Here is a 72089-nt window from a genome sequence, read left to right as displayed (position 1 = left end):
AACGATGACATATCAGAAATAAGCCTTGTATGCCTTAATTCATTATAATTGCCCTCTACTGTACATATATAACTACAATTAAAAACACCTTAAATATTTTCTTTATTTTAGAAATAGTTAATATTTTTCCCTAGGGAGACATCAAGTTGATGATGTCATATGTCCATGTGTGTTCCCATGGAATGCATGTGCTAATACAACATTCAAAATATTGCTTTACCATAGGAAGTACTAAGTTGTGGTCTTTACCATAGGAAGTACTAAGTTGTGGTCTTTACCATAGGAAGTACTAAGTTGTGGTTTTTACCATAGGAAGTACTAAGTTGTGGTCTTTACCATAGGAAGTACTAAGTTGTGGTTTTTGAGCGGCGCAGGCAACTCCCAACGCGTGGCTTTGTGTGTGCCCATGTGACGTCATGTGGCAGCCTTGTCTATGGACTCTTTACTATGCTGTCATAGTGGGTGTCACAGTACACTATGATGTAGTGGGTGCCACATAAACGGACGTAGGGGCAGCCAAGTCTATGGACTTTTTATGGAACCTTGGTGACACTTGATGACTCATACACGATCATCATGATAAACGGTGCCGCTTTTAGGGGATCTAGCCCCTCCTACATCCAGCTTTTAGTTACCGTCCACTAACTTTGTCTTAACCCATTCTGACCTGAGATCAGATTCTAAAAATGTCCTGACAGTTTTCTGAAAAAGCTATGTTTCTATGTCAGTCGTTTTCAAAAATAGCAGACCTACAAGCTCGTAGCACGCCACTCGGTGGCGCGCTATGAGCTTGTAAATCTGCTATTTTTCAATAGCTAACGCATAAAATAATGCTAACACCAAAAGGGGTTCCCGCCCAAAATGGGTTTTAAACAAACTCCCATTGACAATGAATGGTTAATTTTACATCAGTGTCTGAGAAAATAGGCATAGTGTCTATTTTATGTCATGATGATGTATAAGATGATAAGAGCGCCCCTATTTCTAAAATAAATAAAATATTTAATTACATTTTAGTTATAGAGGGCAATTCTAATGTATTAAGGCTTATTTGCCACGGATCCTTTTAACTTCTGAAGAGGAGTGCCGGTCAGTTTGATCCTCCTATCTTTGTGTAACAACCTGCTAATTCACGACCGACGCTGAATCGTTACCAAGTGGTGGGAAAAAGTACTAAATTGTTTTACTCAAGTAAAAGTATCAATACTGCAATATAGAAATACTCTGTTACGAGTAAAAGTCTGGAATTCAAAATTTACTTGAGTAAATGTGCGAAAGTGTTGGTATCAAAATGTACTTGGAAAGTATTATGCAGAATGTTCCATTTCACATGACCACACATTGAGAAACGTGAACTAGCTTTATGTCCTATAATTTTAGACCGTTGTCAAGGGCTGACGTACAGCAATGTGTAGAACGAGGCATCAAGCTCCATTTATACAGCGGCGGAAATAGCCGATCTACAAGCTCAGAGTCATAATGGGGCCAATGTTTGCTTGTAGATCGGCTATTTCCGCTGCTTGATTCCATCATGCGACAAAGTATAAATGAAAGTGATGATCTGTGCACGTTTGTTCAGTAACAGAGGTCTCACTGTCTCCAGCTCTATTATTAAAACACGTTTGTTCAGTAACGGAGGTCTCCCTGTCTCCAGCTCTATTATTAAAACAGAAAACATTGTCATGTTTCTTATTTAATTTATTTAAAGACCTTTTAAGCGTCGTACGAAGCCAACTCTTGTCGTGACAAATCATGACAACACACAGAATTTTTCGGGCCATACAAATAATTTAAAAAACGGCAGGTTACAACACTATTTTTGTTGTTTTTCTTCTTTGTAATTATCTCTTTGGTCCAAAATATTGTGTGTTGTCATGAAGAGTTGGCTTCGTACGACGCTTAAAAGGTCTTTAAATAAATTAAATAAGAACTGCCTATGGGGAAATGCATTGCGTTTTCATTTCCTGGGCCGTTTGTTGTTCTGAAAGGGGGAGGGACTGCGACGCTCTATTGCTGGTTGTAGGAGTGGTTGCACCACTCAAGAATCACACCCGTGTGAACTGAGTGGTGCAACTCCCCAGCCCCCCCCCCCCCCCCCCCTCTCTCTCTCATTAGCAGGCAACAGTGCAGCACTATATTCTGGCACAACATTGCCACTTTTGCCCCTACTCTGCTACTCATAGTCACATAGGTTAAAGTCACATAGGTTAACACGGACATTGCTGTTCCTTGGAGTGGTTGCACCACTCAAAAGAAATTGATGCCTCACTGGCCGTTGCAGTGCTGAAAGCTTTTTTTCTTTTTTTAACAAATCTTTATAACCGTCATGACAATATACATTACAATACAAAACAAGACACACAAACAACAAAGTTATTAATACAACAATACAACATCAGAGCCAGGGGGGATTAGATTACTAACAGAACACCAGTGGGTCTCCAAGTGTCCTTGAGTGGCTTTCAAACGGCCCTGTATAGGGCCATTTCAGAGTTATGGGGGTCCTTGAAATTAAAGTTAACCGAGCCTTAATAGTATCATCGGTAACACCTGTGAAGGAATAGGGAAGGGGCCCTGAAGTAGGAAGAGTTATTCTCCATGTATAGAGCTTTGCTACTCTCTCCTGATTCAATGACATTTCTTACCCACCTGCAAATGTATTTTCTGTTTATTAAAGAGCTGGAGAGACGGGGAGACCGTTACTGACCAAACACTCTAGAAATGTACTTTCTAAAAACTAAAATATCACAGTACTTTGAGCTTGTGCAGATCTGCTGAACACTGGATAGTTCTATTACATAATGGCCATGTTGAGTTTGGTATGGAATGGTTGCTTGCTCAATTTATTTAACGATTTAAAGATTTAAATCTGCTCTTACGTCATGAAGTACTCCATGTTATCCATTGGACAATTAAGCTATTTATTAATATATCGCAGCAGTCAGGCATAATAGTCTTCAAGTTTCAACTTTATTTTTTTGATCGTGAATTAATGTCATATTGTATACTTCTTGAGCGTGTAGATCGGCTGTTTGTGGTTTAGCCTGCCTGTTGGTTTTATATAAATATTTAACCAATGAAAAAGGTTTCAACCTGATATACAGGTGTGGAATGCTTACCGGTAGTTTAAAGTTTTTCTCTCATTTGGTGTTTTGTTCGATGATGGTGGTGGAGAGTGCTGTCTACCATGTACTGTACAACATCCAATATCTGCCATAGGCTGGGACGGGGTGGCCATTGGGAAATTTGGGACAACTCCAGTCCTGATGCTGAATAGCCTGAATAGCACTATGTAACAACTCTATAGCATATTATGTCGGAGCTTGACTATATTATGTATAAGGGAGACCATGAGTTTTATCCTGGCATTTATCAAGGCAGAACCGCCAGTCAAAGTGAAGACTGGCCAATCACAGCGCGTCCTCTTGGGTAATGAAGTATATGGGCACAAACACATTGTCGCCTCAAAAAACACCTAGAGCAGGCGACTCTTCCGGGTTTCTAAACAGCTGGTGGATGGAAATGATGCTCGCGTGGCTTTAAGAAATGCTTTGCCGACGCTACAAGTTGAAGCCGTCCAGTAGCGTTATTTCCATCCACCAGCTGTTTAAAAACCAGGAAGGGACGTCTGCTCTAGGTCACAAGAAAGACCCATTTATCACCTTCAATTTAATAGTTTTCCAGTTCCAATTTGATTGGCTCATTACTTTCCAATTTCATTATATAGATTTTAACAAAATAAAATAAAATGTGTTCCTCAAAACCACTCTACTTAATTCTTCTCTAATTAATTGAAAGTTCTGCTAATCATACTGTAGAATGTGTAGATGGATTATGAATTACTTTGACTCTGGCGCCACCTCTTGATATCAAAACGTATAAGCTTGCCTCCCATGAAAGGTATTTGTTTTCTGTGCTCCAGATACAATACAATTATAATGTATATTTTATTTTCTTGAGTATTATTTAAAGGGGGTTAAACGCTCTCTTGTGGCCATACTGTATCACTCCTATATTGGCTGCTCTCCACTGGTTTCTTGTGAGCTTCAGAATCCATTTTAAGCGCTGCACAGAGAGGCTCCCAAGTACATTACGGATATACTGGAACCGTACATGCTGGGGAGCAGCCTTAGATCCTCAGGTAAGGCTCTCTTGGATCGGGCTTTTTTAGCGACCTGGGCCTATAGGCTTTGGAACACACTCCCTAAGGATCCGAGACTAGCAAAATCAGTGCTCTTCTGAAAACACTTGGACTATTTGCCTTTTCAGACCGTTCTGAGCACACCTGCATAGCTTCTTCCAGAAATCAGTAGGCCTACAAGTGAGAAAAACAGGGTGAGGAGTGCCCGGTTTGTTCTGAGATGTACTATACTTGTACTGTACATTGACAAATTGAATCTCATCTCATCATCTCAATCTCATCAGATGTTTGAATTTTCAGAAATGCTGGAAATAGCAGATCTAAAAGTTCAGAACGCAACACGATGTAATGGGCTTTGAGCTTGTAGATCAGCTATTTACTCTTAAGTATAAAGTTATTCAATTATATAAGCTATTTCTCATATCTGCCCCGTGTTCAATGACAGGAACACAATTCTGTGAAACACACATACAGGTATTTCAGTGCGTAGCCGAATCCGCCATTCCTTCATGGGGTGAAAAAAACAACACAGCTTACCATTGGAATTGCATACATGGTTGTTGTGAAAATTTTAAATGGGACCGCCAAATAATAACTGCCTGTGATCCGAGTTTTTGCGGGGTCAAACAAAGAATAGACACATCCCCTTTCCCTCTTCACTCATACTAGGACATAACGTTTGTGTGGTCAGAATAATTAAATTAATTAATCACAATAATTTGAGCGATCATCAAGCAAAGTGTCATAATCGTGACAGCCCTAGTTGTTAAACATAGGCCTAACTTTAAACATTGACTGCCATGTATTAATTTAATTAATTAAGTGCCGAGATCTTTTCAGACGTATCTCATTTAAGGGGAAGAAATCACATTGCATTTTTAAGTCACTCGAAACTCGAAACTCGAAACAATTCTGGGATTAGAATCCGAAATAAAAGCTTCTGAAAAAGGTCTGTGACTCAACGGCCGTGGCCATCTTGAATTTCCGGGTCATCGCCTGGTTGCGGGACTACTAGATAGGCGCTGTTGGGGCGCTTGTTTTACATCGCCGGCTAGTAGGAAGTAGTGGGCCGCCCACAGAGCGGGGCTTTCGCACATTCAAACACAGCCATACACGTTCTGAATGCCCCAGCTGACAGATTCAGTAGCTCAGCTCAGAGTTGGACTCTTGAGAGATTGTAAGAACAGCAACGTCTTCGGAATGCCTGCCTCAGGGACCCCACAGTTCACTTGGAGGCGTGAGGACACGGTGACATTTGCGTTGACCACCTGTTCTCTTCCCCCCAGGTAGGATTTCACCCATTTCACAGACATGCTATCAAACATCGTCCTTGGACCACGGCCCAACTATTTGGTGATCTGAAACCTTTTGACATCATGATGGCATGCTCTTTAGCTTAGACTTCCCTTCAAAATGTCTCCTCAAGACAACTCTGCTTGTTATATTTCATGGAATACTTTTTGTTGTTGCATTTTACTGTACATAGCCTACAAGTAGGCCTACATAAGAATAATAATACATAAAATGTTTTGATTCCTGGGACAGTAAAGTCTACGGTCCGGGGACCCCCAGGCGTCCTGTAGGGCCTATAGGGGTTTCCAGGAGATCCACAGCTATAACCCATTGATAGTTTGGAACCAAATGGACCGTTACAGATCTGTAACTCCGAGAGTGTGCAAATGGAACCAAATGGTCTTACGGGTCAGGACCAGTGAGCCCTGCAGCATCCGGACAGTGGCTATCACCGTTTGGTGATTGATTGATTGAAATTTGTATTCACACTCACAGTTTGTAGAATGGGTAAAGTTCAATCGAAAGTACAGGTCAATACAAAAACTGCTACGAGGATAAAACCAGAACAAGCACCAAGACTTGTTTACAGGTAGGGGCAGCAGTGGCTCAGGGGTAGAGTAGCCAGATGGCAACCACAAGGTTCCCAGTTCATACCCAGGCTCCCCCAGAGTTAGTGTCGAAGTGTCCTTGAGCAAGACTCTAACCCCTAATTGCTCCTGATGAGCAGGTTGGTGCCTTGCATGGTTTCCCCTGGCATTGGTGTGTGCGAATGAGTGAATGTAATACATAATCTATGTAAAGCACCTTGATAAAGGCGCTATATAAATGCAACATTTACCATTTACATCATGATCCTCCATTGTCAATCCATCAGAACATTTAAAGACATACACATACACAAATATACACTTATATGAAAAAAAAGGAAATCATATACAATGAAATGTATATGAGATGATATGACGTACGTTTTCCCTTCAATGTCAATGGCGTTTAATATTTTGATGTTTAATTTACGTCATATTTAGCGGAATTATAATCTCTTATCATACACCATCATGCATCTTCTCATACTGGCTAAACAGAATGCCTGTTGCCTGTGATTGGTTGGCTGATTTGCACGTTTACATATTACGTAGATTTTCTCTGTCAATGTCAATAGCGTTTCAATTTACGTCATATTTAGCGGAATGCTGACGTAATTTCTCCGTTCATTGTCAATGTGCCACGTGTGGGGAAAAGATGATTTAGCGGACATTTGACCTGAATTCCCCTTTCATTGTCAATGGCAAATCTTGAAACATGTGGGGACAAAAGCTGTTTATAGGAGGGGCTAGTGCCCCTTAAAGGAAATCACACTCGTGTGAAGTGAGGGGCGCTCTTATCATCATACATCATCATACTTACATCATACATTACATTCCGTGCTCAACCAATCAAATAATTTCAAAGCTGGGCAAAGAAGAGGCTAGGTTCCCTCAAAAAGGGGGGGAGGGATTTTAACTTTTATTCACACTCGTGTGAAGTGAGGGGCGCCCACTGTGGCTGCCACGATGATGGCAGCCCCATGTCACGGGGCATGCTGAAAAGGGGGCATGAATAAGATAAAGTCCATAGCCTTGGCTGCTACATGGCGTCAAGAATGAAAGCCAGATGTTGGCGGGGTTAGCAAAGAGGATGGGGAAAAACGAGCAGAAAAAAGGGGGTCAATAAGTTTACACACACACACACACACACACACACACACACACACACGAAGGTGGGGCGCCAAGAATGTATAGTTTTAAATGTTTGTGTTAAGTATGCCCATGTATTTGTTTCTTGTGAAGCTTTATCCACATTGGTTACAGTTGTACTGTCAACCTGTATAGAGAGCCACTGCAGAACTTCCTCCTTTAGTTTTACGTCATTGTTTTTGCTCTTCTTTCTCCTACAGTATATTCAGCTATTAGTGTAGATTTTCGTCTTACACAAACAATTTATGTCATATGTGGACGAGCAAATCGGCTATTTTTGTCTTACACAAATGAATGAATGGAGAATTTACGTCATGATATGCGATGATAAGAGTGCTCTCACTTCACAAAGGTGTGATTTTTAATTAATATTTAATATTAATATTTCGTATGTGTTATTATTTCAATGACTTTTCTCTACTCAGTTCAGCCCCTTTCATCAACAGTCATTTTGACCAATCCCCAAGATTGAGGGCTATTGACAGATCATTGGTACGTTTCTAACGGAGGCAGGGCTTCTGTGGGAGCAGCAGGCATGTGATTGGCCAGTCAATCAGTCCATCACTGCCATTCGTTGTCAGAGCTGACAGCAGACAAATCTTTTCTCTTCCTCTTGGCCGCTTTGGGTTTAGAATCCTGCTCATCCGATGGAGAGCTGGAGATGGATTCCTCTTCGTTGGGATGAGCCAAAGCTACTTTCCTGCTGCGAGAAGACTTCACGACCGCTTTGCGGCGGCGCTTTGAAGGTTTCGACTGACTGTCCTCACATTCCTCCACCAGAGAAAACAGATCCTTTAACCTCACGCTGTGTGATTCATTGCAGTTGGCCTGGGCATGCTGCAAGGCCTGGAGGACGGGTATCTCACTGAAGAAATTGTGTTTGGTGTCGGTCAGACTCAGTCGAAGGGTATCCAGGTGTTCTAGGATCTGCTCCAGTGTCAGCTGGGCATGCTTACTGCTGGTGCTGCGGATCGTCTGTCTCTTTCGAGGCTGGTTGTTGGTTTTAATGAGCAGAGCCCTGACATGCTCAGACAGGATGTCTTCATGTTGGGACAGCCAGTGTCTTAGTACACTGTTGGTGAACAGGTCCTCTGGATGCCACGGACGACTCAACACCATTCTCAATACGTCCTCCGTGGGCTCCTCTCTGCAGAGGGGCAGCAGTAGGCAGGACAGAGCCTCTGGGTGCTCTTTATGGTTGAGGTCTGACAGAATGGGTAGTATGGCTTCCAGGGGAATGCTGTGAGCCAGAAACAGTTGCCATGTGCTGTATTGTTCAAATGTCTCCCACTCTAAAGACTTCATCAGTGTGCTGAGAGCCACGTCTATTCGGAACATAACCAGGTTCCCAGTCATCGCGTGACACATTAATTCGTGAAGCTGGGTCGGGTCGATAACCGCTACTATCATGTTGAGCAGTTCGACACTGTGCAGCGTCTCCTCAGGAAACTCGGAGTAGATGGTCGGGATGAGGTAACACAGTAGTCGTACATCGTTCTCCTGACAGGCCTTCATGTCCATCATCAGACAGGTGTGTAAATCTCCCAGAGCAGTCGCGTGAGCAAACAACTCATACGTCTTACCTACCGCTGCCTTACTGGCCTTCAGATAGTACAACAGGTGATACCCTAGGTTGTTCTCTTTTTGGTAAAGTTCGATCAACATGTCCAAGAGGACGGAGAAGCCAGCATTGTCTTCTTGCATCGCACACAAACTCCTGAACAGCAAACACTGCGGCTTACGCACATACTCCTCCAGAGACTGCTCGCTGATGTCATCAGGCAGAACATCTCCTCCGAAGTCACTCTTAAACAGTATAGCCAGACAGGAAGCAAGTGTGGACATCTGGTCTGTCTCAAAGTCATCCTCCAGGATCAGATCCACTATCCCCTGCATGAGCACGCTCTGCATCTCTGAATCACTAGTTTTCTGCAACTGAACCACCTTCTCTTTCATTGCGTTACCTAATTGGTCCAGGAAGGGTGTGATGTCAGCAGATTCCTCAGTAATTGCCGATGTGACTTGGGGGAAACTTATCACTCGCTTCTTACCTTTGATGCATTCATCTTCATCATCACTAAAGGCAGCCTCTGCGTTGTCATAGCAAGCCTTGTCCAGCACATGGCTGTCCACCTCCATGTCGGACTCTCTTTTCTCTTCCCTTTTGTCCTCCTTTTTCTCTTCCACAGTTGGAGGTGAAATACAGAAATCCGGGAATCGTTTTCTCAGCGTAGAGCGAAGCTCCGTGTCCAGTTTAGGATTACCAAACAGTGGAGCTATCTGAGGCAGGACTCCCTTCTCCTCGATTAATTTCAAAGAGTTGGACATGCCCTGTTTCACGTGAGACTCCAGTGGAGGCCAGAAATGAGTAATGATCTTGCACATGAAGTCCAGCAGTGTGACCGTTAATTCAGGGTGAGGCTTCATAGAATGATGCATCACTAAGATAACAGGCTCTATATTCATGATACTGTCCTTTTCGGAATTGAAGAACAGCCAATCATAGAAGAGAGCCAGTTTAGCATTTGAGGCCGCTACAGGAGATGTGCAGGTGGTAAGGAGCCAGCCAACGATAGCCCAGCGTGGCAAGATGCTTGAATTCAGAATGTTGTTGGGCGGATGAATGACCCCACAGATGTAACGAATCAGATCACAGCATAGCGATTGGCTTTCTGCTGTCGACAGGTACTGTTTCTGAAACCAATGTTGATAGCGCTTCTGCTGTCCAAAACGCACCTTGGATGTCATGAATAGTATTTTTTCCTCCATATCTGGAGTGAGTCGACAGGCTAGGAACCGACTAGATGTTTTAGCTGTTAACAAGTCTAAGAGACTATTGAAATCAGGACTGAGGGATGTTGGGTTATGCAGTAAATCTCTCCACAGCAGTTCCATCTCTGGTATACTAGCGACATTCTGCAGCAAGCGAACCAAGTCTCTGCCAATGACAAAACAGTCCATAAACCTATCTCGCAGGAGGCAGATACACAAGTCCACCTCTTTCTGTCGGAGTGGTAACAAGATGGGTGTTCCATGATCCGCTATCAGTCTGAGATAAGTATAGACGGACAAGGCAACCAACAATCGACTCTTTAACACCCAGTCTTTGTGTTCTACTAAGATATCCAGAACATTCTCAGCCAACCCCAGGTTCTTATTGGAGATGTCTCCCCCTGCTATTTGTTTCATGAGATACATCAGAACTTCATCAGTCTTCGTCACATTATTCTTTACTAACTCTTTGACCAACCACAGCAACTGTGTTCTGGGAACATCTTGAAGTTTTGGGAATTTCCCCCTCATGATCTCCTTGAGTTTCTCCACAATAACACTCATGCAATCTCTAGTGGCCAGCATCAGGTTTCTGAACGACATCTGTGCCTGGTTGGGTTCAGTCAGGATCAGATGCAATAAACCCAAACACACTTCCTTGTGGCCTTGAGGACCCTGACAAGCATGACGTGTGAGGGGGTCGTAGGGCCCCTGTTCTGAACGCTCATTGGGCAATCCTTGAAGGATCTTAACACAGCCCTCCAATTCTGCTTCCAATTTGTCTTTAGCGTCCACTGGAGTGGATATCAGCAACCGACCCGTCTGCTTGGTCTTGGCGGGAAAAGTCTCCATGTCATCCCGCCTCCCTGACCCCTGCTCCTCATTCACACCATGGCCTTGGTGGCCGGCGTTTTGTTTATTCCTCTTTCTAGTTCCAGTAGGTGTCATGGTTGAGTGAATGGCACCATTAGCGGACTGGACCTATGCAGTACCTTTTATCAGAGTACTTGGAGTACGATGATGATGTCATTCATCTGATGTCAGTATATACTATGATGACAGTTATCTCTTTTGGCACAGAGTTACGACAACTCCGTTCACTTCATGGGGCCTGTCCAATGGCGGCTTTTCTACAAATACTTCTAGTGGCGAAGTGCTAGGCGAAGTCCTGGACCGGAAGTTGCATTGTGCCTTTTCTCGCACTTTCTCGATTGTGCCGTTTCTCGCACTTTCTCGATTGTGCCGTTTCTCGCACTATCTCGATTGTGCCGTTTCTCGTACTTTCTCGATTGTGCCGTTTTCTCGATTGTGCCGTTTCTCGCACTATCTCGATTGTGCTGTTTCTCGCACTATCTCGATTGTGCCGTTTTCTCGCACTATCTCGATTGTGCCATTTTCTCGATTGTGCCGTTTTCTCGGTTGTGCCGTTTTCTCGATTGTGCCGTTTTCTCGCACTAGGAGAGCAAATCAATCAGACTGAACTACAGACTCACTCCCAATCTTCCGCTGTAGTCTGAAAACCCACCTCTTCAGACTCCATTTTAGCCCGTAACTTGCCATAGCCTAGCCTTGACGACCTTATAGGCGTACGCCGTACGCAAAGGTTCAACTTATGTAATTTAGATAGCATTTTATGTAGACATAGCACTCTATAGTGTATACGCATCGTTTCATTGTATAGATTATAGCTATTCCACTGGATGTTAGGTTCTTAGCTTACTTATTTGATGTATTATGGGTTTTTCTTGTTTACTGTAAACCGCTCTGGATTAAGAGCATCTGCTAAATGCCTAAATATGTAAATTGGAGTCGATCAGGTCTCCACAGGACCAGCACTGTGGAGTCCATTAGGACAATCAGGTTTCCATGGAGCCACCCAGCGCGGTGACAGCAGAGTTCAGCACCTCGGACAGCACCGTCTCCTGGGGCAGCTGGCCATTGTGGCCAAGTTGGTTCTGATCGTGACTGTGTATGTGTAAGCTGCTCACTCTGCCTCATTCATCACTGGCTCTCCTTGCTGGAGGACAGTGTTGGAAGAAGTATTCACTTTTTTTAAGTAAAAGTATTAATACCACAATGTAGAAATACTCCGTAACAAGTTAAAGTGCAGTATTAAAATATGTACTTCTGTAAAAGTAAAGGTATTTCCATCAAAATATACTTAAAGGGGAATACCACTCATTTTCAAGATTTTACTATGTGATTAATATACCTTAATATACCTTAGAGCCCAAATCATGGTGAAGTACATCTTGATGATGTCATCAATATGTACTTCACTATGTTCCAAGTAAGTTCCAAATGGCCCTGTACATGCAGGTCTGTCAAGGGCAGTCCATATACTGTCTCCGACCACCGAACTTTTCAGAAGTTGCGAGTGACGTCATGTTGTAGTTGTACCGGAGCTTTCCGAGTGTATACAAATGGAACCAAATAGACCCTTTTGGGTCCATTTTGGTTTCATTTGTATACTCCCCAGTTATGGGGGTCCTTGAAATAAATAAAAAAGTTTGAGAACCACTGTACACTAAATGGAACAGAGCCTTAATTAGTATCATCGGTAACACCTGAAGGAAGTATTTATTCTTCTGAAAAACGTAGTCTTTAATAGTCAACAAAATTAACACTGCCAAGTAAGACTTATTCTGTGTGCGCGCACACACACACACACACACACACACACACACACACGCGCAAGAACTCTGTAACATTTCCCCAAATAAACTGACATTATTTGATGACACTCCTTTTGATTCCTCGTCTGTTGGTTTGGGTCAGTTAGGACACCTGTGTTGTTGGCCCACTGGTTGTTTCAATAATTTGGGGGTAAGTGGGCTCCCAAACGTATTGGTAAACTGTTTTTAATGTTAACATACCGGTAACTCTAATTCCAACACACTTTGCTCGTTGGGGGATGGCTCAGGGTGGGAAAAGACAGGGTTAAGCAAATATAAATGGGATTGGTATTGTTAGGATGACCATCTTGAACATAGAAAAGTTAACAAAACAGGACAAGCACATCATGTAGCTAGCCTCTTCCCCTCAACACAAACCGCTGTCAACTGGAAAATGCCAGCCTTTTATGCTCTACTAGAGCTTTAATTGGGCCTGTCACAATTATTACATAATCGCCAATCACAATTATGAGATAATAATTTAGCATAGTCGTCAGAAGTTTCCATTTATATGCATCAGTTGAGAAATAGTGGATATAGCAGATCTACAAGCAGAGAGTTGTGATGAGTCATGAGCTTGCGTGCGGAGTGTCTATTTCTTCTATTTTTGAAGGTAAAAAATGCATGGCCTGCGATCTTGTGAAGTGAAACGTTTATATATTCTCAAGACATTGTGCATAAAGTGAAAAACTTGAGTTTTTAATACAGAAATGTCAACCACATACTCAATACTTAGTCTGGGCTACTTTTGAACATCATTTCATCAATGGGGCGGGATTAGCTTGTGGCACTGTTCAGGTGTTATGAAAGCCCAGCTTTGCCATAAACTCATTTTTATTGTTGAGTCTAGTGTCTCACACACCTTCATGCAACATTCATTCTCTTCTGCGTGGTTCTGGTCATGCCATTTGGCTAGTCAATTAATTAAGCACACCAACACCATGGTCAGTGCACCAATTATCTGTAGTTTTGGCACTGTGCGCAGGTGCTGCTGTAAAAGGAAATCAGCATCTCCATAAAACTTATCAACAAACGGAAGCACAAAGTGCTCTAAGACCTCACTCACATTATCACATACAAAACATGAGTCTTGTGTCCGCACAATGTAACTCCATTCGCAACTCAGGGCCATTTTTACTAAGAATAGATGGTTGATATTAGGGATGTCGGGGGTTAACCAGCTAACCGGTTAGCCGACCATTAAGAAACATCTGAATATTCTTATAAGCTTTAACGGTTAATTAAATCCCTTTATTTTAGATAAAGTACAACAAGTAGTAATAGTACAACATAAACATTACAGAGACTGTAGTTGTCACTGTACAATACTTTAAAACAGTAGTCATGTTGCACACATGCCTAAAATTGGTCTTATTTGCGCCGCCCAGCTTGTCACACTCCAGGCTGCATGAACAGCACTCGGGCTCTGTCTTCTGCCCCCTCAATGTCCCAAAGTTCTCTGTTGTACTTCAATGGCTAGTTGGCTACAATGGTAGCTTTGCGGTAGTCAAAATGTAAGCGATTGACAGTGAGACGAGATTAACACATGTCGACCGTATCACCTACCTACTTGGCATTATTAAATCCATTATTGGCCATTTGGCCTGGAGGGAGAATGTTTACAGCCGCTGCCGCTTCCTCCTCCTCCTCCTATTCGTCTCCCGAGTCCCCACACTGGCACGGCTTACGGCTATCAAGTTAGCCATGTGCTATCGATGTTTGAGGGTTTTCTCGTCAGCGAAAAGTCAACAAACAGAACACGGTGACATGCATGCTGATCTTCCTTAATAATAAAAAAAGGCTTAGCCCATGCGTCCAGTGGCTTTATAGGTATAGGTTGCTCAGATCTGGACTGGATTTATTTATTAATGTTTTGGACTAGAACCGGCGGACCTCTGTACTGTAGACGCGCAGATGCGATGCGTTGTTTATTGATGATTAAGCTAATGGTATAGTCCAGAGTCTGGACTATACCATTAGAAGGGTGTATTCTAAATCTAGCTAGCATTGAATAAATAAACATATACTGTACAATACATACATAAATATCCACATGTATATTAAATCTAAATGAAAGAAGTTGATTTTTATCCCTTTTCTGTTCATTTATCTGTAAAATAAATAAATGGTATTCAGGCCTTGCGGTGAACTTTTACTCCTGTATGGTTTTAGGTTATTTTATTAATGTCCATTTTTATATCCATTTTACCATTGGGTTTTAGAGTATGGTTTCGGACCATGGTTTAGGTATGCGGTCTAGCTTAACTTGGACTCAGGGGGGTGGACGCCTCTGCCTTGCATAGTCCTCAGTGAATAGGCAGTTTGCCCTTCACTGGTAAGGTAACCCTATTTTGGACTTATTTTTAAATCTATTAAGGTATTGCGGGCAGGGATTTTTACAAAAAAGCCCCCCCTTTTAAAATACATACACACCTACATACATACATTTTAGAAGTTGAAGCAGTTTTTAAGGACCCACTTTTAGGCCAGTGCACCAGAGCAAGCTTTTGCCTTTTTTTAAACCCCCATTTTAACCAAATACATACATACATACATACATACATGTATGCGCGGTCTAGTCTAACTTGGACTCAGGGGGGTGGACGCCTCTGCCTTGCATAGTCCCCAGTGAATAGGCACGTTGCCCTTCACTGGTAACCCTATTTTGGAATTATTTTTAAATATATGAAGGTATTGTGGGCTGGGATTTTACAAAAAATCCCCCCTTTTAAATACATACATACATACATACATACATACATACATACTTAGGTATGCGGTCTTAACGGTCTAGCCTAACTTGGACTCAGGGGGGTGGACGCCTCTGCCTTGCATAGTCCCCAGTGAATAGGCAGTTTGCCCTTCATGGTAACCCTATTTTGGATTAGTTTTAAATATATGAAGGTATTGTGGGCTGGGCTTTTTACAAAAAAGCCCCCCTTTTAAATACTACACACATACATACATACATACATACTTAGGTATGCGGTCTAGCCTAACTTGGACTCAGGGGGGTGGACGCCTCTGCCTTGCATAGTCCCCAGTGAATAGGCAGTTTGCCCTTCACTGGTAACCCTATTTTGGATTAGTTTTAAATATATGAAGGTATTGTGGGCTGGGCTTTTTACAAAAAAGCCCCCCTTTTAAATACTACACACATACATACATTATACATACATATCTACATGCATACATTTCAGAAGTTTTAGCAGTTTTTAAGGACCCACTTTTAGGCCAGTGCACCAGAGCAAACTCTTGCCTTTTTTTAAACCCTACCCATTTTAACCAAATACATACATACATACATACATACATACATACATACATCTATGACATACATACATACCTACATACATTTCAGAAGTTTTAGCATCAAGTCATTTCAGCACTTAGAAGGAACAAGAACCTGGGAGACCTCCTTGTGCATTCCAAATTTTCCACTTTACCTCCCAAGCCCCCACAGCCACATACACTCCATTTCAAACCCCGCAAATTCATCAACAACCCCCATAGTCACACTTCCTCCCCCATTACGGACCCTCTGTCTCTGACCACACCCAACATAGTCTACATCATCACCTGCACACAATGTCATAAACACTACATAGGAGAAACCGGACACACACTAGAAACACGACTCAAACAACACTTATATCACATCAAACGAGCAGACATAAACACAACCCTATACACACACTTTCAATCCCATTCTATCGCTAACCTCATCATTTCAGGTCTGGAATGTGGAGTCCGATGGACCAGTGGACAGCGGAAACTCATGGAGCACAGATGGATTAAAAAATTACTAACTGTAACACCCACTGGTCTTAATGAAAGAAGTTGATTTTTATCTCTTTCTGTTCTTTTATCTGTCCCATCAATAAATGGTTTCCAGGCCTTGCCTTTATGGGTTTAGGTGGTTTTATTACTGTCTATTTTTATATCCATTTTACCCTTGGGTTTTAGAAGACATTTCGGACATTGGTTTAGGTATGCGGTCTAGCTTAACTTGGACTCAGGGGGGTGGACGCCTCTGCCTTGCATAGTCCCCAGTGAATAGGCATTTTGCCCTTCACTGGTAACCTTATTTTGGATTTGTTTTAAATATAGGAAGGTTTTATGGGCTGGGCTTTTTACTAAAAAGCCCCCCCTTTTAAAATACTACACACATACATACATACCCACCTACATACATACATTTCAGACGTTTTAGCAGTTTTTAAGGACCCACTTTTAGGCCAGTGCACCAGAGCAAGCTTTTGCCTTTTTTTAAACCCCACCCATTTTAACCAAATACATTTCAGAAGTTTTAGCAGTTTTTAAGGACCCACTTTTAGGCCAGTGCACCAGAGCAAGCTCTTGCCTTTTTTTAAACCCTATACCCATTCTAACCAAATACATACATACATACATACATATGAAGGTATTGTGGGCTAAAAAAGCCCCCCCTTTTAAAATATAGTACACACATACCCCCCCGTGACTATCGATTAAACGATCAATCGTTAATATTGCGATTTTCATATTGGATATATATATATACCGTATATACAGACTCAGAGAGAGAGAGAGAGAGAGAGAGAGAGAGAGAGAGAGATACATTTCTATGGACACTCTCCCCCTGGCCCCTGTTGTCGTAGGAGGAGGAGGAACAGCAGAGTGATCCTATTGGGAGAGGAGGAGCAGATGTGAGGCGCCAGACCCAGTGCGTGCGCGAGCAGTCAGCGACGCACGCTCTCCTCCTCCTGCCAGTGCTTCTTCTTCTCCTCTCATCATCAGATCATTACACACATTAGAAAAAAAGGGAAACAAAAAAAGGAAGGAAGATGGCGATGTCGGTGTTTCCCGGCGTGCGGCTCCTGTCCATCGGGGACGCAAACGGAGACATCCAGCGCCACTCGGAGCAGCAGCCGCTGCGGCTCGAGGTGAAGACCACGCAGGACGCTGCGCTGCTCAACCTCTCCAACGGTGAGGAGCGAGCGGCTGCTCTCTAGACTCTGGCGGCCCCCCGCTCTCTGGCTCAGCTCGGGAGCAATGCATGCTAATCGTAGCTTTTAGACTTAAGCCTCATTTTATACTTAGTTGCGTGCTGCTCGGTAAATGGCAGATCTACAAGCTCACCACGCGTCACTTCGTGACGCGGGGTGAGCTTGTAGATCTGCTATTCACTGCACGCAACGCCAGCACGCAACCCCCTCTCATTTAGCTTCCGAAAAGCTAACCTCGCTTCCCGCAGTTCCCGTGGGTAAAAAGCGAGGTTTCTACCACTAATGGGGAAAACGTTATTACAACAATTACATTGGTATTCGTGTTTATTATTAAAGTATTTATATTATTTGTATTTTATGTATTATTGCAGTGCTTGAGTCATGCAGGGTTTCTATTTACTGTTCAGTGGTTTCTATTTACTTGTCCGCGGCTTAATCCGGTCTAAAGCCCGCCCTACTGTATCCGGTCATTTCCACGCACACTACGTGCGTACAGGGACCCAGTTTCCGTATCCACCATAGACTGGATCCGCAACATTTGCAGAGCGAATATAATCCCACCAGTCTCATTATGAACGCTAGCCTAGCCACGCTAATGCTAGTTAGCGTCTTAGCTTGTTTAGACGCTAACGCTTAGGCTGTCAGTGTGAAGCCGTAGGTAGCTGCTGCTGGCACCGATCGTTAGCATTAGCGATTAGCCTGATGGTAACGTGGCTCGACGAGCCGACCCGTTGATGCGACACAATAAAGAAGCGGCTTTGCTAACGTGTGGCTTTGCTTTTGCCCTTTAACGAAAAGTCCCGGCGCTTAGCTCCTCGTGTTAGCTGTGCATCTGTAAGTTTAACTGCTTTATATGGGCCTGTTTGTGTTTGTTTTATGACTATAATACAAGCTGTCTTTAGCTTGTTTTTGTTATTATTAGCCGCAGTAACTCGTTTGTTTTGGGACCCGGACCTGCAGCTTTGCTTGAGCGCTACTCCGGGTTTGTTACGCCGCCATTGGTGACCTTATCGAATTCCGTGACCGATCTTATGAATAAAATCGCCGCATTTCGGCGCACAGCGTATGAGCGCCGAAATGCCACCCTAATTGGGTTTCGGGTCTGTTTTGAATGTCACGGCCGAGCCGTTTCTGCTGAAATGGCAAAGCAAATGCCCTCCGGCGTCGCAGAAGTCGATAGGTCACCTGTTTCGGTGTCAATTTCGGGGCTCTGAGCTTTGCGCTCACTGCGGTCCAGCAGACTGTAATCACATCCCGTTCAGTCGCTCTCTCTCTCGTGTACACTCGAAAGTAAAAGTTTCGGGACGTGTTGCGTTTCAGTAAACAAGCCTCTGGGATTCCTCCGCCACAGAGAGAGATTCAGTGTTAGTTATGCATCCATATATCTTTGTTCTGATCGTAACAATGGCCAAGCCCCCGCCACCGACCCTCCTTTGTTATGATCCCCCGTTGAAGATGTGCGGGGGGGGGGAGGCAGGCAGGCAGTAGTCCTCAAACTTTTACATCTTAAGGAACTCCAGTTGTGTAATCCATTTGAAGTTGCACTTGTCAGAGTTACAGAACTGAACTGTTGATTCCATTTATGCACTCTTCAGACTGACACAAGTTCCTAACTATCAGCCATTTAGCTGGGGACCCCCCTCAAAGAGCCCTGGGGGTTCCTGGACTCTGTTCTACAAATAAATATTGTTAAAATGGCTACATTTTCTACAAAATCTACAAGCTCATAACAACCTCACACTGCGTTACAAGCTTGTAGATCGTCTATTTTCACTATTTATTTATATATAGTTCATAATTTGGACATTGTGGTATTGAAAAAAAATCATTAAGTTCTGAAATGTGTAGATACCCTTGCCCTATGAAAGTGGTGTAGTGTAGACCAAAAAAACGTGTGTAGTGTGTACACTGAAATTTCCGCAACTGTCTGCATTTATCATTCGATCGTAATTTTGACTTTCGATGTACCTCACGCCAACGCTCACTTCGGCAGCTAGTGTAGTGTTTTCCGTTTAGACATGCAGAGCAGTGTTGTCTAACGACCATCTGACAGGGCAGTGATGTAAATATGTTTTCGGTGTAATGGGTGTCGAGACCCAGGGGTGGTCTTTTAGATTCAGTTCCAGGGACATTGAGCGTACGCGAAATGGCGTCGCTTGTGTGTTATGATCGTGTTTCTACGACGATTTCTACGTTGATTTTATTGTTTATATAACGTAGGATGAAGTCTGATGTGGCCATGCAAAATGATTGTCTGTGGATTTATTTGTATTATTGTTCTACAGCGATTTCATTTTTAGTGTGTATTGTTACAGTACTGAGTACAGTATTGTGTCCCAGGACCCCCGGACGGTGACATGATTGCGTCCTTTCTCAATTTTGTGCATCTAAGGACGCAGGACGCATCACTACAGGCATCTAAATTATGTTGGGGCATGTCCGGCACACCTTTTGTAGTCCTCACCACCAGGGCTAAAACTTCCAGCGCCCAGCCACGAGTCTCTGAAAAAAGTGGAGTGACATATTCAATATTATACTACAGGCAGTTGGTTGAAATAGGCTCTCAAGCTGTGCTGAAATGGGCATGACAGCACACACCTAGACATTAATAGAAGATCTGAACAGATTGGAACTATTGGAACACAATAGTATGGAACTAACACATTAGAACTATCATCTGTGCGGCCTGGGCCGTGTCTCAGCGGTCCAGGCACCTTGCGGCCCAAGTCTGGCAGTGTGCCGCGGGTTCGACTCCCGATCCCGACGGCCTTTACTGCATGTCACCCCCATCTCTCTCCCCATTTTCTGTCAGCCTACTGTCTGTCCCTCTATACAAAATATGAAATAAAGATGAAAGCCACAAAAAAAATACATACATATATATATATATAGTAGTTATATATATACATAATTATTTTTTTGCCACTGGCAGAGCAGGCTGCAGTGATGGGGCTGTTGCTACAGTAGCAGTAGGCTAATGGCTACGCTAGCATGTTTCATCCTGTTCACATACAGGATCCGCTTGCATTAGTCCGACAACGTTGCTTTGTGTGCGGTTAGGGACAGTGTTAGTAATGGGGCGAGTCGGACCAACTTGCTGTCGAAATAATGAGCTGCTGCTAGCTGTGGTGGATACTAGGCTAGTGATTCAGCCTTGTTTGTTTACAGTGGAAGTAATGTGTTGCCAGGTTTTGTGAGAGAAATGGGCAATAAAACCAAGGCCATCATGTTGTTCACACCACATGCTATTTCAGCCCCTGTTAAATATCACCACTCTAGATGAAACTCAAATTGAGTGGGTGGAGCGCTACAAATATCTTGGTTTCTGGTTGGATAAACTCTACATTTTAAATTTCATATTGATTTGGGCAAGAAGCTTAAATTAACTTTGGGCTTCTCCTACAGATTGAAATATTTAGCCAAAATAGCAAGTGGTTGGCATTCACCATTCACCCTTGCTTTGCATTGCTTGTGGATTGGATGATTGCACTTTCCCACAATAATGCCAACACAACACATATTGGCCATTTTTACACTCTGTATGTATTTGTAAGATGGGGAAAATGGCAGTGTATATCAACCCACTGTTGGGTGTCGTGGTGGCATTAGGTCCCATATTCTGAAGATATGAGATCGCCCCTGGCTCCAGAATCTCATCCCAATATCTCACTGCATTGACATTGCCTTCAATGATGACAAGTTCTGTCTTGCCTCTGAGAGAGATACAGCCCCAGACCAAGCTGTTGTGGCTGCGTATGGATCTTTCAGAAGCTACTGAGTTCCCCAACACGGAGTGTAAAATTAATAAAGTGTAAAAATGGCCAATCTGTGTTGTTTTTTCCATATTACTGTGTGAGTGCATTCATCCAATCCACTAAGCAACGCAAAGCAAGGGTGAATGCCAACAACTTTAAGTGTGTGGGTACTGGGTAGAGCCTCCAAAAACTCTCTCACAATAATATGGAAAAAAACAACACAGATTGGCCATTTTTACACTATTAATTTTACACTCATTGTTAGGAAACTGTAGCGTCTGAAGGGTACACTGGCTTTAGTTTAGACATAATATTGGTCCGGCTTTAGTTTAGACATAATATTGGTCCGACTGTCATTAGACTGACATTGTCCGACAACCTACCTTAACCTAACCCAAACGCACAGAGCAGCGCATGTCTGACTGTCGTTTCCGCATGTCGGTCCGTTGGTGTGTCTAATCTGCGTGTGCATCACCTGTGTTGCTCATCCTACCAACACCCGATCCTTACAAGCTAAGCTATACCTTGTTCTAGAGGAGACTAATCAAATGATATACAATAAAATACAAATTGGTATTACTAAAATGGAGAAATAATGGACCAAAGTTAAGTTTCCAAACTTTTGTTGCTGAGTTTATAACTATTTGGGGGTATTTCACATGAAAATGTTTGAGAACCACTGATCTATGAAAGTTATTGTCATCTAATCTATTCCATGCATTTGATCATCAGGATATGACCTGAGGCAAAACAATTGATCGTTCACTTTCATCATACAATTGTTTAATTTATATTGTAGGCAAGATGGTGCCAATATGTAATATCCTGCGGCCTTCATCTCGCCGTTCATTAGTTATTACTACTAACCCTTACCCGTTGTGAGATATTTCCCCCCCCCCCCCCCTTTGTGGCAGTGGGGGGTACTGCGCCCTGTTGCGTTTGTAATTGACTAATACATTAATTAATAATCATGTGTCAAATCGAAAAAAGGGCTTTGTTACGCCCTCCATAATGCTGTGTGAAAAGTGGGAGTGATTGGTGCAGGCAGTAAGGAGTTACGGGCCGGCAGTCACAGTGACACACGGACACACACACAGACAGACACTCAGACATTGTTAGAATTATAGTATGATGATCGTATGATTAGTTACTTGCACATTCACAACTTTCACCCTAAAATGCATAATAATAGCTGATCTGCAAGCTCACAATGCATTGCAATACAACATGTTGTGAGCTTGTTGGCCAGCCATTTTCACTACTTCATCATATGAAAATGTACATATGATCTGAAGTGATTTAGGAGGTGGGAGATCTGTGAGGACAGAGGAAGAATCAATACAACAAGATATCCTTGCTCAGTCAAATCAAGTCATTTGAAAGCAAAGTCAGTTTAGGGGTTGCACACATGCACAGCTGTATCGCCTGTCACTGGAACACATGCACAGCTGTATCGCCTGTCACTGGAACACATGCACAGCTGTATCACCTGTCACTGGACATGTAACAGATAACAGCTGTATCACAGATATAACAGATAACAGCTGTATCACCTGTCACTGGACATGTAACAGATAACAGCTGTATCACAGATATAACAGATAACAGCTGTATCGCCTGTCACTGGACATGTAACAGATAATTTGTATCGCTTGTTGTCCTGTCCTAGACTGTTTGGATGCCGTCACTGTACACGATGTCCGTAGGTTTTTTGCCGCTCTTGCAATGGGGTTGTGGCTGCTCCATCCAACACAATGGGGTTGTGGCTGCTCCATCCAACACTTTTCTCCAAAGATATCTTGGAAACTACTGGCTGAATTGTTGTGGAATTTGCCGTGCAATAGGGCTGGACCATAATACTATTATATCAAAGTGTTGCCTTAGGTTAAACATGTTCTTGTTTACTGTAAGTCGCTCTGGAAGTCTGTCTGCTAAATTGTAAAATCTAGCAAAAAGTGAGTTCACAATGATAAATTGAAAAAAATATATATTTAAAAAAATCCTCTTGCAGTAAATACCGGAAATGGCAGATCTACGTACAAAAGCAGCGTTGTGATTTTGTAAATGGGCGTGGGCGATATTGCGATAAATATCGTATCCACAATACAATGTCTCCATGATATGCCTTGTCATAGAGATCGTACTGTATATATTGTGATACAGTGACTGCACATTCTATGATTTTCTGTTCTATACCTTCATTGTTCACTGTTTTGTTTGCCAAAAATAAGTATTAAATGGTCCGTTACTGAACTTACTGCTTTTAGTTTTTGTTACCTTGTAGGTGCTTGTACTGTTCAGGAACTTGATAAATAAACATAAAAACCTACATGGATACAGAATTGTGATCTTGGATTAAAGTATTTTCAGGAGTAGACCTGTGTTGACGTGCCGTTTAGTGTTTTGTTGTATTGTCAGGAGAGGAGACATGCGTGTTTACACGTTTTTAGTTTTTATGTGTTTTCAGGAGAGGAGACATGCGTGTTTATACATCTTTTGTTTATGTATGTTTTCAGGAGAGGAGACGTGCGTGTTTAAATGTTCGGTTTCACGGGACACGGAGTGCAGCCGTGTGGGGAAGCAGTCCTTCATCATCACACTGGGATGCAACAGTGTCCTGCTCCAGTTCTCCTCCCCTGCAGGTACACACACACACACACACACACACACACACACACTTCTACTTGCCATAATTGTGAGGACCTCAACATGTTGGGACAGCTTTGAAAATAGCTGATCATGTAGATTGGCTATTAAGTATAAAATGGGGATAACTCTAGCCCCCCAACCCCTAAACATGACCTTTAAATATCTAATGTTGACCCTAATCCCAACCTGAATCTTTCCCTTATTATAAAAAAAAAGAATGTAACCATAAAACAACCATTCTCTTCACTCTTGTGAGGACCAAGAAAAGTATTATTTCTCAAATTCTACACACACGCACCTAATTTCAAGGACCTCCATAACGCTGAGTGTCCAAATGGAACCAAATGCACCTGTGAATAAGTATCAACCACATTCAACCCATTACAAAGCCATTGCAGGCTGTGGGTATGAATCCACCGTGGTGCATCTGGCTTTATCGAGCGCCTACATGAACACAATTGCTCGTGTTCCGGGGAGGGAAGTCCGGCAGTGAGGGTGATATTTGTCACTGCCAGCCTGTAATCCTACAGGCTGGGGCGGCACCTGTCAGCAGGGAGTGTTGGGCACGAGGAGTAGGGCGAAGGCTCTATGTCCTCCGGTGGGGGGGGGGGGGGGGGGGGCAAATTACTAAATTAGGGAGAAGGGGGGGGGGGAATTACTAAATTAGGGAGAAAGGGGTAAAGTGAAAAACTAAACTACAGTAAATTACTGACATTTCTGTTTCTAACATGATTGTTTTTATTTTTGTTATAATATCAATACCCCCCTGCCTACAGGTTGAGAACCACAGATGAGCGTAAACAATGTTTAATAATGCGTAGAGTAGACAGTTGTTTTGCACATGGTGCTCAGCACTAAAGGACACACGCATGCACGTGCACGCACACACACAATTGTATTACCACAAAATAGCCGAAATATTGCCGATCTACAATCTCATGACGTGGCACATTTTTCTTTGTTTGCCGCAAAGCTAAGTATAATTTGGGCATAACGCATCTTAACACCTTTAAACCAAACCTCTAGATGCCTATTCTCAAACATAACCATAACAGATGTTTTCTTAATTAATATAAACCTCAAAGTCTGTTTCTCAGTGAAACCCTTATTTTGAAGGTTAACCTTTTGAAAAGGTATAATGGTGGTAGAGGCAATTGTTTCAATCCATTGTCTATTATGTTTGTCCCAAATTGTGCTGTTGGGAGCTCTTGACGGTGTGTGTGTGTGTGTGTGTGTGTGTGTGTGTGTGTGTGGGGGGCAGACTTCTCTTCCTTCTATAACCTGTTAAAGAACTGTCGTGGTCACAGCAGTGAACAGTCCGTCTTCAGTGAGAGGACAGAGGAGTCATCAGCTGTGCAGTACTTTCAGGTGAGAGGCAGTGTGCACGCTGCTCTCCATATCAACTAGGGATGTCGGTAACTGATAACTTCCCAGCCGGTTAGCCGACGGGATTAACCGGGTCATTAATGGATAGTGGTTGATTTTTTACCCCAAATGTAATATGCATGTATAGGCTACATAATTAAAGTTGGTAGACGAATGGTATACATTTATTTATGCTCCTTTTTAAAAGAGAAACAAAAAAGCAACATTTAACAATATAAATAGTTGTAGGCTTAATCATCAATAAACAACGCATCGCATCTGCGCGTCTACAGTACAGAGGTCCGCCGGTTCTAGTCCAAAACATTAATAAATAAATCCAGTCCAGATCTGAGCAACCTATACCTATAAAGCCACTGGACGCATGGGCTAAGCCTTTTTTTTATTATTAAGGAAGATCAGCATGCATGTCACCGTGTTCTGTTTGTTGACTTTTCGCTGACGAGAAAACCCTCAAACATCGATAGCACATGGCTAACTTGATAGCCGTAAGCCGTGCCAGTGTGGGGACTCGGGAGACGAATAGGAGGAGGAGGAGGAAGCGGCAGCGGCTGTAAACATTCTCCCTCCAGGCCAAATGGCCAATAATGGATTTAATAATGCCAAGTAGGTAGGTGATACGGTCGACATGTGTTAATCTCGTCTCACTGTCAATCGCTTACATTTTGACTACCGCAAAGCTACCATTGTAGCCAACTAGCCATTGAAGTACAACAGAGAACTTTGGGACATTGAGGGGGCAGAAGACAGAGCCCGAGTGCTGTTCATGCAGCCTGGAGTGTGACAAGCTGGGCGGCGCAAATAAGACCAATTTTAGGCATGTGTGCAACATGACTACTGTTTTAAAGTATTGTACAGTGACAACTACAGTCTCTGTAATGTTTATGTTGTACTATTACTACTTGTTGTACTTTATCTAAAATAAAGGGATTTAATTAACCGTTAAAGCTTATAAGAATATTCAGATGTTTCTTAATGGTCGGCTAACCGGTTAGCTGGTTAACCCCCGACATCCCTAATATCAACCATCTATTCTTAGTAAAAATGGCCCTGAGTTGCGAATGGAGTTACATTGTGCGGACACAAGACTCATGTTTTGTATGTGATAATGTGAGTGAGGTCTTAGAGCACTTTGTGCTTCCGTTTGTTGATAAGTTTTATGGAGATGCTGATTTCCTTTTACAGCAGCACCTGCCCACAGTGCCAAAACTACAGATAATTGGTGCACTGACCATGGTGTTGGTGTGCTTAATTAATTGACTAGCCAAATGGCATGACCAGAACCACGCAGAAGAGAATGAATGTTGCATGAAGGTGTGTGAGACACTAGACTCAACAATAAAAATGAGTTTATGGCAAAGCTGGGCTTTCATAACACCTGAACAGTGCCACAAGCTAATCCCGCCCCATTGATGAAATGATGTTCAAAAGTAGCCCAGACTAAGTATTGAGTATGTGGTTGACATTTCTGTATTAAAAACTCAAGTTTTTCACTTTATGCACAATGTCTTGAGAATATATAAACGTTTCACTTCACAAGATCGCAGGCCATGCATTTTTTACCTTCAAAAATAGAAGAAATAGACACTCCGCACGCAAGCTCATGACTCATCACAACTCTCTGCTTGTAGATCTGCTATATCCACTATTTCTCAACTGATGCATATAAATGGAAACTTCTGACGACTATGCTAAATTATTATCTCATAATTGTGATTGGCGATTATGTAATAATTGTGACAGGCCCAATTAAAGCTCTAGTCCAGTGGTAACCAACCTTTTCAAGCCCAAGAGCCCATTTTATTCCCAATTGTAAGCCAAGATCTACCACTAAAACGTGTTAGAAAAAACACTTGTTTTTTTGCTATTTCTGACAGGCTCAATGCATGTGCACACATCCACACAAAGACTAAAGCTTAAATTAGAATAAATACTTATAGTAAGTTATATTATCAATGTCAAATAATATTAAGACAAATTAGAAATAATTAGTATTAGAAATATTTTGTTTCTCATTTCAATGAATATTCACATTGGCAGATGTTCAAATGACATAGGCATAACATGACCATATATATTTGCACAGATATGGTGACATACTCTCAGGGTCAGCCCACCTTTAATGAGACTGCTGTGACTGCACTTTATCTGCAAGTGTTTTGAAATCTTGTTCATATTTAGTGATTGCCAGTCTGAGGGTGTCATTAAGATGTGAGTCAGTCATACGAGTTCTAAACTTGGATTTTATTATTTTCATTTGTGAAAAGGCCATTTCACATAAGTACGTGGAACCAAAGTATAGGCATGCAGCTTCAGTGCACACGACACAATCAGGGGATACTTCTCTGCTTACAAGAGACCAAAATTCCTTCTCTTTAGCTCTGACCTGCAGGTGACAGTCACTTACTAATCCAATAATCTCCATTTAAATATCTGAAGTTAATGCAAACACATCCTGCATTTTATCGGACAGCAGTTCAATGACAGTAGGCTCAGTAAAGAGGAAAGGGTTTGATACAAAAGCAGCTACTTGACTCATGTGTTGTACTTCAACAAGTTTTCATATTTCATATTTATCATATTTTTTGCTCTATGTGTGCATGTGTACAGAATTCAAACTGTAGCATTGATTATTGTCACGGACAGAAGTCATTCTTTCCCTTTGCATATGCCCTGGAGTGCACTCGCCTATTAGTTTGCATTGCAGACTGATATATTCAGTATATTTTTCTCATTTTTATATTTTTGTTGTTGCTGCGCAGCAGTTGAGGAGAACGCAACTATGCATTCCTTTAAGCAACACAACTTCTGCAGCTCCATCCATATGTTTAGAATTTGCATCAATGATCAAATCCCAATAATAAAAAATATTATAACAACGAACAACGAAGGAGCAGGGCGCTATCGGCTAGTAGTCCCAACTCAAGTGTCTGCAGCCTGTCACGAGCCCGTAATGAACGCACGTTGTTCCGTATTTTAATGTCGGGTCGGAGAATAAATACAGTATGAATGACGGCGGGATTTATTTGACAACTCTGTCCTGCTTTCTTCACGAGAAGAGAAGAGCGCTCACAGCTGCTAATATGGTAGCAGCCCTGTGGCTGACCTGTCAGTTCTCTTTACGGCTTGTTGTGAACCTTGATGTGAACCTGGGTCTGGGAAGCTCAGAGCTGCAGCCATTGGCTCATGATACGAGCACACGACCAATGGGACAGATCATTCAGTGTTGCTAAGATAACACGCACACACACCCTTGGACGATGGGGTCTATTCTCAAACTCAGAGCCACAGCGCTCTGCTCAAAATTAATTTGCATGTGACGAGCGGCACTGACATTATTCAAATGGGTCGGACACTTCGCGATCGACTGGAAACGTTCCCGCGATCGACTGGTAGATCGCGAACCCCTGGTTGGTTACCCCTGCTCTAGTCCTTATGTGTAAGAAGTGAATGTATACTTTAAAGCAGCTATTGTTGGAAACCTACATCATCAATGGGGATCTTCAAGCTAATAGCCCACTTGTCTCTGTCTCCTACAGTGTAATGTATCTGTCCTTGCCCACTTGTCTCGGTCTCATACAGTGTAATGTATCTGTCCTTGCCCTCTTGTCTCTGTCTCCTACAGTGTAATGTATCTGACCTTGCCCACTTGTCTCTGTCTCCTACAGTGTAATGGATCTGACCATGGCCACATGTCTCTGTCTCCTACAGTGTAATGTATCTGACCTTGCCCACTTGTCTCTGTCTCCTACAGTGTAATCTATCTGACCATGGCCACATGTCTCTGTCCCCTACAGTTTTATGGCTACCTCTCCCAGCAGCAAAATATGATGCAGGATTATGTTAGGACTGGAACCTACCAGCGAGCTATCCTCCAAAACCACAACGACTTCAAAGACAAGGTAATGTTTTAAAACCCTCACTGACCGCAAAGACAAGGTCATGGTTTTGTACTTTTGTTTCATCGATCTATAAAGATATATCCCTGCCGCCCTTTGGAACGATGCGTCAAACGCAACTATGAGCTAGCCACTCATTTGTGGCTAGCTCTTTGTTTTGATCTACTCATTGTGTATGTCCAACGCCAAAATGTAATTTTGAGAAAAATGTCCACCACCCCCTGTCTATTGTTAGAGCAAACTGTCTCCTAAAGCACTGACTTAATGCATGTATTCCCCATATTGAAACAGGACGTCTACTACAATTAAAACCATCATAACACATGTGTGTCTATTGAAGCAGGAGGTCTACTATAATTAACCCAATTAGACTTAAAAAAAATGTGGCCACTGACCCCTGAAAATATGTTGTTCCAGGAGCCCCCCCAGAAGCAAAGATTTGAGTTAAACGCGTTCGCTCTAGGGCTGACCTATGACTAAAACCATCATAATGCATGTATGCCTATAGCAGGAGGCCTCTAGTCTCCACTGTTAAAACCATCATAATGCATGTATGCCTATAGTCTCCACTGTTAAAACCATCATAACTCATAGTGTCTCTCCACTGTTAAATTGTCACAACTCATAATAATGCATTTTTCCACTAAAGAGGCGCACTCCACCCGTTTTCAATGTATGTTTGCACTGTGTGTGCAGGTCGTATTGGATGTGGGCTGTGGTTCTGGTATCCTGTCATTCTTCGCTGCCCAGGCTGGTGCCAGGAAGGTTTACGCGGTGGAAGCCAGCACCATGGCTCAGCACGCTGAGGTATGCACTGCTTTTAACACATTTCACTGCCAGAGTAAATTATTATTTAAGCTCGGCTTCAGCAGAAAAGGGTACATGCGTACCAGAGGAGTATTGGCAGCTCAACATTAGCACTTAGCTGCATGATGTTTACGATTTGAGCCGGAGGTGTGTATCGTACAGTTCATGTGAGCAGCGACGGGTTGTGTGTGTGTGTGTGTGTCTCCGCTGACGGGTCATATGCGGTTTCAGGGTTGCCAGGTTAGCTTTTGCAACAAGCAACTGGGTCTATGAAAACAAGCCCAAAGCCCATCGCTCTTTAATCCATTTAGACCTGAGGACGATTCTACAAATGTTCTATGTTTTTTGCAAACATTTTCATGTCAAGGACCCCCAAAAATATATGTAATCGGCCGCGGACCCCCATCTGAAAATTATATTGTTCCAGGGATGCCCCAGAAGCAAAGATAGGAGTTAAAAACGTTCGCTCTGAACATTTTCACGCTTTTCCAAAAATAGCAGATCTACAAGCTCGTGTATGAGCTTGTAGATCTGCTATTTTTCAATAGCTAAAGCATAACACAATGCTTAAAACACCAAAAGGGGTTCCCGTCTAGAATGGGTTAAACATAATACAGATCTACAAGCCTACAAGCTCACAATTTCGCAGTTGGTGTTACTTTAAATGTTTTTAACCCAACCGGTATGGACTGGTGATATATAGTCGACTAAAACGCTAAAACAATTCAGATGACTAAATGGAATTTTATTCAAAAGACTATGACTAGAACTAAGTAAAAATCTGCTGTTAAAATGAACCCTACGCTGCCCCCATAGGTCCTGGTGAACAGTAACCGCCTAGGGGATCGGGTGGTGGTCATCCCTGGGAAGGTGGAGGAGGTGACGTTGCCGGAGCAGGTGGACATCATCATATCTGAGCCCATGGGCTACATGCTCTTCAACGAACGCATGCTGGAGAGCTATCTTCACGCCAAGAAGTTCCTCAAACCCAACGGTAAGTGTGTGGGTGTAGGGGTGTGTTATTTTCAATATTTGAAAATGGCATACATGTAGGGCTAAGCAGATGTTGAGGCTTACATTCATCTAATTATGCTGGGGACCTTGTGGAACCCCCTCAAGAACCCCAACCCCACTTTGAGAACCACTGTTCTACTGCTCTGGCGAATGTTTTTGAGTGGTAAAACCACTCCTATAGACATGGGTGGACGGTGATACAAAGCACATTGTTGTTTGGTAAAGCAGAGCTATGTAGCTCCCTCCCACTCATAATGTCACTGATATGGACTGATGACGTCCACATACAGGTAGGCTACAGTCTGACGGAAATAAATGTATTTGGCAGAGCACACACACACACACACACACACACATGCCCATTGCGCTGTGCTCCATTGTATGACTGAGTAAGGGCACGATGAATGCGATCTATACAGACGTACACAGTGTGTTCTACCGCGTTACGCTATGTATGTAGTATACCGCGCAGAAGTTTTTTGAAAGAAGGGCGCATACCGTCTATTGGCCATACGTGGGTGTCGAGCCTATACGCGTGCCGTGCATGTTGAGCAGGGAATGATTATCAGCGTATGCCCTCCATGAAAAAACAAAACTATTTGAGTAGGGCTGTCACAATAAAAAAGAATTACAAAGAAGAAAAACAACAAAAAAAGTGTTGTAACTTGCCGTTTCTTTCTACTTTCGAATTCTTTGTTTGGCCCGAAAAATTCTGTGTGTTGTCATGATTTGTCACGACAAGAGTTGGCTTCGTACGACGCTTAAAAGGTCTTTAAATAAATTAAATAAGAACTGCCTATGGGGAAATGCATTGCGTTTTCATTTCCTGGGCCGATAGTTGTTCTGAAAGGGGGAGGGACTGCAACGCAAGGTGGTATTGAAGTGGAGAAATAATCGACTGAAATAAAGTTTCCAAACTATTTTCTTTTCTTTATTTTTTTAGGAGTTTACATTGCTAACATGTACTGTATGTGCATGTCTCCTCTGTGTATGCTGTTGCTTTTATATTCATTTTTTTGGGTATGGGAAGTAGTGCTGGAGAGTTTGATTAAGGAGATTTTTTATTTATTTTTTATTTTTAGAAAAGCAATCATAATACAACATTATAATCAGCGATTCAAGGATTACACAGTAAAGTCCAAAGACTTATTTCCACTGGGGTCCTCTCACACTGAACAATACTTTAAAATACATCACAAATACATAACAGTACATATACATTACATACACAACACAACAAGTACATCCCTATCCATCCCTCTAAGATGACCCTTTATAGGGGAACCTTTTCCAGTAGCCATTTTTTAGTCTTCTGTTTAAATGTCCTCAAATTGTAGGTCAGTTTAACGCTGGATTCCAGGCTATTCCACTGTGTGGCTCCTATATAAATGAATGAGCCTTTGCCCACTTTACTTTTAAAAGCAGGGAGCACCACATCTGCAATACTGGCTCTGGTGAAATGGTTGTGTACCTCGTTTACCTGCCTGAAACATGTTCTTAAAACTTCTGGGACCTCTCCGTATTTAATTTTATGGACCATGTTAAGTCTAGCCATTGTAACCTTTGATTCTACTGGGAGCCAGTTCAGCTCTCTGAACTGGTTCCTTCCTATATGGGTTCTGGGTTCCTTCCCTAGTATAACCCTGATCAGTCTATTTTGAGCTGACTGTAGCTTTGTTTTAAAAGACTTAAAGGGCCACTTCACCCCTGACACAACCTGATCTTATTTTAATGTTAATGGTATTTGTAATAGATTAAAGTAGCACAATTTGAAATTTGCACCCTTTGACCAGAAAAATAATGAAGTCTGTGTATTTGACTAGGGGTTGACTGGATTGCTGAATTCCTACAATGCCCATAATGCTTTGCTGCTGTTCCTCAGGGGGAGGCTGCGTGTAGGTGTGACTTTATCCTCCCATTTTCTACAAACAAATGCACATGGAAGTGACCCAGTATTGCCATGTCTGCTTATTATAAGCAACTTTGGGATTATTTTTGTTGCTTGTAAATATTGGTGGTTCACTGGTTGATGTTTTTTTTTTTTTTGGCTCGTTTCTAAAATGTAGTTGATATTTGGGCTTTCTTCCAAATTTTTTTTACACCAGTGGTTCTTCATGAACATGCCAAATTGCCAAGGACCCCCAAATTAATTTGTATTTCTCCATTTGTGCCATGGAGCCCTCTATTAGATATGTGTTGTTAAAATGTTTCAAAGATATTCCACATTTGCACTTTATCCACTCAAGATTTATTTTTAAATAGCCGGCTTATGTGCCTAATATGCACATAATATAAATAACCAAACATATATGTGCATAATGCATATTGTTTTTGGGCTCGTTTGCACTTTGCATGGACATGGTTGCTTATTTCTCACAAAGTCAAATAACTGGCAACCTTCACGGCTTAGTTCATTGCAAGAATAACAAACCTCACGTTGACTCAGTCATACGTCCACTTTTTGCAATTTTGCTAGCCTTTTTGAAGTGGATGACTAAATAACACATGAAGCCATGTGTTCTTTCTTGTACAACGTGAAGTCTGCTTTTCCTTGAACCAGTAAACGGTTGGACATCAGATTTTGTTTTGGAAGAAAGTATTCACTCTTCAGAAATTAGACAGAGCCGCATGCTGTCTCCGTTATTTGTCGTGTAGCTTTTTATAGCAAAGCAAACTAAATATATATAGGCTAAATTATCATAGTAGCCTATCACTAAAACTAAAAAAATTGTTTCGTCATTCCCACACAATGAAGAAAGTCTGTGATTGACATTGAAGGGAGATGCATTTTATAATAAAACAAAACGTACGTTTCATATTCGTGCGACTCCCAATAATTTCAGAGAACACTGTAACCTTGTAACCACGTGTCATCATTTTAATTAGTGTTTGTTTCACTGTAGTTCAACTGTATGGTATTGCAATCCCCAGCAAAATGATTACATGGAGAGAATGTAATGCAATATGCCATGTCTGCCAAATGAAATCGTTCAAATGAACACTTGATGGAATTTGGGGTGCAACCTCCTTTTCATTGTTTACATATAAGAATATGCAGCAAGCAGGTGTACATCATGTAAACGTTTTATTAGATAACTTCATTATAGCTGACATAAATGACATGAAGGCTTGGAAAATAGAATATTCTTCTTTATAAGGTGAACACAACTCTTCCCTCGATGCAGCAGTTCCTCTCACGTTTTGAAGGCTGAAAACGACATCCGTATTGTCGGTCCTCCTGATTCCTGTAAATCAAATGAGAACAATATATGGCCATCATCTATCCGACGTGAAGCCTGATTTATACTTTGTTGCATGCATGTCGTTGATGCACCGAAAATAACAGACCTACAAGCTCACAAAGTGTCGAATCCGCGATGCGCTGTGAGCTTGTAGAACTTCTATTTTCGGGACCCAACGTAAACGATATGATATAACATGGCTGCGTCTATGAACTGGAATCTTGATATGAAACAAATAGTACATGACTGACACTCTGAAATACACACATAGCCTAGTATACTACCCTAACTTTATACATCTCTCACATTAAAGCAATCGATTGCTAGATTATGCAAGTTTACATAATGTTTACACTTTGCAGAAATACTATGGTTCACATGATGACGCTCACTCGTATGACAGTCATGTTTCAGGGCTACAGAAATACTTACTTGAAGTAAAAAAATATCCAGGGCCAGGCTGCCGTGCATGCTCGTTTCATCTGCGCCAGGGTTGCTCTTCTGTGTATTCCGGTTCAAATAAATATTGTCCATGGAGTCCGTGGATTAGTATGATTATCACACTCTCTGCACTGCAAACGCCATGATATTAGTACACAAACAATCTGAGGAATGCAGCGGTGGGGGTGGCCTGGGGTTGTAGGTGGAACGGACACCCCTCGGGGCTGTCTTCAGGTGTATAGGTGTAGCCGTGTGTAGGTGACGCGCATACTCTACGGTGACGCGAGGTTAGACTGTTGTAGTCCGGAGGGGAGGGGCCACCGTGTTTGTGACGTACATAACATGCAGAATTTACCAGGATATCTGAAAACAGAGATTGCGCACAGAAAAACCCAGAAAAAGTGTTTCTAGTGCCCTAAACATCATTAAAATAAGATCAGGTTGTGTCAGGGGTGAAGTGGCCCTTTAATCAAGCCCTCAAACCACGATGTACACGCAAAATCAAAGTGGCACAGGATAAGGGAGTTGGCCACAACTAATTTTGTCTCCCTATCCATGTATCTTGCTGTTCGAGCTAGAAACTTAGTCAGTCCGGAGACCTTGTTTAGCACCTTGCTGGCCATATTTCGGCCGTCTAAGTTACCCTCTAAAATACAACCCAGGTATTTCACTGATGATTTTGCTGCTATGAAATCCGAATTTATTTTGATCTTGAAGTCTGTGCTTCTTCCTAATTTGATTTTCGAGCCAAAAATAATTGATTCTGTCTTCCCTGAGTGTAAAGATAACTTATTATCTATAAGCCAGGAACTAACATTGGCTACTTCCTCACTTAAGGAGCTTTCTAATGTGGTTTGATCCTTGTGGGACATTAGCAGTGCAGAATCATCAGCGTACAGGAACAAATCACAGTTACAAGCATCTGTCATATCATTCATGTACACTGAAAATAGGGCTGGACCTAGAATGCTTCCTTGTGGAACTCCACATTCCATGGTGTTTGGGTCAGATAAAATGCCATTCACCTCTACCCTTTGTTCGCGCCCTGTCAGATATGATTTGAACCATTTACGTGTTGCCCTGTCTGCCCCCAGAGCCTCAAGTTTGCTCAGTAACCTACAGTGGTTAGTAATTAGTAATTGTAGCATGTTGTGATATGTGTGCATCTGTTTACCAGGTACAATGTTCCCACTGCATTAGTAATTGTAGCGTGTTGTGATATGTGTGCATCTGTTTACCAGGTAAAATGTTCCCCACGATCGGTGATGTCCACCTGGCACCATTCACAGACGAGCAGCTTTACATGGAACAGTTCACCAAGGCGAACTTCTGGTGAGTGTGTTTCTGTTAGTCCTGTCGGCCAGACGGCCACAGCATTATGTGCAGGTGTTTGTTTTGTCCTGTGGGCCAGACGGTTCAAATGGCTCCTTACGGGTCTGTAACTCTTGAGAGCGTACAGATGGAACCAAATGCTGTAAGGTTCCATTTGTACACCCAAGTTATGGTGGTCCTTGAAATTAATAAGGTTTCCCCTCCTGCTCTTTCAGGTACCAGCCCTCTTTCCATGGTGTAGACCTTTCTGCCCTGAGGGGGGCAGCAGTAGACGAGTATTTCCGTCAGCCAATTGTGGTATGACACACACACACACACACACACACACACACACACACACACAGCAGCACATTACAATATCGTCAGTCACTACCTCGTAGTTACAATACATTTTGCTCATATGTGACAGGTGCCAGCAAAAAGAGCCTCAACTCGATTTTTACAGATTATTACAGATTATTAAAGTACAGAATGTAAGCTTTCATATGATGTATCATTCAATGAAATTGGACAATAATTGAAGGAGATATAACCATTTTAAAATGATTGGGGCCTTTCACCCAAAGCTGAGAAAAGTCCCTTTCAATATTCACAACATTTTTAACACCTTAGAGCTGGATAGAAGTGGGTGTGACAATGGGAGGGACAATAGGTACTTAACTCCACCCACAATGACCACCTTAGAACGTTTTAGCTGTCAACAGTGCAATATAGAAACACTGACATGTTTAAACAAACAATGCAATTTGTAAGGTGCCCCAATAAACCCTTTTGAAAGTACTAAGTATTAAATACTAAGTATAAGTATTCAAGTATTAAATACTAATTTAAGTGTTCAATTTCACTTATACACTACCTGGTTGTAAATAGCTGCAGTAGGCTACACCATTTTATGCAGGTCTACTATTTCTATTTAGTGGATGTGGCTTACATCCGGTCTAAAGCCCACCCACTGTATGCGCTGATTTCCATACACAATCCGTATCCTCCCCTCACCGGATGTTGAATTAACAGTACTAACGGCCATATATTTGACGATCTTTTACACAAAACGATTTTCCGACATTTCCTTTTCACTTGATACCGTTTCGTAGAGACGGCCTACACAAACGATCTATATACAAAATGAAAGCCCGAATTTCGTAGTTTATATAGTATTTTTTTAAATGAGCAAAAAATGAGCGAGTTATGATTTAAAGAAAAGACAAGTTATTTTGGCTCTTTGCGGCTGGAGGAAAAGAACAAGAATAAGCAGCAACACTCTTCCATGGGACCACCATGGCTATGAAGCAATATAGCACTAACGGGCAACGTTTCACATGTATTATTCGTTTTATACATTTTAGGAGTGAAAACATGTGTTTAGATGCTTATGACAACATCTCAGCAGTTAAGACAATGTCCCTCTGTTAACACACGACACACAGACAGCTAGCTAACTAGGCTAGCTAGCTTTTAGCCTGTTGTTGTGTGATGGTGGAAGTCTATTCTCCAGGCTGGGAAGCGTATTTGAGCGTGTAGCTACGTGGTTTTGTTTATTTTCCTGTAAAGTATAACCCAAAAGCTCCTCCATACTATAGCCATGTAGAATAATTCTGTGTTTATAAACACACAAGCACGCTAATGGGCGGTGACCAGAGCGTGAAACCTCAGAACAAAGAGATCTCAGGACCAATCGAAAACAACATGCAAATCTCAGAACTGCGCTTCTCCGGCCCCAAAACATTGTTAAAAAACAAGCCTACTTTGACATATAAATGTATACGTTTAATTTGCCCAAATGAACAATCTGTTGGAATAAAAACCTTCAACATTCAAACTGTCTTAATATGAAAAAAAAAGAAAATCACATAAAAAAAAACGATTTTATTTTGACCATTTTAGACCATTTCATTCTGGCGAGTTGAGGCACTTTCAGCTGGCACCTGTCGCATATGAGCTTTTAGATTGTTTTTAACTAAAATCTTTTTCCTCTGGTCCCTGGAACAACATATTTTGAGATGAGGGTCGGTAGCCAAATACATCCTTGACAGGAAAATGTTTGAGAACCACTGACACAAAAACATGGGGTTTTCAGAAAACTGTCAGGATAAGTACAAATAATTCAATTTTGGTTCCATTTATTTATTTTCTTCCATTTTTATAAACCAAGGCTTCATGCAAATGCAGTATATCTTCAAATATGTATTTGACTATCTGTCCGGAGACAGATAGTCTTACCGACAGTAGCAGTCAAAGCAGAGAACTACTTCTCTGTTTTGACAGAGCTCACAATGTGTCGCTATGCAGCACATTGTGACCTAGAGATCTGTGAGTTGGTACTTCAAGTACATCATGCGAATACCTTTGTACTTTTACTTAAGTCAATTTTGAATTCCAGACTTTTACGTGCAACGGAGTATTTCTGCATTGCAGTATTGATACTTTAACTTTTCTCACCACTGTAGTCTCAGATGTAATGTGCATTATGTGATATGTTCGTGTAACGTGCTGTTCTACTCTGCATGCAGGACACATTTGATATCCGTATTCTGATGGCCAAGTCAGTCAAATACACAGTTAACTTCCTGGAGGCCAAAGAAGAGGACCTTTACAGGTGTGTGTGTGTGGGGGTGGTATATTGAACAGTATTGTGTGTGTTGCTCTTATTAACACCACGAACGCCCAGGGGTATTTAGGACCATTAAATCAGAGCGCCCAGTGATTGGCAGCAATGGAGCACATTTAGCAACGCACCAGGCACCCGGATGTAGCTGAAGTAGCTAGATGTAGCCAAAACACCCCTGAGGCGGTGTGTATGATTAATTCTAACGCGACTAGGGACGGGACCACGATGGCCTGTCTAAAACATAATCTTTGCTTAGAACTGGACGGAATGATTTAGATCAAGAGTTATTCACGTTTTAAGATTTTCGGTCTCATCCACTAAAATGGGGGGGGGGGGGGGCATTTTGGATGACGTCCCAACCGGAAATGACATCGAATGTTGCCCAACAGACGCTCCCAGCCAGCCTGTGGAGCGATGCGATCGGTCAATAAATCTCCGTCCTGAGCGCTGGGCGTTAGTATTTGATAGGACTGAGAACTCTGTTCATGCCGCTCGGGGTGTTAACACCTCTATGTTTGTTTCTTTCAGGATAGAGATTCCCTTTAAGTTCCACATGATGCACTCAGGGCTGGTCCATGGCCTGGCCTTCTGGTTTGATGTGGCCTTCATTGGGTCAGCGTAAGTTGTTTATCATTATTATTATCATCATCATCTCTGGGACCAGATTCTACAAAATGTCTCCTAAATATGACAGTTTTCGGTGGTTCTCAAACTATTTCATTTCAAGGACCCAAAAACATTATATGTAATAGCCTGCCAAGTTGCCAACCCCCATCTGAAAATGTTGTTCCAGGGACCCCCACCCCCCATAAGCAAATATATGAGAAACGTTCACTGTGAAAGAATACACATTGAAAGATTTGCTCACCTTTTCACGATTTTTCAAAAATATCAGATCTACAAGCTTGTGGAGTGCAGCGCTATGAGCTTGTAGATCTGCTATTTTCCAATAGCTAAAGTTCAATAGCTAAAGTTAAAAGTGCTTAAAAGCTAAAGTGACATAGATGTGTTCTCTTTGATGACGCGTTATTATGACTGTCCAGTGTCCACAGTGCCCACATCTTATTGTTTTCTTATCTTACAGGATGACAGACTGTCCACAACGCCCACATCTTATCTTTATATCTTATATTTCAGATGACAGTATGGCTGTCCACAGTGCCCCTTATTGTTCTCTTCTTACAGGATAACCGTATGGCTGTTTACAGCACCCACATCTTATCTTTATCTTATCTTACAGGATGACAGTATGGCTGTCCACAACGCCCACATCTTATCTTTATCTTATCTTACAGGATGACAGTATGGCTGTCTACAGTGCCCCTTATTGTTCTCTTCTTACAGGATAACCGTATGGCTGTTTACAGCACCCACATCTTATCTTTATCTTATCTTACAGGATGACAGTATGGCTGTCCACAACGCCCACATCTTATTGTTCTCTTATCTTACAGGATGACAGTATGGCTGTCTACGGCACCCACAGAGCCACTCACTCACTGGTACCAGGTGCGCTGTCTGCTTCAGTCACCTCTCTTCACCAAGGCAGGAGACACATTGTCTGGTACAGCTATTCTAATAGCCAACAAGAGGTAAGGACCTATCAGTTCTGTCCAAATTAACGTGTTATTGGCCAATGCATTGTGTGATCAGTGATCACTGATGAAGGCTGGATAGCTGAAACGTCTGTCATTAAGTTATGTAGAGAATAAAACAAAATGTATTCAATCTTGCCACTGTGTGCAACCCATTAGCTTTGATTTCGTGATGTTGATCTGAGCCCAGAAGTCAGAGCGCAGTGGTTACAATAGCGCACCAGAAGTCAGAGCGCAGTGGTTACAAGAAAAAATTGTTACACAATTGTCACAATTATTTGAGATAATGGCTGCTATTTTGCATAATCGTCAAAATCGTCTCCATGTTTAAAAGAAAATAATACATTTGCATTGAGAGAACAGCTGTTATATTGTAGATCTAGTATAACATTTTTAAATATGTTAGTAAAGTATCAGTGTGACTTGTGATTCCGCAGCCTAAAAGGCTAAACAGAAATGTTATTTTTATTCACATGGTCAAATGTTCAATGTAAAAAAACTCTTGTACGACAATGAATTGTCTGTTGTCACTCCAGGCAAAGCTATGACATCAGTATTGTTGCACAAGTGGACCAGACTGGCTCCAAGTCTAGCAACCTTCTAGACTTAAAGAACCCCTTCTTCAGGTGAGTGAGTTGAATGAAATCATGTCCATGCTGTAACGTCTTCACAACGTGTCGCAATATGACACGTGGTGAGCTTGTAGAGCTGATATCCCCACTTTTTTGTTTACATTCTGCTCTGCAGTCTGCACTGGTACTGGTACTGCCTAGGAGGGGACGATAATTTACGATTCTGTCCCTATCGTTGCGTCATAACTTGAATGGTGCCGAGTCGACTGGTGGATTGCTCAACGTTCAGCACGGTGACTCTTTCGCCACTCTAACCTCTTGCTCGAGTTCTTCAGGCAACTGAGATGCCTGAAGAAGGTCTTTGACCGAAACGTTGCCTAATAAAAGTGTTCATATTGCAAGTGCAGACGGTGTGTGGGTCTTTGTGCACTTTATGTGCATTTCTTTGACCTGCCTACGCACCCGTCTCTGAGCCTAACAGGTGTGCATAAGACTTTGTTGCCTAGGTTGTTATTAGAGAAAGTAATAGATCAGTGTTAATTATTCTTTCATTTCTATGAATGGATTTAAACTAATCTGTAGCGTTATCTCCTATGTACATATCATACATTTAAAACTACTGTACTAACTTTACCAAAACATGCTCAAATTTCTAAGAATTTGTTAAAATTGTTACCAAAAAGCCAATATATAAGAACAATTTAGCTTGTAGATCGGCTATTTTCAAATGGCAAAATGCCAATTGCCTAATCTGAAATTGAAGGGCGCTAATCTCCCTCTGCCAACCATGAAAGTCATATTTAACTCATGTACTTTTTTCCTTCCTATAAATGTATTGGGGTCAAATGTAAAATATTTGTCTTTGAAATGTAGTGTAGCTACAAGTCTAATGTAGCTATAAGTATCCCAAAATACTAAAAGACTGTTCTGTAAATAATGTGTGAAACGTTGTGAGCTTGTAGATCTGCTATTTACGCTTGCCTCACAGACGACTACATCATCAGCCCTACCAATCACAGATCGGAGCTTAACATTTTAGACAAGCGAAGAAGAAATGTACCGGAATTGATCTTTAACCGAAAGCCAGAAAGAAGAGGTTGTAATGTTGTTATAAAAAAATAATTTACCATGATTACGTGGTTAACGATTGTTTCTTTGGTATGTACTAACACAATGCCAAGTAATGGAGCACAGACATTACAATGGGCTGCAAACGGAGGGTAAGTGCAATAACATTAGCTTAGTATTAGCCAGATACGGCTAATACCAGGTGGACCGTTCTCAACTTTGCGATTTCCGTTGCACATTAATACATTTATTTACATGCCTGGTGTGACGAAGTAGGGCATTCATTTACAAAAAGGCATAACGCATTAAAATATGCAGATAAGGATAAGTTCTACCGGCGGACAGCGACAATACACTCCCGGTACACTTTGTGTCGTGTATACCGTATGTATACATATACTGCAATTGTATGTGTTTTCAGGTACACGGGCACTAACCCCACCCCTCCTCCCGGTTCACACTACAGCTCTCCCTCCGAAACCATGTGGAATACAGGAGGAGCATACAGTATGAACCAGGGGATGGCTGTATCAGGTAATAACCACTTTAAGATGATGATAATACAGTATGATTCAGGATGGCTGGATCAGCTACTGCAGTGGTTCCCAAACATTTTAGCCCAAAGTTCCCCGGGAACTAAAACAAAAGAAAAGACAAAATGGCAGATCTACAAGCTCACAAGTTGTGAGCCTGTAGATCGGATATTTTCACTACTACTTAAACAGTTTTCTTATGGGATTTCTTAGATTTTTCTTTTATTGTCGCCATGACATTTCTGGGAAAAAAAGTTTTTTATTCATAGTTCTTTAAAAAAAATGAAAAATAATAATAATCAAAAACTAAAAGAAAATGTATGCGTCTGTGACCCACAAATGGGTCCCGACCCACTGTTTAGGAACCAGTGAGGTACTGCATCATGGAAACACCATTGCGGATCCGGATCCAGTCCCGGTTCCGGTTCCACTTGAACTGTGATCCTTTCTCCGGTGCGCTTGGAAGAGATTGCCTATAGTGTGCTTGCTGGCATACCATAGGACGGATTATTACTGTAGCCCACTGACTTGACCCATTCCCAAGTGTGATTGCCCTGCCCCTGCTGGCCACCATTCGTATTCCAGACTAAGGCTGCACGATATTAGAAATGCATGCAATATTCGATAACGTTTTTGAATACCTCGATGGGGATATGACTTGCGATAAGTTCCCAAAAAATGGCAGTATATAGTTTTAATGTCTTTTTGCTTAGCAAACTAAAGATATATTAATCAAATATGAAAAACAAATATCTAGCCTAACACAAGGCAATATAATGCATCTGAACTTTGACTTTCAGTTGCATTATTTATTGCACATAGCCTAAATACAATAATATTAGGCCTGCTGCCATTCTGGATGGTAGTTTCATGAGGGGCTACTGGGAAGTACTTGATAAACAGTTAAACTGAACACAGTTCAGTTGAGAGCGGCGGAGGGGAGTAGCTGTGCTCAACTTGATTTATACTTCGATTTCCACTCCACGGTGCTTTGCCGATGGGATTGCTCAATTGGCAAATAGACATAATAATTATGCCATTTATGCTCTCGCAATATGTATACCTTGAATTATCATAGCTTGATGACGGTAAATTCTTAATATCTTACAGCCTTACTTCAGACAACCTCTAACAGGCGTACCATAGTGCTGTGGGCCACAGTTATGTTCTCTGGTGTGGTATGCAGCATTCACACTAATCACATGTGGCAAGTGGTTCCCGGGTGCGTACCCGGGACCCTAGTGTGAATGGCTGCAGCTTATGTCAAAGTGCCACACACATCTGTTCAGATGCACTATTAGTGTTTAGTTAACACATTATATTAATTAATTAGGTAGTCATTAATGCATGCTTTCTCCCCTGCCGAGATATTTTTATTCTGTACTTTTTATTTTGATTATTATCTTCTGGTTCTGAGTATTCATCTGCATATGCTTTAATGTGGTTTGTGTGTGTGTCTCTCTTCTGCAGGAATGCCTGCAGCGTATGACCTCAGCACGGTTATCGGCAGCGGCACGACGGTATCACACAACAACCTCATTCCCCTAGGTATGACCCCCTGCTCCCCATGAACCCCAACACAACCACCATGTACCCCAATGCAACCACCCAATACAACTAGGGATGAATGAGGGAAAACAGGGCTGTATGTGGCCCAGTCCCACCTCCGGGGGAGGCTTATGTGTGAACACTGACACGTCCCGGACAGATAAAAAAACATGACACCCCCGCCCCCTCACCCACTTGAGCCTTTGTAGCTCGTTGATGCTGGCATCCATCCAGGAGGAAAAGACTGAAGAGTTCTCAACACAGAACAGAATATTACTATTTTATTAGAAGAAAATATATTAATAATTTTAAATGCTTGGAATTCAAATCATGTGAAAATCTGTTATGATTTGGCTTTCTTATAAACAATACAATGTTATATAATAGAGCCCAACCAACCAATCTATTGGCCATATTTATTCTTTTAGTATTATCAGTATAGGCGATTAGGATTTTATTTTAGTATCGTTTTTGTCAAACTGACTTATTTAACCACTTATTTAAATGAAATGGTGCATTTAAACCAGGGGTAACCAACCAGGGGTTCGCGAGCTACCAGTCGATCGCGGGAACGTTTCCAGTCGATCGCGAAGTGTCAGACCCATTGGAATAATGTCAGTGCCGCTCGTCACATGCAAATTAATTTTGAGCAGAGCGCTGTGGCTCTGAGTTTGAGAATAGACCCCATCGTCCAAGGGTGTGTGTGCGTGTGTGGTGGGGGGGTGGTATCTTAGCAACACTGAATGATCTGTCCCATTGGTCGTGTGCTCGTATCATGAGCCAATGGCTGCAGCTCTGAGCTTCCCAGACCCAGGTTCACATTTCAACTATGAGGGCTGCTACCATATTAGCAGCTGTGAGCGCTCTTCTCTTCTCGTGAAGAAAGCAGGACAGAGTTGTCAAATAAATCCCGCCGTCATTCATACTGTATTTATTCTCCGACCCGACATTAAAATATGGAACAACGTGCGTTCATTACGGGGTTTGTGACAGGCTGCAGACACTTGAGTTGGGACTACTAGCCGATAGCGCCGAAGTTGTGTTACTTAAAGGAATGCATATTTGCGTTCTCCTCAACTGCTGCGCAGCAACAACAAAAATATAAAAATGAGAAAAATATACTGAATATACCAGTCTGCAATGCAAACTAATAGGCGAGTGCACTCCAGGGCATATGCAAAGGGAAAGAATGACTTCTGTCCGTGACAATAATCAATGCTACAGTTTGAATTCTGTACACATGCACACAGAGCAAAAAATATGATAAATAGGAAATATGAAAACTTGTTGAAGTACAACGCATGAGTCAAGTAGCTGCTTTTGTATCAAACCCTTTCCTCTTTACTGAGCCTACTGTCATTGAACTGCTGTCCGATAAAATGCAGGATGAGTTTGCATTAACTTCAGATATTTAAATGGAGATTATTGGATTAGTAAGTGACTGTCACCTGCAGGTCAGAGCTAAAGAGAAGGAATTTTGGTCTCTTGTGAGCAGAGAAGTATCCCCTGATTGTGTCGTGTGCACTGAAGCTGCATGCCTACTTTGGTTCCACGTACTTATGTGAAATGGCCTTTTCACAAATTAAAATAATAAAATCCAAGTTTAGAACTCGTATGACTGACTCACATCTTAATGACACCCTCAGACTGGCAATCACTAAATATGAACCAGATTTCAAAACGCTTGCAGATAAAGTGCAGTCACAGCAGTCTCATTAAAGGTGGGCTGACCCTGAGATTATGTCACCATATCTGTGCAAATATATATGGTCATGTTATGCCTATGTCATTTGAACATCTGCCAATGTGAATATTCATTGAAATGAGAAACAAAATATTTCTAATACTAATTATTTCTAATTTGTTAATATTATTTGACTTTGATAATATAACTTACTATAAGTATTTATTCTAATTTAAGCTTTAGTCTTTGTGTGGATGTGTGCACATGCATTGAGCCTGTCAGAAATAGCAAAAAAACAAGTGTTTTTTCTAACACGTTTTAGTGGTAGATCTTGGCTTACAATTGGGAATAAAATGGGCTCTTGGGCTTGAAAAGGTTGGTTACCACTGATTTAAACTAACCCGTGGCATGTTAAATACTAACCCCTGGCATCCTGTGAGCTTAGGTTTAGGGTAGGATGTCGGTCGGAGTCGGACTCACACCTTGATTGCCCAGGGTTATTTAATCCATTTAATCAGAGCGCCCAGCGAATTATAGCAGCAGAGCACTTTTACCGACGGACCAGATGTTATGTGGCTGAAGCAGCTAAATGTAGCCAAAACACTCTAGAGGCGATCGACAACAATGGGAGGTATGAAGATCAAAATTGATTAACGTTTTAAGATTTTCGGCCTTTCCGGCTAAATGGGGGGAAACATTTTCGATGACGTCCCACTGTTGCGCAACATCGAATGTTGCACAACAGACGCTCCCAGCCTGTGGAGCGATGTGATCGGTTTTTATATGAATAATATCCGTCCTTTTAATCAATCTCCATCTACACCATACTAATTAATAGGACGGAGACCTCCGTCTGGAGACCCTTAAACTGTTAATACGTCCGACCAAACACGTGCACCCCGATGTGACGGGCAATAAGCGTGCGCCGCTGGATGTGAAGTGGACAACGCTGTAGTTCTCCTTAGTGGCCTCGGAGGTGGCGCTATTTCCCTGCTTCTGGCTGCAGGATAATTACCACACCATTGATTACAAATATGATTAGACCGGATTAAAAAAAAAACATCCTTTGAATTTGCCTCTTGGGGCACCACCAAATTTGCGTAGAGACCGTATGTCGCCCCGTTGTCTCTCCTTCAGCCCTCCTCTTCCAGTGGTGCATCTTTATTTTCATTCTTACTAACGACAAACTACATGTAACGGGAGTTGCCGACAGCTTCAGCTTCCAGGCCTTCTACTGGCTCTACTGAGTGAAGGCCCACCCCTGCTGGCTGGAAAGCCAATAGCTAATGTTGTTTCCGGTTGCCGTTCAAGACCAAACTATATAGTGGATTTGAATTACCTGAAATAGTGGCTTCAAAATGTCTCTTTTATGTATTACTGTAATTAATTATAAAATAATAATAATAATTAATAATATGGCTTTGGTTGGGCTCTGTTATACGTATATATGTTTGAAATAAGTGTTGCAGCTAAATCTGCCCCTCCCCCATACTAATACTCGCCCAAGTTCCCTTTAAGCAATTGTGTGGACATTTGTATCATCAATCAATATACATGTAATGTCACAGTTGACAGTAGAGACTGTCAGAGCATTACAAATACAGCTGGATTTGAATACTAGACGAGGTGTTTACAAAGTACATGTACAGGCCAATATATTGTACCAAGTACAGTCAACACATGTATGTGCAACTAGCTACTTCTCTCCTGTGACGTCAACCCTGTGCACTAGAGATCAGCGGATGAGCTTTTTTGTCACCCGAATCTGAGTGTGCATATTTATAATCCGACCGCATTAATTAATTAATCAAATTGATATATCCGCAACCACCCGAAATCCGCTGCAGGGATAGCCAATCTACAAGTTCACAACACGTCGCTGGCTCACTGCGACGCGTTGTGAGCTTGTAGATCGGCTATTTATAAGTTGTGTCAGTCACCACTGCCGACAGTTCACCAAAGTTACGGTTGTATATTCCCATTTCCATGGCAACAAGGCTGCCGTCCGTTCAGTCACGTTCGCACATCGCAACGAACGTCTTCATGTGGCATATATCCAGCCCTCGCTCCCATGCAGTCCCATATGGCACCGATATCAGTTTCAGTTAGTTGTAAATTTCTTTCATACTCTCAGCTGCCCGTTAGCCTAGCAGCTAGCAGACCACTCGTTGTTGTACTCCTTCTTAGCCAATATACCGGTAGGCGTCTAATTTGTGCCTGATGGAAAATATAAAAATACTACTAACGCACGTCGAGATTTTGTGCCTTTTAAAAACTATATAAGCCTATAGAATATAGATGGATGTCATTAATTTATTTCCGTTTTAAAAGTTTTAAAACCTATAGATGGATGCCATTAATTTATTTCCAGCATTATTTCACCCGCGGTTTATCCGATATTAATTCATAATATATTCCATTGACCCTAAACCGACCCTAAACTGCGGTTAACCGCGGCATCCGCGGCTAAATCCGCATTCCGCTGGTCTCTACTGTGCTCTGTATAACATTTACAGTCACCTTTACAAAACATATAATAGTACATAGAAATGAATATATTTAAAAACAAATCAGCTGATTGTTGTGCAGATATTTATGTAACTATCTGAAGCTGTCAATTATCTGTTGCTCTACCTTCTAAAGGCCTGGCTGCTGAATGCTTTTTAATTTACCAATGCTGGATGCCGTCTATGCACTATAGGAAAGAGGAGAGGCATAGCTTGCTAATATATTTTTGTGTTCCAAATGTTCAGGGAGTTATGCTGCTGCCATGTTGACTGTCACCAGTTAATGTTTGTCTGTTTTTGGTGCACCTTTGGAGACATTAGTTGTGCGTGAGTAGGTTAAGATTCAAGGCTCAACTTCATTATGGAAGAGGCGAGGGTTATACGGTGTACACGAGAGGTCGTGCAATATGTATTTTTTCAAAGCTGATGAAACACAAGAAGGCAGGTATCATCCAATTTACTACCCAGTAGTACATACAACTGTGTTGCAAAGTGGCTATTTTCACAGAATGTTCTCCCCCAGAATAGGAATGTGGTTCAAATCACATGAACCACTTCAACCCTACTTTAACTTTGGATTTGTTTACATTACAAGTTTTCTTTCCGGGTGTCCTCTAACCCGGAAGTCTTGGGTGAACTTGCAGGTTGTGGAAGAGTGTCCTCTATCGTAAACACCAAATGACGTGTGTGTGTGTGTGTGTGTGTATATATATATATAATCTCAATGGCGGTCAATTAGTTGCCTTGGATGTCTTTTTTCCAATGGTTCTCCCTGCCGTTGACGTCTTTGAGTTATTTATTGATTCAGAATAGTCTCGCTAATATCTACCGAGTAGTAACTTACCGTTGGCTAGGCAATACTCTCTTCCGCTGTCCGTCAATGAAATGTTTACGCCTCCGTCCACTAAGTGTGATCTTTAGCTGTGTTTTTCTCTGAGTTCTCAGATTGTGGTGATTGAACAGAACGTCAATGTTAGGAACAGAAGAATCTGCGCTACCTCACGGTCAATATTGAAGGACCATTTCACCATTTCTTAATCTATCTTCATATAATTGGTCCTTACTAATGTTCATGATAAAATACCACAATTTTGTTCTACTCCACCAGTGACATCATCATTAGGCAGATTTCTTTTTTTAATGGATTTAGATTTTTATTGTATTTAGTTTTGTATTAAGTAACTACTAAATACATTGTCAAATAGTGAAGTACATGTACAAGTAAAGTATAGTGGAGTAAGAGTATTGGAAATTGGAACTCAAGTAAAGTACAAAGTACAGTACCTAAGTAAGTGTACTTAGTTCCTTTACACCACTGGACAGTGGACACACGTACATGATCAGGATGTGTATTTACTGGACAGTGGACACACGTACATGATCAGGAGGTGTATTTACTGGACAGTGGACACACGTACATGATCAGGACGTGTATTTACTGGACAGTGGACACACGTACATGATCAGGACGTGTATTTACTGGACAGTGGACACACGTACATGATCAGGACGTGTATTTACGTTCAGATCCATCGATCATGTTGAATAAATTATTCCTATAAAACACATGAAAGTTGATAAAGAAATTAAAGTAACGCTAAAGAAACTAGTAACGTAACTGAAACTATTTCCTTTAAGTGACTTGCCCTGTTGCCCAACACTTGTTACAACACTCTTTAATTCAAGGCTCCAAATCCTTGTTCTGCTATCTGTTTTCAGGAGATTGTTTTATATTTTTTATTGCATTTTTCAGTTTTTTTAGGGGTGCAAGAGTTAATCAAAATATAATGAAATTCAAATTATTATAAAAAACCCATCTTTACCAACTTTATCTGTAGGTCTCCCTCTGCGGGTCTAACATAGGGCGAAGAATTACACAGATGGGCTAAAGCCTTGTCTAAATAGAATTAAACCGTTGTGTCACAGCGGGATCATTTTACCACCTGGTGTTTACTACTGACATCTGTAGGACAGTTGGATGTGGATGCCTTTTACATTTACGACGCGATGTTGCACGATAACGTTACATGAACGCAACTAGAGTTTTGGGTGCTCTGAAACATCAGTGCTGTCAAAGAGACTGACAGACACGTTTATAGAATGTTGTCATTCTCTTCGTTCCGTGTCAGCTGCCTTGTCAGAAAGAAAAGGAATGTTCTCTCTCTCGTCAGAAAGAAAAGGAACGTTCTCTCTATCTCTCTCTCTCTCGTGTGTGTGTGTGTGTGTGTGTGTGTGTGTGTGTCTCACATACTTTGACAAAGCAACACACTGCACTGCTTTTCAGTTTATCATTCAAGTTTTAGCCAATACAAATTTGATCGCATAAAGATTATGTGATTCTTCGCAATTTTAAAAAGTAATCGTTGGGACAGGACTAAAACAATCTGAAAATAGCAGATCAACAAGCTCACAGTCACAATGTGTTGCATGCACTTATGAAGGGTTTGTATTGCTGCTGGGATTATTATTTGTATTTGTTGTCTTCATTGCTTCAAAGTGTTACCTTACGCTGTGATGATGTCAAAGCACTGCAGGAATATTTTCCCTCCTTGTACATCCATCTACAGTGGAATGTGAGGAGATGTGAGCAGGGCTAGAAGCAATGTGGGTGCGGTCCACTAGGCTGATGCTGAGCCTACCCTCGTGGTCTAATGTGGGTGCGGTCCACTAGGCTGATGCTGGGCCAACCCTCGTGGTCTAGAGCCTGCATCTCGGGAGATGCTGCCAGCATTGGTTGGCAAGGTCACTGCACAGTGTGATACTGTCTATGGCTGTGTCTTCATTTTTACCAGTCCAGACTGGGAGGGTGAACGTTGATGTACCCCACAGAGACTATGTAAGCATCATCAGGAGAGGAACACCGAGGCAACACCTCTGCTGTATGTCCCTCGCACATGGCATGAGTCCTCTCTAGGTCGTCCTCAGACGAGACCTCCATTGTCATACCAGTCATCTCCATACATCTGGCCAGTTCGTTGGTACTTTGCGCTCCTGCGTTGTTCTTGAGTACATCCAGTCATCCATGTATGTTAGTGTGGGACATCTTCATGATCGATGCCTGTGTGTTGGTTCCCACAGCACCAGTTTGCTGGCTATCAGTTAGTTCATCATGTCTTGCTAGTGTCATTCTCCTGGCTGCCATTTACTGTCTCACTCTTGCTATTCTCTCATACAGGATCTTGTTGGTACTGCATGCAAAATTCTGGTGTAGCACCCATCTAGATACTTTCAGGGTCCAGAATTAACTGCCATAGAAGAACTGACTACTGTTGCATAGATTAGAAGAAGCTGAGTTTGATTTGATGGGGGAGGTTGGAGTTCCATATACTGATCATGCTGTTCAGGCCAGGGCCCTCCATGCAAGTGCCCTGCTCACTTTTTTAAATCTTGCTTGGTTGAGTTGACCCATGAGCTCAGGTCCTTGAAGTTATTGACTTCTTTCAGCACAGTGCCTCCTGTTGTCAGAGGTTGATGTTCCGGTAAGATGTTATAGGTGCAGAACCTCAGTTTTTTTGGCATTTAGCCTAAGGCCAACCTTGGCGCACACTAACTCCACTCTGATCAGGAGTTCCTGTGCTTTACTTGTTCCACTCTGCTGTCTGTCCCTCACACATGGCATGTGTCCACTCTGCTGTCTGTCCCTCACACATGGCATGTGTCCACTCTGCTGTCTGTCCCTCACACATGGCATGTGTCCACTCTGCTGTCTGTCCCTCACACATGGCATGTGTCCACTCTGCTGTAGTCCCTCACACATGGCATGTGTCCACTCTGCTGTCTGTCCCTCACACATGGCATGTGTCCACTCTGCTGTCTGTCCCTAACACATGGCAGGTCCCACTCTGCTGTCTGTCCCTCACACATGGCATGTGTACACTCACCTGTCACGTTTTCCTTGGGAAGTTTATGGTGTAATTCTGTTGTGTGGAGCAGAAGGTGGCACCGTGGCACAACCTGGGCTATGTGAAATGGAATTTGGATTTAAGATAAAACTGCCAGCTGTCGAGTACCAGCCAGCCCTTGACTGCAACTTTGAAGGGAACCAGCCATTTTAATAATGGTTCAATGATTATGAATGTGTGTACTTCATTGATCAAAACCCATAGAGATAGACTGTTTAAGCGTCATCTTACTCATTTTAAAAGTATGAGATTAGGCTGCAATACCAAAGTATTTCTGAACTTCTAGTAGCCAGCCAACCGGGATGTCTTTCATTCCAGGCGTCAGTCTAGGCTTGTAGTCACATGGAACAACGTTTTCCCCTCTGTTACATACATACAAGAATTAGGAATAGAGTTTACGGTTTAGGATGGGTTCTACGCCCAGCAGGTGTTCGTTGGCCCACTAAAGAATGGTTACTGTGAGAATGTTCTTCTCACAGCTGTTTGCGCATGCAAATCAGTGGGGATACTCTGTACAGAGCAATGTCTGGCTTGGATGTGGGCCCTTGGTACATGCAGATGGATATAACTCCTGTATTGCGTCATTGTAGAGCTCCATGTAGGATACAGTCTGAGAAAATGCAGCCTCTATATGCTTCTTTCTCCTCTGAAGATCCATCCCACCATTTTGTAACCCATTTTTCACCCAGTGCCAATTGCCTAAGCTGTAATCCTGGACGCTTAAATCGGTTGTTGCACCCTTAAGGAGAGCTCTTGCATCTGTTCAAACAGATCACGAATACTGGATGTATTGCAATTTCCTTTTTATGTCCTGATATCACAATGCTGTTTTGCATCTCAACAATCCATATTGACACGTTTGTATATTGCAACGTTTTGTGGCCTAGTATTCTGTCAACAGCCCTAGACCGCTACAAAAAAGGCAAGTTGGCCACTAGTTGCTTTGGTGATTTGCAAACCCCCCCCCCTTGAAACATGAACAACCAAGATATATCTGCATGGTTCTGCATAGTAGTCACATCTTGGTCAGTCACTAGCAACATGCATTCCAGAGCCTGGGAAACAAGCTTTGTGAAATGTGAAATAAATCAAATCACACCCGTGTGAAGTGAGGGGCACTCTTATCATCATAGATCATCTCATCGTAATTTGCGTCCTCTCCTTCAATGTTTGTTTACACAATGTTTGTGTTAACACAAACCCTCAAAGCTGGACATTCGTTGTCAATAGCACTCAATGTTTGTTAACACAATGCACAAACCCTCAAATTTGGTCTAGCACCCCGCCCTAAGATAAATGGTTTAAGTGCACACTATTATAATGTATAGTTAACATTGACCGAACCAAGGCATGACAAGCCACAACACTAACCTGTAGTTTCACTATTACTGGGGGATCTCTCTGCTAACAGAAATTTCAGTGTGGATCACTGTAATTTGTGATAATACAATTTTTCAGCGAATGGCTATTTTGCCATTTAAGTATCGTAACAGTCGCTGGCTCTGGATATAGATGTGAAAAGAAGCTGTCTGTATTTTGTTTAGATTTTTCTTGCAAAGATAATTGGCTTCCAGGCATCTGGTGTTAAAAGGAAGGTTTCACTAAGGCTGATCCATGGACTTAGCCTCTTGGAAACATTTACAGAATCCTAGCATCCCTATTCTGGGGGAGGGACGAACATTCAGCAAAAATAGATCTACATGCTCACAGCGCGTCACACTGCGACACATCTCATCTACTACAGTAGATCAGTGTATTGCAAGGTTGAGGACTAAGTCTCAGGTTCATGTGCTTTCTCTTACACGGGCCTAAAGCCTGGAATAAGGTGCCTCTACTAGTCAGAGTGCTAGCCTGCACACCTGGGGTCATGAAATGGCTCCAGGAAATGCTCCCAGAGTAGGCAAAGTATTTATGTACAGTTTGGAATTGTGTTGAATTATATTTGCTTGATTGCTTGAACCTTTGTCAATGCATGGATTGATATTGTTGTAATGTCTTACTTTCTGATACAGTGGGAACTATGTACAACTAATAATTATATTGCTGCCGGGTGAAAACCTTGTATGTCAAAAAAAATAGAACATTGTAAAATGGTGAAGATGGCTGATTTTCTTTTGTGACGTGTTGTGAGCTTGAAGATCGGCTATTTTACTACCTTGGAGCTTGTATGATGAAGTAGGGTCTTAATTTACAAAAGTATGGAGATACAGGGCTTCTACCTGACTGCGACAATTTGCAATATGTAAACATTTCAGCTGTCTTTTAGATCAAGGACCACAGTGGAAAAAACAAACTTTTTGTTATCCTTGATATATTTTTTTTTTAGCAATGCATGTTTGTTTTTTGATAATTGCCAAATAAAACTAAAGCAAACACAAATCAAGTGTTTCGCATCTTTACTTGACATTTAACTTGTTTGTCATCCTTCTCACTTACAAAATAAGCCACAACGGCTCCATATCAAACTATCAAACTGCAAATTAGGTTTATTGGGACAATGTTCTGTCAGCTGTCTGCAATAAACAAATAATCAAGATTTAAATAGCTCAACAACACAGAAAAAAGTAGTCTCTACACATTCAACACAAAGTGCCACTTTCAATGATTGCTGTGCAGTCTAAAAAAGAAACACTTTCATGACAAACGATCATGACAAAACAGGGTTTTGCAGACTGGGAACTTGTTGGATTGGGGGTTCAATGTGGGAATTGATCCCCATATATGATCCCTGAAGTATGCACAGAAATTGTCAACTGTCCAACACAAGTCAGTTCCATGAATCTCCCAATCTGAGAAGTGTTTTCCCTGTGTTGGCCCCCGTGTAGGATCAGGTCGACCCGCTCTCCCTCAACCCTCCTTTTCTGGTGGTGGTGTGGTAATCCTTTGTTTTCATTCCTAATAACAACTCTACATGTCGTAATGAGAGTTGCCAATCCCTAGTCTCTCAAGACCAGATGCAGAGCTCCTCAGCTGAAACTGTTTTGAGAGATTGGGGATCTCTAAATATGAGCGTAAAACCGATGCCCCATAGTATGGGCATAAAACATGAGGACACAGATGGGTTTCATGTTAAATGTACATGTCATTTTGTGCATGTAGGGAGCACTCGCTGTGTTCATTTCAACCTCACACGAGTAGGGGGGGCGAGGATTTACTATACTGTGCCTATCGGGTTACAACTCGGGTGCCGCTGAGCTGGCTCAGGGGAACTTCACCAACGTTCGACACGGCAACTTGCTCACTTTAGCTCGCTCGGTGAGTCAGTGGTGTCTCTCGTGGTTTCAAGTTGGCTTGAGATGGCGTGTCTCGTCACGGTCTAGTAGCAGAGTGCTCCCTAACCCACTGGTCTAGTAGCAGAGTGCTCCCTAACCCACTGGTCTAGTAGCAGAGTGCTCCCTAACCCACTGGTCTAGTAGCAGAGTGCTCCCTAACCCACTGGTCTAGTAGCAGAGTGCTCCCTAACCCACTGGTCTAGTAGCAGAGTGCTCCCTAACCCACTGGTCTAGTAGCAGAGTGCTCCCTAACCCACTGGTCTAGTAGCAGAGTGCTCCCTAACCCCCTGGTCTAGTAGTGGGTTATTTAGAACCTAATGGTTCTAAATGCCCTAATTGTTCCTCACTAATATAATGTGTTAATATACATTTTGTCTCAGAGGAGGGCTGTGGACAGTTCAGAAACCTACCTACCAGTAGCATCATCAGCTAAGGTTTAAAATAATGGTTAAAGTGGTTAAAGGCTAAGGTGACAAATGGATGAATGGATGAATTAATCACTGCTTTCTCGGTTGGGAGAGGGAGACATGACATAAAACTTAGAATGCAGCTTTAGATTGCTTGTCCTTTTACATTTTACTAGCTTAACTATATTATTCAAATTTGACATTTACAAATCCTGACTCCCAAGACAAGATTTTATTTGTATTCTTTATTTATTTTTTAGAAATGTATCATCAAAGGCAATGTTTTCTCAAAGGCAGTTTGACTATGGATATGTTATTACAAAATAATACCGTCATGGTTGGAAGCTCCTTTTTCCTTACAGTGCTGCAATGTAAAACGATTCTTGTCAATGGCATATTTGATGCGTTTGTTTGCATGCGTGTGTGTGTACAAATAGTTGATTGTCCTTCTCTTTTGTCTCAGTTAACTCTGGAATTGTGAACCACACGCACTCCAGGATGGGTTCCATCATGAGCACAGGCATTGTCCAGGGTACGTCCACCAGGGGGTGACATTTGGCACAACATCTACATTGTAGCATTATATGAAGTGGAACCATTTTAAAACTCACTTTACACTTGGTGTTTTTGTGTGATGCCATAGACTCATAGAATGGGCTTTAACCCACTTAAAACCCACCGTCCGTATTCTGGGGAAGACTTTCCCAGACGTAGGTGGCGGCGTAGTTTCCTGGCGGGGTGGTGCTCAATTTATTATTATTATATTCTAGAATAGTAAGAATAATGTTTTTGGTGATTTGTATATATATATATATATATATATAAACACCTTACAACAGACGGAACTCCCTAACTAATCGTAACTTGTGAATGTTTATTGTAACTTGGTGTTTCTCCTACCTCCCCAGGAGCCTCGGCAGGCCAATCAGCCGGCGGCAACAGCCACTACCCTGTCACCAACCAGTTCACCATGGGGGGTCCCGCCATCTCCATGGCCTCGCCCATGGCCATCCCCAACACCGTGCATTATGGGAGTTAAAAAAGACGGCGAGAGAGCTTCGCCCTGAGAAGATCTCGCCCGCTCAAGAAGCTCCCCCCTTCCCTCCTGGCATGACAAGACGACCTCCCCTACCCCGACTTCACTCACTCTCTCTCACACACACACAAGCTCCTCCTCTTCGAACCGTGGCAGTGTGCTGCCCCCCACCCCCCACCAGCCAGTCAGCCAATCATAACTGCAGCTAAAACCAGTATACCAAAAGCAGTGCTGATAAGGCACACTGTGTTGTGACTGGTCTTAAAAACAATCTCGTGGTTTATCCGTCCTCCCTGCCAACACAGGCTGCTCCCACTAGTCGCTATGAGAGTTGTTCACCTCCCCTTCGCACCTCCCAGCATTCATTGGGACTTATCCCCCACAGCCCCTTAAATCTGATTTATACTTTGTTGTGCAAAAATAGGCGACCTACAATATATAGTTACAAAATGACAGTGTATAGTACAAAAACACGATTATATATATATATATATATATATATATATATATATATATATATATATATATATATATAGTGTACAAAAACAGCCGCCCTACAAGCTCACAACGCATCACAGACACGACACATTGTGAGCTTGCATGTCGACTATTTTTGTCAACGCAATGCCTTTTTGTTCGACGGAGCATAAATGAGGGAATACACACACGTGCGCAAAACAGGACAATGAGCACAAGAAGCAGGACTCAACCCCCTTTACAAATGCAGTTCGTTGGACTGGATTTTCGCGCACGTGCACACGCACGGACAACGTGGACTAGTGAAAGTCAAATTGCAGGACTGTACCACAGACATCATCTCCCCATCCCCCGTTTACGGGGGTTTCCCCTCGTTATGATCCGTCCTTTCTTCCTTCCTATTGGCTCCTGTACTTTTACCTCCTGGTCTTAAAACATCCTCCTTCATCTCCTCCTGGGAATGTTCTTTGCTAGCGGCACTGTGTTCGTCCACCGTCCTCTCGTCCAGTGGATGTCCCAAAAACGCTTTTCACACGGCAATGCTGGATTCTGGTCTTGTGCGTCATGTCAGATCCACAAACATTTGAGAAGAACACGATATACCCAGGGGAACTTTGGCGTTTTCTTTTTCTTTTTTTTTTTACCTGGGCCCTGCTTTTAGGTCGTAACAAATGCAAACGAAGGGTTAGTGGAAAATATGTTTTGGAATTGGCTCAAACGTTTAGCTTTCTCTTTTCTTTTCTTTACTTTTCGTTTATTTCCTCCCAAAAACGCCCCTCCTGACGGATGCAAAATTTCCGGTGGTGACCACATGGACCAATTCCAATAATTATTTCCCCCACCCTTCGTTTGTTGGCCAAATGCAGAGCCCAGGATTACAGAAAATAAAGTTCCCCCTTAACGTTATTTATGTCAGAGCATCACTGCCCTACACCATGAAATTTAGAGTTAGAACTGATAACAGTAGAACACTAGACGTTACTATGTGTTTAACCATGGTAACAGCATCCTTCTCTGCTACAGTTACGGACTGCCATGTTGGTTTGAGCGCATTGTACACTTTGGACAAATGGACCGGTTCCTTGTTTCCATGTTGTTAGTTTCTTTTTTATCGTCGAAAGTGGAGCTAGTACTGGTCGACTCCTAGAATAACTCCTAGAAGTAGAAGGAAACCCCACCGAAGATGGAAAGCTGAGGTTGTGGTCCGGTCCAGTGCTTCTCAAACCTTTCAATTTCAAGGACCCCCAAACAATTGAACCAAATGGCCCCTTACAGGTCCATTTGGTTCCATTCATAACACTCAGCGTTTCAGACCTGTAAGGGTCCATTTGTATACTGTCAAGAGTTACAGACCTTATAAGGGTCCACTCCATTTGGTTTCATTTGTACAGTCTCCGAGTTACAGATCGGCAAGGCAATTTGGAATCCTGAGGGACCAATAGCCTAGTTAGTGCACGGTCTCTCAACATCGGTTGTGGTTCGGTTTTCTGTTGGACTGTTTGGGTCTGTACAAAAGGAATCAAATGGACCCTTAGCGGGGTCATTTGGTTCTATTGGTTCACTCTCAAAGTTAAATTAAGGCATAGAATTGGGGTCCCAGAGATTGGAATATATAACAAATTGGGGTCGATGGTCTAATGCACTGGTTCTCAAAGTGGGGTCCTGGGACTCTCAGGGTTCCTTGGAGGGTTCTAAAATGCCACTTGACATTTTAAAGTTTGATAACCACTAGTAATGCATCAATCAAATCGGTCGTCCTTGAAATTAAAAAGTTGAGAATCAATGGCCTAGTCAGCCATTCAAGCTCCCAAACCCAGGGCGGCGCTAAGCGGGTTGGCAACCGTCGCAGGCGGACATAGAGGATTACCCTTCCTCCATGATGGCGATGGACATCCGTTAAGGACCAATAACCCTGCTTGTTCAGTCACAGTGGCGTTGGGATAGCAAAGCTGTATCCTAAGTTTACATCCTGCTTCACATCCAACTTCTCCTCCATCCTTTCTGAGACTGTGACTCAAAGCAGAGAGGACACCCTCCCACCCCACCCCCTGACACACACATATCGCAATCCCAACACCGCCCTCATGAAGATGAGGGGAGAAAAAAATAAAACAGACTTGAACGGACATGTAAAAGCATCGCTTCCATTCAAAAAGAAAAAAAATGTCAGACGTTGCTTATTTCTGGATTTTGAGTTTTTTGAAAAGTCTAAGAGAGCTGGGGAAAAAAGAATAGAAAAAAACGTTGTAGGGCTAACCTTTTGTCTTTATTGTTTTTTGTTTTGTTTTTTGTTTTTCATTTGTACAAAAGACAAATGATTAAAGGAAAGAATTGAGGATATTAAATGTGGTGGAGATGTACCAAAACTCATCCAGATTCACTTGTAGTACCTTAATTTGTTGGGTTAGGTTGTTAAAATAGACTTGTCGACACCATTGATGTCAGGTCATGTGGTGAGTCTGACTAGCTAGCATAAGGTCCTTTTGTTTTGCCATGGAATCATTGCTATGTGTTGTCAATTCTTTTTTTATTATGGAAAGTGTACGAGGAAGACCATGATATGGGCTGTTTTTCTATATACTAGATAATAGATGACACCTTTCTCACTGAAGACTTTTTTTGCTGGGAATGATGCAACATAGGTACTAACGTGCCCTTAAGTCCAAACCACACCAAAGGGTTGGGTCAGGACAAAACAGTTTTTTAAGATCAACCACACCAATGCAACTCAATGAGTTACATTGGTGTGGTTTACCTTAATGACCGTTTTGTCCTGACTCAACCCTTTGATGTGGTTTGGGCTTTAGGATGGATTTGTCGGTGGTGGGAGATATGTTTTAGTTCAAAACAACAATATGCTGCTGTCGTGTTCATGTAAGGTCCAAAAATCAATTTTCAGGAAATGGGAGGTGGGATAGAACCGCTGTTCCAATGGACCAATGTAGATATTTAGTCACATACTAAACTATTATTTTTCATTGGTTCAATATTTTTAAAATCCACAAAAGCAATCACTTATACTTGTTAAAAAATCATTGCGAAATACAAGCTTGTTTATTTGCAGCACTCTTGTACGATGTAGTATATTTTATATTATTTACAAAAGAAATTACTAAAAGCTGAAATATTGATTACAAGGTTTTTGTCTGCAGGAAATAGGCTTCAAGTCAACCATAATTGGAAAGAAATTGGGTGTCTTCCTTACTTCGTGTTACCAATGATACTAATGAATGCTCAGTTCCATTCTGGTCATCCAGAGTCAGGGTCCTGATATCGTGCATGTTGGCTTACTGGATACTTTCTGCTACACCAGTGGGTCCAAAAGTGAGCTCCAGGGACCCTCATGGCTTTGGTTCCATCAAAACTTGACCGTTGACTCTGTACTTGGTGTGCTCTCCCCCCTCCCCTGTACACCAGAAATCTTCACCGAAAATATACATCTACAATGTGTTTTGTCCATTTCGTTTCCATGTATATTATATTATCCATTATATGTCAGAGTTATGGTCCTTGAAATGAAAAGGATTGAGAATCACTGCTACGCTCAATTGAGCAGAGCCTTAATTAGTATAATTGGTAAGACTTGTCTGTGACGGAAGTAAGGAAGAGGCCGGTTTTGGGTTTCTTTCCAATCTTCGACAGTATGGCCCATAGATCTTTTAAAAATAGATGCCTCATTGGCTGCTGCAGTTCATTGGAGCGATGTGTGTTGAAGGAGGGGCGGAATAATTTATTTACACTGGGAGAGGACGCACACATGCTTCCGTAGGGCATCGCAAGGAATCTCTGGAAAGTTTTGCCCCCTCTTGAGCACATGCACTCCAGAGCCGGAAAGGGCGTCTACGTTTAGATAGCCTAAATCTTATAAGTGCTTTCTCTCATTGATTGGAGACTAATGTCAGCGTCTTAACCCAATGGCTCTCAAAGTGTGTCCAGGGACCTCCAGGGCTCCAGTGGTTAAACCAAAATCGGTTTAACCACTTTAAAGGACAACTTTAGTTTTTTCAACCAAGGTTCAGGTTTTAGGTTGTTATTCGACAAAGTAAAAGGTGAGTGTGTTTTTTTTTCAATTGCTGCTTTCTTTCGTTTTAGCGATTTTTGCTGGGATTTTATCATGGGGTTAAATACGTCCTTTTTTGCAAAAATGTTTCTTCATTAATTTTTTACTATAGTCTTATAGACACCAGGAAATTACATCTGGCCACACAAGATCACAGGATCTACTGAATGTGAAGGTAGAGGTACTAGGCCTAGGGGGATGCCATACTGTGTGTCATAGGCTCAATATCTCAGTTTGTCACATTCTATAGATCCCATGATCTTTTGTGACCAGATATAATTTCTTGTGGTCTGTTAGTAGGACAGGACTACATATTTAGGACCATGTTCGAATGCCCCTGCCCCCCTGTCAAAAATAGCTAAAATCGCTAAAACGAAAGAGCAGGAAATGAAAAAAAAATAACACTCATCTTTTACTTTATCTAATAACAAGAACCTTGGTTGGAAAAAACTAAAGTTGTCCTTTAACCCTATATATACATTAACAATTAAAAAATCACACCTGTGTGAACTGAGTGGTGCAATCCCCCCCGCCACATAGTTGGGTACGCACGGACATTGCTGGTTGTAGGAGTGGTTGCACCACTCAAAAATATCTGATCTACAAGCTAACAGCACGTTGCGATGTGAGGTTGTAGATCGGCTATTTACAAATGTTTTTTTTTTTTAAACCTTTCAACACATCTTGTAGGCCTATTAGTCCACTTGCCAGAAAGTGAACCCGGACATTTTGACTACGCTAAAGTTTTATGTTAGAAATGTTGAGTATGGGCATTTAGAAACTACCATATTCTAACTTGCATATGTTGGGCAATTTTCCTAATTAGCATTTAATTTCGCCCCCCTTCGGGTGGCTCATCCCAGTGTCGTTGCAGCGCAATATGGGAAGAAGGAAATTGCGGGAGTTGACAGACTCCACTTCATGTTTCAGCTGTGTTTTTAAACTCAGTAGTGTGCCCTGCACACAGCGCACACTCGCAATTGCAGCTGGAGGGCGACGCGACACACACACACACACACACACACACACACACACACACACACACAGAGAGCGATGTGTGGATAAATCACTGAGATTTGGGAAATGTGTTCTGAATGGGCCTGAATATATGTGTGTAGGCTGCAACAATGATTTCATAAAGTGTAGTTTAGTTTTGAACAGGCAACTAATGTAGTGATAGATTAATTGAATGGGCCTGAATAGATAGATAGATAGATTTCTTTATTTTTGTGTCATGCACCAAAGGCGCCCAGCCCACATGGGCTTACAGGACACACCATATCATTGCATTCAATATTGCATTGTGTACAATAAACAGATATGTTTTGTTGATATTCCCCTTTTTTTTTTTACACAAACAAAACATTCTGCCTTATTTCCCACGCCCTGCATAAAAAGTCTGCCAAAGCAAAAGTACCTTTCCTAAAACATAATTCCAGTTTTTCATAGTCCTCCAACCAGAAAAGGTCTGCACAGATGGTTGTCATTTTACAAAATAATACATGTGTTAATGCTTCATATAATGGGCAGTAAAACAAAAGATGATAGATTGAACAGGCAACTAATGTAGTGATTGATTAATTGAATGGGCCTGAATAGATCTGTGTAGGCTGCAACAATTGGCGTGCTTTGTGTAAATGGCCGTCGTGAGGTTCACTGTTCCTTTTTAGATCGACATTCCACAGCGCCAGCGCCATGGGGGAGGGTGGAGGGGCACACACACACACACACACACTGGGGCCAGCGTGTAGGCATAGTCTACTGTAGTAAATATAGGCGACTAATAATGTGCATGGAATGGATAGTGCATGAGTGTGCAGGTTCAGCGCACACGCGCAATTGCGATGTATGGATAAATGAAATGATTAAGCACGCAACATTGAGAAGCAACATTGAGAAGCAATTTCCATTTGCGCAATTTCCATTTGCGCAATTTCCGCAATTCCGCAATTTGACAAAAACGATGTTTTTTGAAATTTTGAAAAAAAAAAGTTATCCTCGTTTCTCATCATTTTGGACCGTGGGCTATAGCCCATATCGTACAGCATACTATAGCGCGCCGTTTTTCATCATTTTTGAGGATAAAAAAAATGAAAAAATGACGAAATGACAAAAACGATGGGTTATAGCCCATGTTTTTTGAAATTTTGAAAAAAAAAGTTAGCCTCGTTTCTCATCATTTTGGACCATGGGCTATAGCCCATATCGTACGGCATACTATAGCGCGCCGTTTTTCATCATTTTTGAAGATTTGAAAAAAATGACGAAATGACAAAAACGAAAGGTTATAGCCCATGTTTTTTGAAATTTTGAAAAAAAAAGTTAGCCTCGTTTCTCATCATTTTGGACCATGGGCTATAGCCCATATCGTACGGCATACTATAGCGCGCCGTTTTTCATCATTTTTGAAGATTTGAAAAAAATGACGAAATGACAAAAACGAAAGGTTATAGCCCATGTTTTTTGAAATTTTGAAAAAAAAAAGTTATCCTCGTTTCTCATCATTTTGGACCGTGGGCTATAGCCCATATCGTACAGCATACTATAGCGCGCCGTTTTTCATCATTTTTGAGGATAAAAAAAATGAAAAAATGACGAAATGACAAAAACGATGGGTTATAGCCCATGTTTTTTGAAATTTTGAAAAAAAAAGTTAGCCTCGTTTCTCATCATTTTGGACCATGGGCTATAGCCCATATCGTACGGCATACTATAGCGCGCCGTTTTTCATCATTTTTGAAGATTTGAAAAAAATGACGAAATGACAAAAACGAAAGGTTATAGCCCATGTTTTTTGAAATTTTGAAAAAAAAAGTTAGCCTCGTTTCTCATCATTTTGGACCATGGGCTATAGCCCATATCGTACGGCATACTATAGCGCGCCGTTTTTCATCATTTTTGAAGATTTGAAAAAAATGACGAAATGACAAAAACGAAAGGTTATAGCCCATGTTTTTTGAAATTTTGAAAAAAAAAGTTAGCCTCGTTTCTCATCATTTTGGACCATGGGCTATAGCCCATATCGTACGGCATACTATAGCGCGCCGTTTTTCATCATTTTTGAAGATTTGAAAAAAATGACGAAATGACAAAAACGAAAGGTTATAGCCCATGTTTTTTGAAATTTTGAAAAAAAAAGTTAGCCTCGTTTCTCAACATTTTGGCCCATGGGCTATAGCCCATATCATACGGCATACTATAGCGCGCCGTTTTTCATCATTTTTGAAGATTTGAAAAAAATGACGAAATGACAAAAACGAAAGGTTATAGCCCATGTTTTTTGAAATTTTGAAAAAAAAAGTTAGCCTCGTTTCTCATCATTTTGGACCATGGGCTATAGCCCATATCGTACGGCATACTATAGCGCGCCGTTTTTCATCATTTTTGAAGATTTGAAAAAAATGACAAAATGACAAAAACGAAAGGTTATAGCCCATGTTTTTTGAAATTTTGAAAAAAAAAGTTAGCCTCGTTTCTCATCATTTTGGACCATGGGCTATAGCCCATATCGTACGGCATTCTATAGCGCGCCGTTTTTCATCATTTTTAAAGATTTGAAAAAAATTACGAAATGACAAAAACGAAAGGTTATAGCCCATGTTTTTTGAAATTTTGAAAAAACAAGTTAGCCTCGTTTCTCATCATTTTGGACCATGGGCTATAGCCCATATCGTACGGCATACTATAGCGCGCCGTTTTTCATCATTTTTGAAGATTTGAAAAAATGACGAAATGACAAAAACGAAAGGTTATAGCCCATGTTTTTTGAAATTTTGAAAAAAAAAGTTAGCCTCGTTTCTCATCATTTTGGACCATGGGCTATAGCCCATATCGTAAGGCATACTATAGCGCGCCGTTTTTCATCATTTTTGAAGATTTGAAAAAAATGACAAAATGACAAAAACGAAAGGTTATAGCCCATGTTTTTTGAAATTTTGAAAAAAAAAGTTAGCCTCGTTTCTCATCATTTTGGACCATGGGCTATAGCCCATATCGTACGGCATACTATAGCGCGCCGTTTTTCATCATTTTTGAAGATTTGAAAAAAATGACGAAATGACAAAAACGAAAGGTTATAGCCCATGTTTTTTGAAATTTTGAAAAAAAAAGTTAGCCTCGTTTCTCATCATTTTGGACCATGGGCTATAGCCCATATCGTACGGCATACTATAGCGCGCCGTTTTTCATCATTTTTGAAGATTTGAAAAAAATGACGAAATGACAAAAACGAAAGGTTATAGCCCATGTTTTTTGAAATTTTGAAAAAAAAAGTTAGCCTCGTTTCTCATCATTTTGGACCATGGGCTATAGCCCATATCGTACGGCATACTATAGCGCGCCGTTTTTCATCATTTTTGAAGATTTGAAAAAAATGACGAAATGACAAAAACGAAAGGTTATAGCCCATGTTTTTTGAAATTTTGAAAAAAAAAGTTAGCCTCGTTTCTCATCATTTTGGACCATGGGCTATAGCCCATATCATACGGCATACTATAGCGCGCCGTTTTTCATCATTTTTGAAGATTTGAAAAAAATGACGAAATGACAAAAACGAAAGGTTATAGCCCATGTTTTTTGAAATTTTGAAAAAAAAAGTTAGCCTCGTTTCTCATCATTTTGGACCATGGGCTATAGCCCATATCGTACGGCATACTATAGCGCGCCGTTTTTCATAATTTTTGAAGATTTGAAAAAAATGACAAAATGACAAAAACGAAAGGTTATAGCCCATGTTTTTTGAAATTTTGAAAAAAAAAGTTAGCCTCATTTCTCATCATTTTGGACCATGGGCTATAGCCCATATCGTACGGCATTCTATAGCGCGCCGTTTTCATAATTTTTAAAGATTTGAAAAAAATTACGAAATGACAAAAACGAAAGGTTATAGCCCATGTTTTTTGAAATTTTGAAAAAAAAAGTTAGCCTCGTTTCTCATCATTTTGGACCATGGGCTATAGCCCATATCGTACGGCATACTATAGCGCGCCGTTTTTCATCATTTTTGAAGATTTGAAAAAATGACAAAATGACAAAAACGAAAGGTTATAGCCCATGTTTTTTTAAATTTTGAAAAAAAAAGTTAGCCTCGTTTCTCATCATTTTGGACCATGGGCTATAGCCCATATCGTACGGCATACTATAGCGCGCCGTTTTTCATAATTTTTGAAGATTTGAAAAAAATGACGAAATGACAAAAACGAAAGGTTATAGCCCATGTTTTTTGAAATTTTGAAAAAAAAAGTTAGCCTCGTTTCTCATCATTTTGGACCATGGGCTATAGCCCATATCGTACGGCATACTATAGCGCGCCGTTTTTCATCATTTTTGAAGATTTGAAAAAAATGACGAAATGACAAAAACGAAAGGTTATAGCCCATGTTTTTTGAAATTTTGAAAAAAAAAGTTAGCCTCGTTTCTCATCATTTTGGACCATGGGCTATAGCCCATATCGTACGGCATACTATAGCGCGCCGTTTTTCATCATTTTTGAAGATTTGAAAAAATGACAAAATGACAAAAACGAAAGGTTATAGCCCATGTTTTTTGAAATTTTGGAAAAAAAAGTTAGCCTCGTTTCTCATCATTTTGGACCATGGGCTATAGCCCATATCGTAAGGCATACTATAGCGCGCCGTTTTTCATCATTTTTGAAGATTTGAAAAAAATGACAAAATGACAAAAACGAAAGGTTATAGCCCATGTTTTTTGAAATTTTGAAAAAAAAAGTTAGCCTCGTTTCTCATCATTTTGGACCATGGGCTATAGCCCATATCGTACGGCATACTATAGCGCGCCGTTTTTCATCATTTTTGAAGATTTGAAAAAAATGACGAAATGACAAAAACGAAAGGTTATAGCCCATGTTTTTTGAAATTTTGAAAAAAAAAGTTAGCCTCGTTTCTCATCATTTTGGACCATGGGCTATAGCCCATATCGTACGGCATACTATAGCGCGCCGTTTTTCATCATTTTTGAAGATTTGAAAAAAATGACAAAATGACAAAAACGAAAGGTTATAGCCTATGTTTTTTGAAATTTTGAAAAAAAAAGTTAGCCTCGTTTCTTATCATTTTGGACCATGGGCTATAGCCCATATCGTACGGCATACTATAGCGCGCCGTTTTTCATCATTTTTGAAGATTTGAAAAAAATGACAAAATGACAAAAACGAAAGGTTATAGCCCATGTTTTTTGAAATTTTGAAAAAAAAAGTTAGCCTCGTTTCTCATCATTTTGGACCATGGGCTATAGCCCATATCGTACGGCATACTATAGCGCGCCGTTTTTCATCATTTTTGAAGATTTGATAAATGACAAAATGACAAAAACGAAAGGTTATAGCCCATGTTTTTTTAAATTTTGAAAAAAAAAGTTAGCCTCGTTTCTCATCATTTTGGACCATGGGCTATAGCCCATATCGTACGGCATACTATAGCGCGCCGTTTTTCATAATTTTTGAAGATTTGAAAAAAATGACGAAATGACAAAAACGAAAGGTTATAGCCCATGTTTTTTGAAATTTTGAAAAAAAAAGTTAGCCTCGTTTCTCATCATTTTGGACCATGGGCTATAGCCCATATCGTACGGCATACTATAGCGCGCCGTTTTTCATCATTTTTGAAGATTTGAAAAAAATGACGAAATGACAAAAACGAAAGGTTATAGCCCATGTTTTTTGAAATTTTGAAAAAAAAAGTTAGCCTCGTTTCTCATCATTTTGGACCATGGGCTATAGCCCATATCGTACGGCATACTATAGCGCGCCGTTTTTCATCATTTTTGAAGATTTGAAAAAAATGACGAAATGACAAAAACGAAAGGTTATAGCCCATGTTTTTTGAAATTTTGAAAAAAAAAGTTAGCCTCGTTTCTCATCATTTTGGACCATGGGCTATAGCCCATATCGTACGGCATACTATAGCGCGCCGTTTTTCATCATTTTTGAAGATTTGAAAAAATGACAAAATGACAAAAACGAAAGGTTATAGCCCATGTTTTTTGAAATTTTGAAAAAAAAAGTTAGCCTCGTTTCTCATCATTTTGGACCATGGGCTATAGCCCATATCGTAAGGCATACTATAGCGCGCCGTTTTTCATCATTTTTGAAGATTTGAAAAAAATGACAAAATGACAAAAACGAAAGGTTATAGCCCATGTTTTTTGAAATTTTGAAAAAAAAAGTTAGCCTCGTTTCTCATCATTTTGGACCATGGGCTATAGCCCATATCGTACGGCATACTATAGCGCGCCGTTTTTCATCATTTTTGAAGATTTGAAAAAAATGACGAAATGACAAAAACGAAAGGTTATAGCCCATGTTTTTTGAAATTTTGAAAAAAAAAGTTAGCCTCGTTTCTCATCATTTTGGACCATGGGCTATAGCCCATATCGTACGGCATTCTATAGCGCGCCGTTTTTCATCATTTTTAAAGATTTGAAAAAAATTACGAAATGACAAAAACGAAAGGTTATAGCCCATGTTTTTTGAAATTTTGAAAAAAAAAGTTAGCCTCGTTTCTCATCATTTTGGACCATGGGCTATAGCCCATATCGTACGGCATACTATAGCGCGCCGTTTTCATCATTTTTGAAGATTTAAAAAAAATGACGAAATGACAAAAACGAAAGGTTATAGCCCATGTTTTTTGAAATTTTGAAAAAAAAAGTTAGCCTCGTTTCTCATCATTTTGGACCATGGGCTATAGCCCATATCGTACGGCATACTATAGCGCGCCGTTTTTCATCATTTTTGAAGATTTGAAAAAAATGACAAAATGACAAAAACGAAAGGTTATAGCCCATGTTTTTTGAAATTTTGAAAAAAAAAGTTAGCCTCGTTTCTCATCATTTTGGACCATGGGCTATAGCCCATATCGTACGGCATACTATAGCGCGCCGTTTTTCATCATTTTTAAAGTTTTGAAAAAAATTACGAAATGACAAAAACGATGGGTTATAGCCCATGTTTTTTGAAATTTTGAAAAAAAAAGTTAGCCTCGTTTCTCATCATTTTGGACCATGGGCTATAGCCCATATCGTACGGCATACTATAGCGCGCCGTTTTTCATCATTTTTGAAGATTTGAAAAAAATGACGAAATGACAAAAACGAAAGGTTATAGCCCATGTTTTTTGAAATTTTGAAAAAAAAAGTTAGCCTCGTTTCTCATCATTTTGGACCATGGGCTATAGCCCATATCGTACGGCATACTATAGCGCGCCGTTTTTCAACATTTTTGAAGATTTGAAAAAAATGACGAAATGACAAAAACGAAAGGTTATAGCCCATGTTTTTTGAAATTTTGAAAAAAAAAGTTAGCCTCGTTTCTCATCATTTTGGACCATGGGCTATAGCCCATATCGTACGGCATTCTATAGCGCGCCGTTTTTCATCATTTTTAAAGATTTGAAAAAAATTACGAAATGACAAAAACGAAAGGTTATAGCCCATGTTTTTTGAAATTTTGAAAAAAAAAGTTAGCCTCGTTTCTCATCATTTTGGACCATGGGCTATAGCCCATATCGTACGGCATACTATAGCGCGCCGTTTTTCATCATTTTTGAAGATTTGAAAAAAATGACGAAATGACAAAAACGAAAGGTTATAGCCCATGTTTTTTGAAATTTTGAAAAAAAAAGTTAGCCTCGTTTCTCATCATTTTGGACCATGGGCTATAGCCCATATCGTACGGCATACTATAGCGCGCCGTTTTTCATCATTTTTGAAGATTTGAAAAAATGACAAAATGACAAAAACGAAAGGTTATAGCCCATGTTTTTTGAAATTTTGAAAAAAAAAGTTAGCCTCGTTTCTCATCATTTTGGACCATGGGCTATAGCCCATATCGTACGGCATACTATAGCGCGCCGTTTTTCATCATTTTTGAAGATTTGAAAAAAATGACAAAATGACAAAAACGAAAGGTTATAGCCCATGTTTTTTGAAATTTTGAAAAAAAAAGTTAGCCTCGTTTCTCATCATTTTGGACCATGGGCTATAGCCCATATCGTACGGCATACTATAGCGCGCCGTTTTTCATCATTTTTGAAGATTTGAAAAAAATTACGAAATGACAAAAACGAAAGGTTATAGCCCATGTTTTTTGAAATTTTGAAAAAAAAAGTTAGCCTCGTTTCTCATCATTTTGGACCATGGGCTATAGCCCATATCGTACGGCATACTATAGCGCGCCGTTTTTCATCATTTTTGAAGATTTGAAAAAAATGACGAAATGACAAAAACGAAAGGTTATAGCCCATGTTTTTTGAAATTTTGAAAAAAAAAGTTAGCCTCGTTTCTTATCATTTTGGACCATGGGCTATAGCCCATATCGTACGGCATACTATAGCGCGCCGTTTTTCATCATTTTTGAAGATTTGAAAAAAATGACGAAATGACAAAAACGAAAGGTTATAGCGCATGTTTTTTGAAATTTTGAAAAAAAAAGTTAGCCTCGTTTCTCATCATTTTGGACCATGGGCTATAGCCCATATCGTACGGCATTCTATAGCGCGCCTTTTTTCATCATTTTTAAAGATTTGAAAAAAATTACGAAATGACAAAAACGAAAGGTTATAGCCCATGTTTTTTGAAATTTTGAAAAAAAAAGTTAGCCTCGTTTCTCATCATTTTGGACCATGGGCTATAGCCCATATCGTACGGCATACTATAGCGCGCCGTTTTTCATCATTTTTGAAGATTTGAAAAAAATGACGAAATGACAAAAACGAAAGGTTATAGCCCATGTTTTTTGAAATTTTGAAAAAAAAAGTTAGCCTCGTTTCTCATCATTTTGGACCATGGGCTATAGCCCATATCGTACGGCATACTATAGCGCGCCGTTTTTCATCATTTTTGAAGATTTGAAAAAATGACGAAATGACAAAAACGAAAGGTTATAGCCCATGTTTTTTGAAATTTTGAAAAAAAAAGTTAGCCTCGTTTCTCATCATTTTGGACCATGGGCTATAGCCCATATCGTACGGCATACTATAGCGCGCCGTTTTTCATCATTTTTGAAGATTTGAAAAAAATTACAAAATGACAAAAACGAAAGGTTATAGCCCATGTTTTTTGAAATTTTGAAAAAAAAAGTTAGCCTCGTTTCTCATCATTTTGGACCATGGGCTATAGCCCATATCGTACGGCATACTATAGCGCGCCGTTTTTCATCATTTTTGAAGATTTGAAAAAAATTACGAAATGACAAAAACGAAAGGATATAGCCCATGTTTTTTGAAATTTTGAAAAAAAAAGTTAGCCTCGTTTCTCATCATTTTGGACCATGGGCTATAGCCCATATCGTACGGCATACTATAGCGCGCCGTTTTTCATCATTTTTGAAGATTTGAAAAAAATTACAAAATGACAAAAACGAAAGGTTATAGCCCATGTTTTTTGAAATTTTGAAAAAAAAAGTTAGCCTCGTTTCTCATCATTTTGGACCATGGGCTATAGCCCATATCGTACGGCATACTATAGCGCGCCGTTTTTCATCATTTTTGAAGATTTGAAAAAAATGACGAAATGACAAAAACGAAAGGTTATAGCCCATGTTTTTTGAAATTTTGAAAAAAAAAGTTAGCCTCGTTTCTCATCATTTTGGACCATGGGCTATAGCCCATATCGTACGGCATACTATAGCGCGCCGTTTTTCATCATTTTTGAAGATTTGAAAAAAATGACGAAATGA

The 72089-nt window shown here is 41.2% G+C and overlaps 3 protein-coding genes across 6 annotated transcripts in view; 2 read left to right on the top strand and 1 right to left on the bottom strand.

Annotated features, from left to right (window-relative positions):
- yipf2 (Yip1 domain family, member 2) overlaps positions 1 to 224 on the top strand; it is a 35289-nt gene extending 35065 nt beyond the window's left edge. For both annotated transcript variants that reach the window (XM_080777089.1, XM_080777088.1), the window contains exon 9: positions 1 to 224. This exon is cut by the window's left edge and continues 477 nt beyond it. The gene's annotated coding sequence lies outside the window, so the exon portion shown is untranslated.
- A 7507-nt stretch (positions 225 to 7731) lies between these two features.
- Positions 7732 to 10794, bottom strand: LOC308323361 (integrator complex subunit 3-like; the record flags this gene model as incomplete). The annotated part of the gene is made up of 1 exon (XM_080775090.1): positions 7732 to 10794. The coding sequence occupies one exon, from the start codon at positions 10792 to 10794 to the stop codon at positions 7732 to 7734; it is 3063 nt and encodes a 1020-aa protein (XP_080631216.1).
- A 6314-nt stretch (positions 10795 to 17108) lies between these two features.
- On the top strand, positions 17109 to 59706 carry carm1 (coactivator-associated arginine methyltransferase 1). 3 transcript variants are annotated; one of them, XM_080775355.1, is made up of 16 exons: positions 17112 to 17585; positions 23877 to 24002; positions 25271 to 25377; positions 29190 to 29294; positions 29988 to 30098; positions 30915 to 31092; positions 36037 to 36127; positions 36343 to 36424; positions 38638 to 38723; positions 39264 to 39353; positions 40190 to 40327; positions 40867 to 40956; positions 42437 to 42504; positions 43974 to 44051; positions 56287 to 56355; positions 56732 to 59706. In XM_080775355.1, exons 1-16 carry the CDS (start codon positions 17444 to 17446, stop codon positions 56860 to 56862), a joined length of 1692 nt encoding a protein of 563 aa, XP_080631481.1. In that variant the 5' UTR covers positions 17112 to 17443; the 3' UTR covers positions 56863 to 59706. The 3 variants fall into 3 exon arrangements, with proteins under 3 accessions (XP_080631482.1, XP_080631481.1, XP_080631480.1); XM_080775354.1 differs by having other exon boundaries at positions 42392 to 42504; XM_080775356.1 differs by lacking the exon at positions 56287 to 56355 and having other exon boundaries at positions 17109 to 17585; positions 42392 to 42504.
- Positions 59707 to 72089: the final 12383 nt, after the last annotated feature.

The sequence above is a fragment of the Protomyctophum bolini genome (genome assembly GCF_963924005.1).
Source record: "Protomyctophum bolini genome assembly, chromosome: 11".
Classification (NCBI taxonomy): Eukaryota; Metazoa; Chordata; class Actinopteri; order Myctophiformes; family Myctophidae; genus Protomyctophum; species Protomyctophum bolini.
The sequence above is the reverse complement of the archived record's forward strand: the minus strand, read 5'-3'. Positions and strand labels throughout refer to the sequence as shown.

What these genes read in the sequence shown, in the direction of transcription:
- carm1 (XM_080775354.1), top strand. Translation starts at nt 17,444, where the DNA reads ATGGCGATGTCGGTGTTTCCCGGCGTGCGGCTCCTGTCCATCGGGGAC. An exon ending in CAGCTGTGCAGTACTTTCAG is followed by an intron (nt 25,378 to 29,189) that starts GTGAGAGGCAGT and finishes TGTCCCCTACAG; the next exon opens with TTTTATGGCTACCTCTCCCA. An exon ending in ATTTCCGTCAGCCAATTGTG is followed by an intron (nt 36,425 to 38,637) that starts GTATGACACACA and finishes CTCTGCATGCAG; the next exon opens with GACACATTTGATATCCGTAT.